This window comes from Solanum dulcamara, chromosome 9 (assembly GCF_947179165.1).
Source record: "Solanum dulcamara chromosome 9, daSolDulc1.2, whole genome shotgun sequence".
Lineage (NCBI taxonomy): Eukaryota > Viridiplantae > Streptophyta > Magnoliopsida > Solanales > Solanaceae > Solanum > Solanum dulcamara.
Window position 1 is genome coordinate 75,338,433 of NC_077245.1, and position 55,600 is coordinate 75,394,032.

Sequence of the window (55,600 nt, forward strand, 5' to 3'; positions counted from 1 at the left end):
AGAGAGCAAAAAAGTATAAAACCTATCAAGAAGAATTAATTAATATTGATATATGTTGAAGAAAATTAATGTGAAATGTTAGTTTTAGTAAAAAGTTTCTAAAATGAAAATTCTATATTAGAATAAACAAGGGATCCCAATAAACAATAGTAAAAATGTTTAGTTAGAGGCCATTTGGATTGACTTATAAGCTGCTTATAAGTTGTTTTCAATTTTTTTTGAGTATTTGACTAGCCAATTTAAAGTCATTTTGTGCTTAAAATAAACTCTAATAAATAATTGGATTTATTTGGATAAACTTAAAGTTTATAAGTAAAAAAAAAAGTTGGCCTGCTCATTTTTTTAAAAATTTTAAATATTTTTTAATTTATAAACTGTTTAAAAATAAGTTAATCCAAATATGCTATTAATAAACTGTTTAACGGACAAACCCCAAAAAGATTCTATTTATTTCTTTCTCTTCAAACGCCCCACGAAAGAAGAAAAGCACCAAAACTCCAAAAAGCTACTAACCTTTACAGATCTCCGGTCGGCAATCGCTGTATAATTCCTCCGGCGAACGGAGTTCCGGGATGTCACGAAAGTTCTCGGATAACGGAATCGACGGCGACGATGAGAGGGACGAAGAAGAAGAAGATTCAGAAGAAGACGGAGAAGAGGAAGAAGATGAATATGAGCCAAGGCTCAAGTATCAGAGGATGGGAGGTAGTGTGCAATCGCTTCTTTCAAGCGATGCTGCCACGTGTATTGCAGTCGCCGAGCGAATGGTTGCCCTTGGTACATACAGTGGAGCCGTTCACATTCTAGATTTCCTCGGCAATCAGGTGCTAATTTTTTTCCTTTTTTGCATTGAGTTTTTGTGAATTCATGACTGAGGTTTATGTTACTGTTGTGATGTTTGTTTAACTTTCGTGAATTTATCTGAAAAACATTGATCAGTGGTCAAAATGCGTTTAGGATAACTGCTTTGTTAATTTTAGCTCTGTTTTTATTGATTGTTTGATTTTTTCATTTGAGTAGCTTGAGGACGAGGAAAAATTGGCTTACTCCAATTTCTAGAGGTTATGAGCAGATAGATGCTATTTCAATAGCTAAACCTATAAAATTATTTTTCTTCTTACCAAAGGATGTGACCTAGTTGTCCATGAAGTGGATTCACAACTATGACGTCACTGGCTCAAATCTTGGAGACAAAAACTCTTGGTGATTTCTTTCCATCTATCGTAGCCTTGATAGATAAAGTTACCTGATTTGCTAGGGGAGATGACAAGTATCTACATGAAATTAGTCGAGGAGCGCGCAAAACTCTTGGTGATTTCTTTCCATCTATCGTAGCCTTGATAGATAAAGTTACCTGATTTGCTAGGGGAGATGACAAGTATCCACATGAAATTAGTCGAGGAGCGCGCAAGCTGGCCCTAATATCATGGTTATCAAAAAAGAATTATTTTTCTTCTTTTTTAGGCTTAAATTAACTCTAATGATGTGTGATGCACGCCACTTTTGTGATACACCCGAGGCTAGAAAATGCTAACAAATGGTTTACTTTTTTAGTCTGCAATTTGTGGTGCCATCGATTTATGTAGTTTTAGAATCAGATTCTTAACCTGGAACAATGATCCTTAAAATACTCATCAAGATGAATCCAGCAAAACTACATACATTTTTTGAAAAGTATTCTGGGGGCAGCAAAGTATTACGAGGATTGCTGTGCAGCTGGAGGATAGTTTAACAACTTTCTAGTTACTGGAGAGGGGATTAGACATTTGCGTCTTTGTACTAGTGAGAAACAAATTTTCTTTTTGTTTGCTTTTTCCTTTTTAATCCAGAGAAGCAGCCAGCTTCTCCATCAGAAAAATATAGAAGCAGCCAACATAGAGAGAGGAGAATCAGTACTTTCATGAATATGTAGTCATTCTAATCCCATATCATTTTAGGCTAGATAGAAATATTAGTTAAATTCATAGAATAAAATATGTGGAAGTAAAGCATGCCATAAAAAGTATGAGGGTTGAAAAGCCCGTAGTCTAGATCATATCCCTTTTGGGAAGTACATTGGAGAGGTTGGATTAATTTTTTTTTGAAACTGGTAACTTAGAGAGGTTGGATTAATATGACTACCAAGCTATTCAATCTTATATTTAGGAACAAGTAAAGAAACTACCCTGGTTCAGTATATTCAAAGTTGTATGAACTATCTGATAATTAACTTATGAGTCATATGAAGCTTTAGGAAATGTGGATATATCATAGACTTAGGAATACTAATGGGGCAGTAGCAAACCAGATAAGACACATGCTTGATAGGTCTATAACAGAGGCTATAATTTCGTTATGAAGATTTTTTCGAGAAAGGCAATTTTGTATTCCTCAGCATTAAGGACATGCTGGAGACCTCCGAAAAAATTTCAAATTAAAAAAAAAAAGAAAGAGAGAAAAGAAACGACAGCAACAACAAATAGCATAGAAAATCTACTAAGAGCCCGTTTGGATTGGCTTTAAGTTGGTCAAAACTAACTTAAAGCCCCTTTTTAGCTTTTAGACGTGTTTGCCTAATGCTGACTTTAAGCCATAAAGTTCTTAAAGTCAGTCAAAAATGAAAAGTTAGGATTTCTAACTTTTTTTTTCCAAAGTGCTTAAAGTCATTTTCTTTCACCATGGAAATGACTTTTATATCCCTTATATTTTAACTAAATTCCCAAACTACCTTTTTTAATTCTTTTAACCCTAAAATTCACATCATAAGCACTTTTATCCAAACACTCAACTGCTTATTTATAAAAATAACTTTCAGCACTTCAAAGTTCTAAAAGCACTTCATACATAAAAGTTACTTTTTTTAAGCCCATCCAAACGGGCTCTAACTGTTCAGCCTCCTCTACACCTTCTTATTTACACCAAAATAAAAAATTATGATACAATTTCATTTGATTTTCTTGATGGAATTAAAGGTATCTTCAAAACATCTAGTGTTTCTTTCTCTCCAAATTGACCACCACATGCAAGGTGGTATTATATTCCACCATTTCTTTTGGCTTTTGCTCCCTCCTCTCCTAATCCAGCTACTAAGAAGATCTGCTGTGTGCTCTGGTGTTGTCCACTTAGTTTGTGACAACTGAGAAATAATGTCCAGCAACTAAAAAATGCATCATCTCACCAACTGGTTATGATGAGTAAATCTTTAGATCTGCATGTTGCAGTCAAATAGGACTGTGTTACTTCAGTTTGATAATTAAAGGTTTTGTTGAAAAAAGCATCGTTTAGGATCTCCTTTAGTAGATAACCAAGATGTTTCTCTAATCTCTATTCATAGTAAGGTTCTTGCTCGTTGGTTTAAGTTTTCCTAATCAAGAAGTCACTTGTTTGCTTACTTAAATATTAAAGAAGTTTTGTCTGCTATAGGTTAAAGAGTTTGCTGCTCACACTGCTGCAGTCAACGATCTTTGCTTTGACACAGAAGGTGAATACATTGGAAGCTGTTCTGATGATGGATCTGTCATAATAAATAGTCTTTTTACTAATGAGAGAATGAAATTTGAGTATCATCGGCCAATGAAGGCTGTTGCTTTAGACCCAGATTATGCAAGAAAATCTTCCAGAAGATTTGTGACCGGTGGTTTAGCTGGTAATTTGTATCTTAATGCGAAGAAGTGGATGGGCTATCGGGACCAGGTTTGTCTTTTGTCCATAGTGCTAAGTGCACTTAACTTTTCTCATTGAAGGAACATGAAAAGATTGTGGGAGCTCTTGATTGGTATTCATGCGGGTTTCTTTGGCAGGTTCTGCACTCTGGTGAAGGTCCAATTCATGCAGTGAAGTGGCGGTCTAGTCTCATTGCCTGGGCGAATGATGCAGGAGTTAAAGTTTATGATGCTGCCAATGATCAGCGCATAACTTTCATTGAACGACCTCGTGGAAGTCCACGCCCTGAACTTCTGGTCCCTCATATAGTTTGGCAGGTAGGTTTCAAGGCTGTTGTATAAATCTGTATCCATTGATTATCGTAGTGCGAGATTTGTATGCAATGTAAGACTGCTGCGTTGCTTTAGGTTCCCACCATATTTTGCAAGTGAAACCATAATTGTCTCTTTTCTGTTTCAGTTGTTCCATATGTTGTTACTTCTAATTATTCTGGACAATCCTCATTGTTTTACATTCACATTCAGGATGACAGTCTTTTGGTCATTGGATGGGGAACCTCTGTGAAAATTGCATCAATAAAAACAAACCAGAACAAAGGCGTGAATGGGTCATACAAGTATATAACCATGTCTAGTCTGAATCAGGTGGATATTGTGGCATCCTTTCAAACCAGCTATTTCATTTCAGGAATTGCTCCTTTTGGTGATTCTTTGGTTGTTCTAGCTTATATTCCCGCTGAAGAAGATGGAGAGAAGGAGTTCAGCAGCACTATTCCCTCCAGACAGGTATCTGTTTCCTTCTTTCTGACCTTGGACTTAACTGATCTGCTGAATCAAATGTCAACGCATTTGGACCTTTCTGTTTTATAAATGAGTTATGTTTCTGTCTATGCTTCACTTCTCTGGGAAGTTTACTTATTTTGAGGGAAAATGCTTTGTTGTTATTTGATGCCAAATGGTTCTGCTGGACGTGAATATAAATTGTAGTATCATAATGATCCAGACTGCTGAATGAAGCCTTTTGATGCTATTATGCACTTAGAATTTCCTTCCTTGTTGCACCCAAAGGTGTGATGTAGTGATCAATGAAAGTGGATGCAAAATCTTGGTGACCAGGGTTCAGATTCCAGCAGAAAATAAAAAGACTAGATGATTTTTTCCGTCAGCCTAAATCTTGGTGGCAGAGTTAGAGCCTGTTTGGATTAGCTGAGTTGAAGTAGCTTTTAAGCTCCAAGTGTTGAAAAACACTTTTTAAGTGCTGAAGCTTAATTTATATTGGATACAACAACAACAACAACAACAACAACAACAACCCAGTGAAATTCCACAACGTGGGGTTTGGGGAGGGTAAAGTGTACACAGACCTTACTCCTACCAAGGTAGGACGGCTGTTTCCGAAAGACCCTCGGCTCAATAAAAACATAAAAAGAGGTCAGATAAGGTTAAGAAGTTCAAAGCGATATGGAAAAACAAATAATGAAAAAGTTAACTGATTAATCAAAGGAAAACAATTATTAAGCTAAAATAAGTTGAAAGCTATAAGTTGGACAAACCCAATTATTGCCTTTGGCTTAAAAACACTTAATTAAAAGCTACTCTGAATTTTGCTAGACACTCCAAAAAGCTGAAAAGAACTTAAAAGCAGCTTTTAAGCCCATCCAAACAGACTCTTACTCAATACAAAGCTGGTGGAAGCTAGCAGGTACATGATAACAGGATTCTGAACCGCATGAGAAACAAATACTGAGCCTGTGATGGTCATTGTGGGCAACAAGAAGAGGAGGAAGGGGTGAGGTAGTGGCTTTCGTGAAGTAGGAGGCATAAGGAGAAATATCCGTTACCTAAAACTCAATAGAGAAGTTCTTTAGTGAGGTCTAAGTAATTGCATAATTATCAGATTCCTCTCTATGCTAGATTCACAAGGTCTTTCGGCTACCTATATTAATTTTCACGTCTCTGCGATGCATCAAATCCATATGTTGATTGACATAGTTATGAGATTGTTGAGTTCTTGCCTTCTATATTCCACTCTTGGTTTAAGTTATTCTCTTTCTTAGTGTTCTTTTTTCTTTAAGTTTTTGCAAGAAAGGAAAAAAATTCTTTTCTCATCCACTACATGTCTCCTGTGACCTTGTAAAGTTTTGGTTTGAAATTTGTATACTGCTCCAGATGTTGTGTGTTGCATGACCTTCCTCAACTTTTGGTACATTCTCAAAGCTCTATTCCATTTATGGACTTGGTTGACTGTTGACATTTCTACCTAAGCTGCCTATTCTTGTTCTTGTGAAGAAGACAACATAAACTAGTAGTTCTGATTTTAAATCCAAGAAGGACCAAAGATATAAAGAGTGTTATCTTGGGTTTGGGGGGAGGGGGACAGTAGGGCTGGCGAGGAGTTCATCTGGTAAGAATACTAATTTAGTCTTCTCTAATTAGCAAGGGGATTGTGTTTGTGCGCTTTCGTTTATTTGGATAATCTTTTATAATGCTTATATGATGCATAAATTGAGAGAGTTATGTGCTTAAGTTATAAGTAGAGGGGCTATAAGTTCAAAATTAAATAACAGATGTATTTAGTTCAGATGAATTGTATTGTATTTGGTTGCCTCTACCATATGGCTTTAATGCCATAAGACTCTTTGCTTCTCTCTGTTGAACGTTTCCTAAACTTTTGTTTGCTACCCACTAAATGCTACTGAAATCCTTAGTTATTTTTAATAAGTGTAATTGGTGATAGTTGCTAGGATTTGTGAATTCATCCAACAGGGAAATGCCCAAAGACCAGAAGTGCGTGTTGTGACGTGGAAAAATGATGAGCTCGCTACCGATGCTCTCCCTGTACATGGCTTTGAGCATTACAAGGCAAAAGATTATTCACTTGCACATGCTCCATTTTCAGGTAATCATTCAGTGTTTATAAGTTTTCATCACTTTGTATTCATTTCGCGCACTTAATAGATTTTTACGAGTCAATATAACATAACCATATGATATAGGTAGCAGCTATGCAGGGGGTCAGTGGGCTGCTGGTGATGAACCCTTATACTACATTGTGTCCCCAAAAGATGTGATTATTGCAAAGCCAAGGTTGGTAAAACTCTTTTCTAATTATCTTAAGGTGTCAATTCCTATGTGATTATGCATATATGCACCATGCAAAGTAAGGTTCTTGTATGTTATTTGCTGCATATGGTCTGGTTTTTCTCTTTTTTACTAGGATCAATCTCTTCTGAACAATTAGTGCCCGGTTTTGCACTTTTATTTCAAGTGTAACCCATCATGCATGATGCATATATTCTGTGTTGGACAGTGCCATTTTGGTGATCTGTCTTTCAATTTTACAAGTGAAACTTTGGTGATTTCAGGAAGGCATTCAAGTAACTCCTAATATTATAGTAATTCTAGATTCCAAGCATGTTCATTTACCAAAAAGTCATACATTGTGGAGCTATAATAGGGCTGCAAAGGTGTAAAGCAGAGAGAAGTATATAAATACAGAAGCAGCATATTAAACTGAATTAGGCGGGAGGTAGGTGGTTTGGGAAAGACTAGTGAAGGAGGAGGGGGAAGGGAAGAAGAAAGCTTGAACTTGAGAACAGAGAAGTGTAGGAGTGGAAGAAGATAACCTGAATCAGAAGCATGGTTGCAGTCAAGCAGAAAAGTAGGGAAAAGATGGTGAAGAGAAGAGGAGTTAAGAAGAGAAAAAACTGATTTCTCCCTCTGTAGTAGCCAAACAAAGTTTCATTTGGTATGGAAATGTAGGAAATTCCTGCAAAATGGAGGATACACGTGCTCAGAAATAAAAAAAAGAATACACAAATTAGAAAAATGTATTACACACGTTTAGGCATGTCAATGTCCTAAAAGTGTCTGACCTCATTAAGTACTTTAAGATGGTACCCAAAAAAGCAACTTAATACCTATGTCTGTAGCCTGCAGAGAGATGGATGTTGAAACTTCATTCAGTAACATCTATCTATCCAAAGAATTTTATTTAATCAATAAACATCTATCTATCCAAAGAATGATACTCTCTTCTGTTTAGATACAGGAATGGTGATTGACAGAAATTATTAATTTTATTTTATATTTATTCTATGGTTGATTGTTAGGGACACAGAAGATCATATTAATTGGCTTCTCCAGCATGGATGGCATGAGAAAGCCTTAGAAGCAGTTGAAGCCAATCAGGGAAGGAGTGAGCTCGTTGATGAGGTATTTTGTTTGAATGGGGTTTATCTATATGTGTCTTTTATATATAAAGGATAGGTAGGGCTAGAGCGAAACTTTCTGTGATCAAGCCTCTCTTGCATTTCTATGTTAACTATTTAAAAATATTTCTGACTTAACTTCCTATGTGATGTACTGATCTGCAGGCCTTGTTATCACTGGGATTCTGTCTATTTGTTGTAATAACATAAAAATCTTCGTCTTTTAAGTGCTTCGGTGACTTTTTTTTTTACCTGTGGTACTTCCCATTTATATGCACATACCATTTTCTAATTCTACATGTATAGGAAGTGTATGAAGACATATTTTTTTTGATAACTGAGAAATCTGGGGGCTAGTGGTGCAAGATTCAAAATTTGGTGGTTAATGGTCCAACCCCTCTACTCTTCTCCACTTAAATACCGAGCTTTTGTCTGCATTAGGGTTCGACCCCATGCCATGCACCTAACCCTCACCTGCACTCTTACCACTGGACCAAAGCCCTAGGGGGTTGCAATAAGTTGCTAGTCAAAGGTTTAGACCAATCGCTGATTGTATGGATTATGAAGAGACATTAAGTTTTCATTTTTCTTAATTTACTCACAAAGCCACTTCGTTGTTTCTCCTCTTTCTAACTGACAACTAGTCCAAGATGGTCAAATTTGGTTACCAAATGATAGTTCCATGATATTCCTTTGTAGTCCGCGCTCAAATCAGTTTGTTACTAATCGAGCCTTGCTCTTTTACTCCTTGCACCACAAACGAAAACATTTTATAGTTGTTAAGAATGTGTTTCTGCAATATCCAGTGGCATCTCTATGACCATCTTTTCATATGTGCTCTCTTTATTTCTGTTCCCCTTTGCTTCAGTCTGTTTTTTTTGTGTAACTGAGTAAATTTTTTCTTTTTGGCCTTCCTAAAGAATTATTACCTTAATGCGTTACTTTCAACTTCCCCGATATATATTTCTCTTTGACTCCGAGAATGAGTGACACTATTTCAGGTTTGGATAATGGTCCTTTCTTGACTTTACCCATGCCTCTTAAACGGCATTTCTAAATGCTCAAAGAAAATAGTGTCAAGTATTAGATTAATGATATCGCCTCCAAAAGTTCCCTGGTTTGCTTGGATCAAGTTCAGTACTAATGCTTTGGAAAGATTAAGCTGTTTTGCACCTCCATTACATTTGCAGTGTTTGATTCTATTATTATTATTTAACCCACTTCTGTCCCACGTTTGGTTGGGGAGTTCTTTCATAATTTTGTATCATTGCAATAGCTAGTCCTCTGTGTTTGAGATCATTTATCTGGTTGGAGCGTTCTTTCATAATATTGTATCATTGCAATAGCTAGTCCTCTGTGTTTGAGATCATTTATCTTCCTTCTCTTCTTTCTTGGATGTTCCCAACTTTTACCAGAAAGTGTTTTTTCCTGTGCAGAGCACTTTATGGTGCTCTGCAACTACTCCTATCAATAAGATAAGTTTCTAAGTTATTGTATGTAACCCTTATCTTCTCTCTGTTTCTGCGTGATGGTCTGAGTTGTATATCTCCAATGTATTGGATAATAATAAAAATTGCTTGACATAACTCGCTTACATACATGGCTAGTTTCCATATTGAGTTTATGCTTGATTATTCTTTTTGATCATGTTTCTAAAATTTGGACGTCCAGTAACAAGATACTCATTAAAGCATTTTACACACACAAAAATTGTCTACTCAAATCAGGTGGGTTCAAGATACCTCGATCATCTGATTGTGGAAAGGAAGTATGGTGAAGCGGCATCTCTATGTCCAAAATTGTTGCGAGGATCAGCTTCCGCATGGGAAAGGTATAGATATCCTTAAAATGATGAAATATCTTGGAAATATACTTTTAGTTATTGAAGTGCAACCGGTTGTTTTTACCAGATGGGTTTTCCATTTTGCACATCTGCGCCAACTCCCCGTGTTGGTCCCGTACATCCCAACAGAAAATCCAAGATTGCGTGATACAGCTTATGAGGTCTGCACTTTTCTACTGTGTCCAGTTGTTTCTTGAATGACTTCTTATACACACCCAAAGAGAGTCAACAACTGAATCATTCCTTATCAAAAAAAAGGGTCAACAACTAAATCATTTGTAATTTAGGTAGCTCTTGTTGCTTTGACAACAAATCCATCTTTCCACAAGGATCTCGTAACAACTGTCAAATCCTGGCCCCCTGGCATTTATTCTACATCACCTGTTATCTCAGCTATAGAATCTCAGCTTAATACCTCATCTATGACTGATCACCTCAAAGAGGTAAGTGCAAAGGAGTTATAGTTCATGTGTTATGTTTTACATATGCTTTTCTTGGGTATATTTATTTATTGTGCTACTTTAACATGTAGGCACTAGCAGAATTATATGTGCTTGATGGACAACATGATAAAGCTTTTGCTCTTTATGCGGATGTAAGTTCTGTGCTGTATTAAATTTATTACCCTTGAGGAGGATGTTGACTATTGTGTGTTAAGAAGTTGACATCTTTCGCTCTTTGTGCAATTGTTTATGCTTCCAGCTTATGAAGCCGGATCTATTTGACTTCATTGAAAAGCATAATTTGCATGATGCTGTGTGTGAAAAGGTACGGTTGTACATTACACTGGCTGAATTTGTTATGTAACTGTCTTGTATATTATATTGAGAAAGATGTAATTCAGCTCTAATGGAAAATAAAATCTTATCTTTTTTATTTTTTCTGTTCTGTTTTTTCTTTTGGTCAATTGACGCGTTACTATTTCTAGGAGGAAATAAATCCTGTTTTTGTCTTCTTGATATTCTGAAACAAGACGTAAGAGACTTTAAGGACATAATCATAGGTTAGATAATATGCTTCTACAACTGCTTCACTTATGATTGTCTAATTATCCTGGACTGACAGGTTGTCCAACTAATGATGGTTGACAGCAAGCGTGCCATACCTTTGTTGATCCAGCATAGAGACCTAATACACCCACCCGAAGTGGTGTCACAACTTATGGCTGCAAAGACTGTGTGTGACCATCGGTACCTTTTGCATTTGTATCTTCATTCACTATTTGAAGTGAATCCTCATGCTGGACGGGATTACCATGACATTCAGGTTTGTATAGAATCACCCTGGGAGCTTTCACTTTAAAGTTTATTTTGAGGTAATTTCTAGGTGAGGTCTATGTGACATGGCAATGCATCCTCTATGATGAGAATTATGCTGTTGCTCATGTTTCTTGGGTTAAATATTTTGGTTTTGAAATTTTAGTATGCAGTGTTTTTCTGTTCATGTGGCACCCTTATTCCATTTTGTGCCTCTTGACAATTTGTTTGTTCTATTAATAAGTTAACATTTCCATATGGTAACTCAAGGACACTAACCCTTGGCAAACTCTAAATTGGTAAGATGGGTCCAAACCAATTTGAAGTTACTGAACCTGTAAAAATGTTGATGCATTACATTGATGCTATTGTTCAGCTACGTTGAACATACAAATTTACTTGTTTGTCGATAATTGTATAAATCTTCAATAACTCGAGAAAGAGCTGCTCCATTAACTAGCCCTGCCTAATGCTTATAAATTTCTTTATCCTGAAACACCTTTCCCCAGTGTTCCACGTTATAACTTTCGTTGTTGATTGTGCTCTCATCCATCCGCGGCACACGGTGGATTCAGCAATATGATGTCTTTATCTTTTGGGAAACTTAAGTATCTCCTATGTTTGATTCCTTCATTTATCTTGGTGTACCCATGTCAGACTGGGGTGACATGGGTGTGTTTAATCGGTATGGATTCTTAAAAATACGCACAAATTTTAACATGTACATGTCTCAAATACTTACTGGTATCAAATATACCTATAGATGAGTCCATGAAACATCGAGTATCTCTAGACTCTAATTGATCAGGCTAAAAAACAAAAGTGGCGTCTTTCATGTTCCATCAGAGAAACATAACATTTAACTAGCCTAGAAGATATAATTTTGGAAGTGACAAGACAAGTATTTCCTTATGCCTTAAGGTTTTTATGCCCCATTTTTGTGTTTTTTGTCTATTATGTCCATGCTTTCTAATGCATATGCATTTACTTGGTGTATGGATGCCTTTGTTTTGTTTATTTAATTCTTAAATTTTGTGGATTCTATACTGGCGTCCACTGATTTTAGTTACTCCTTGTTTATGATTTTCATAGGTCGAGCTTTATGCTGAATATGATCCAAAGATGATGCTTCCCTTTCTCAGAAGTAGCCAGCATTATACACTTGAGAAGGTTTTTGTGAATGAATGAATGACAAGTACCGGTCTCTGGCTTATTTGTTCTTCTTATTGACCTTCTCTTCTTTAATGAACTACGGTAGGCTTATGATATCTGTGTGAAGAGAGATTTATTAACGGAGCAAGTTTTCATCCTTGGAAGAATGGGGAATGCAAAGCAGGCCCTTGCTGTTATAATAAATAGAGTGGGAGATATAAAAGAGGTGGGTTCTTGCTGATTTGTAGTCTTAATATTGCTTTTTTAAATTTGGAGTTCAACAGACTTGCCTTATAAGTTATAACTACTCACATGCAGGCCATAGAATTTGTAAGCATGCAACATGATGATGAACTCTGGGATGAGCTGATTAAGCAATGTCTTAATAAGCCTGAAATGGTAAAGCATCACCTTCTTTGTTCCCCTCTTTGTTAGAGCACAGTAGACTGTATGAACATTGTTTTAATGTTTTCCGTTTTGGATTAAGTTGCCTTATTTTTTATTTACAGGTTGGTGTATTGTTAGAGCATACTGTAGGGAATCTTGATCCCTTATATATTGTAAATATGTTGCCCAATGGCTTGAAAATACCTCGGTAAGTTTGTTGATTAAGTAAACTCTCACATTTTCATAGGTATGACGCTTAAACAAGATACATAAAGTTCTTTGCTTTTATTCTTTTGGCACAAAATATTTTTATTGCTGGCAAGTCTTCTTGAATAGTGAAATAGGAGGAGGTAATATAATTGTGACTTGACCTGATATTGCTTTTCCATGAGCATCATAAGTTAATTTCTAGATTCTTTGCGACATTTATTGGATGTTGTGGTCAGTATTTATTATGTAATGAGTTAGTCAGATTGGGTTTGAAATTTATGATGCCAAGTGCCGTTAGTTAGAGCCCGTTTGGATGGGCTTAAAAAAGTGACTTTTATGTATGAAGTGCTTTTAGAATTTTTAAGTGCTGAAAGTTATTTTTATAAATAAGCAGTTGAGTGTTTGGATAAAAGTGTTTATGCTGAAAATAAGTTGTTGATGTGTTTGGCAAAGAAATGTTGTTAAGCACTTATTTTCTGTCAAAATGACTGAAATACCTTTAAAGCTGTTAACACCATAATAAATTGATTTAAAAGATTTTTAAACTCTAAAGTTGATTTAAATCAAAAGTATTTTATATTAAGCCAATAAAAAAGACCATTTCCCAATTTAGGGGGATTACAAACAATACCCAAGACTTTCTTGGTGAGTACTCCCGTTCCTACCATAACTATATCACACCAGCCACAACAAACAAACCATAAAAATTAAGTTTTTGACTGAAAAAGTAAATGAATAAACCCTAGTTTCTACAAAACCATCTAACTGAGAAAAAACTATGCCGAAATCTCGAATTATTTAAACACATAGAGAGTTGATTTAGATACCATATTCACTGCGAGGACGTTTTGCAACGAGAGGAGTAAGAGCCGCCGGCGCCTGCTGCCCACCGCTGGTGTACTTTGAGAATTTAGCTGAGAGGGTACTTTGGGAATTAAAATAAAATATAAGGGATATAAAAGTAATTTTCATGGTCAACCAAAATGGCTTTAAGCCCTCCAAAAAAAAGTTAGGATTTCCAACTTTTTATTTTTGGGTGACTTTAAGAACTTTATGGATTAAATTTAGTATTTTAAGTTGGTAGCCAAACACCACAATAAGCTAAAAAGAGCTTATAAGTTGGTTTGACCAACTTATAAGCCCATCCAAACGGGCTCTTAATCTTGAATCTCTTTGCACATATCTGAATGTTTTGCCGTATTGCATTCCATTTTGCAGTCTGAGGGATCGTTTGGTCAAAATTGTCACCGACTACAGAACAGAAACTTCTCTTAGACATGGATGTAATGACATACTCAAGGTACATTATTTGTGAGCCTACCTTCCATGGTATTTTACAGAAGATATGCATTTGTTTGCAAGTTGTGATGAAGTAATTCCCTTAACGATTTAATTTCACTGCCAGGCTGATTGTGTCAACCTGCTAGTCAAATACTACAAGGAAGCAAAGCGTGCAATATGTTTGAGCGAGGACGTTGATCAAGCACGCTCCAAAAGAAATGAGCAGAGGGCTTCACATTTAGGAGAGAGAGTCATGAGTATGAAATCCATGGAGGTCAAGTCAAAAACCAGAGGAGGTGGAAGGTGTTGCATATGTTTTGATCCGTTTTCTCTACAGAACGTATCTATTATTGCCTTCTTTTGTTGTCATGCCTACCATACAACTTGTCTCATGGAGTCTACAATTTCTATTGGTGGCGATAAGAAAGAGACTGGGGTTTCTTCCAAGGGGATTAATTCATATTATGAATTTGATAATGGTATTGATGACGAAGATGACGACGACGACGATGACGACGAAGATGCTTCTTCAGGTACCCCTCGGATGCGTTGTATTCTCTGTACTACAGCTGCAGGTTGACTATCTGTTGTTTTTTCCGTTTGTTTGTGGTGTACCATAGTTTTGTTTGGTGTGTGCATATATCATGAGCATGTGTTATTATTTATTAGATAGATACTGTTTTCTAATGTTAGGAAATTGTTCTGTATTTATTGATCCGAGTCAAATTCTCTGCTATCCCTTCAATTATTAGGGACGGCTTAACGCATAAAATTCTACAGATTACTTGTAAGGTGCTGTTCTTTTTGGTTTAATAATTCACATTTCTTCGTCTTCGTCTTCATCTCCTCCCTCTCCTCTTTTTCGGTTTTTGACATTTAACTTTGTGAAAACTGATTATGAAGCTAACCATATCGTTGACAGAACAGTACGAAAACGCAGTGCTAGTAGTAATGAAGTTGAATACTAAATAAAATTCCTACCTTCGGTGTTCATTGGTATTATTGGTCATATGTATGTTTGGTACGAAGGAAAATATTTTTTTTTATCCATTTACAGGAATCACATGATCATCGGAGAATCATGTCATTCCCGTCACATATAGCCATCAGAGTCTCAAGGGGCTAACAAGCGACTATAGTGCTTATGGTTGTGGGTGTGGTAGCTTCGAGCTTCCCGGGTCTTGCTCGTCATTTTTCCCTTTACTGACCTCTTTTAATTGACTATTTCTTTTGGGAAACATACACAAAATAGATTCAATTTTAAAACTATTTATTCAAATTGGATCCAATCCAAACTATTTACATATCTATTATTCAAACTATTTATCCTCTTACCTCACTTTTTCTTTTCTTATTTTGCGCATGACGTCAACTTGATGCCAGCACCATTGCAATGAATGAATCCTCTGTAATACTCCATTGGTATATCGATACCATATCGGTATCATATAAGACTGATTTTAATTTTTTGTGATACTCCATCGGTATATTGATACCCTAACGGTATCATATAAGATTGAATTATTTTAAAAAAATAAAAATAAAATAATTAAGAGAAAATTATTAAAGTCACAATCTTATTTATTAAATTTTAAATTAGTAGAAAATATTTATTTGTGATATTTCGTCGGTATATTGATATCATATCGGTATCATATAGTACTGCGTTTAATTCTTTATGATACTTCGTCGGTATATTGATATCCTAATAATATTATATAGGGTAGATGTTGACGTATTTTAAAATAAATTTGTGTTATTTTAAAATAAAAAGAGAATGTGAAAGTAATGACTCATTTAAGAGTAAATATTTTCCTTCAAGTGAAAGCCCATTTCTTTTCTCTGCTACACCTATCCATTCACCAATTGACATCCATAGCGGCTCATATTTAGTTTTTGTCACGAGAAAAGGGAACATTACCATATATTTTTTAAAAATAATTTATTCAGAAGTTCATATCTGACGTGGAAGATGGAAATACCATTTATTTATCACTATCCTAAATTGGAGTTTCTTTTATAGTACAAAGATGAAATTGGGGAGGTGCAACATGTTTTTGAGTAAAATTCAATATAAGGCCACACAAAAATACAAATGTGAAAGGCAATTTGGCCTTTTAGGAATATGTTGTCAACCACCACGTGTATACATAATATGGTCAAATATTAAAGGTGGTTAAGATGCACATTGTAATCCAACCCCCGGCTAGTATGGGGATGAGTGTATATATTGAGTCAAATTTCTTTACAAAAAGACGTCTTTAAAAGGGAAAAAAACATTTGCAAGGAAAATTATTTACAAGTAATTATTCCTTTACTTTTATATTTTTTTATTTTTAACTACTAATTTACGTTTATTAATTGATATTATCAGATTATATATATATATATACTCTGATGGTATTAAAAAAAATAGAGAACACTACTTAGTTACTTCTTGATACCATTAGAGTATATATAATAGACAGTGTTTCAATAAAAAGACTATCAACTTACTGTTTGATACCATTAAAGAGATAACCATCAAAGTATATAAATATATCAGTATATAGATACTATCAGAGTATATATATTCTGATGATCAAAGATGAAAAAATAGTGGTTCAGTGAACAGAACAAGGGGCAGACGGGTAAATAATTTGGGTCGTGGGTCCAACACGGATAAATAGTTTGTGTTGAATTCAAGTTAGATAAATACTTTGCCTAATGGGTTCAATTTGTGTAGAAAACATATAATATAACATGGAAAATTAGTTTAGGTTTGTTAATTAAGAAGAGATTATTAATAAAATTAACAGTATTGGCCTCCTAAGGGTTGATCAATGCAATAAGAAATAAGTGCCATTTAATTACATCTGCCATTCACAATAGTAAGTTTTATTTTTGTATTACAGTTAAATCTCCTTATAATATTCATTTTTTATAATAATTGTTTTTTTTAATTTTTTTTTCATATTATATTTTACCTCTTAATAAAAATATTATTTGTTTATAATAACAATGAATTTCATTATATTGACAAACTTTTTGTCAAATCACTATAATTCTGATAATTCTGATTGATTTAAAGAAATTTCTCACTTGAATTTTTAGTCATTTATTTTCATATTTAATTAAGAAGAGTGATTATTAATGATGTGCAGTATTTTTTTATCAATGACTATCAATGTAATAAGTGCCATTTAATCACATCTGTCCTTCAAACAATTGTAAATTTTATTTTTGTATAACAGTTAATCTCCCCATAACATTTATTTTTTATTATGATAATTGTTTTTTTATAAAAAATTCATATTATGTTTTACCTCCTAATAAAAATAATATTTATTTATATAACAATGACCCTCATTATAAACTTTGATGAGAGTGGTTAAAGTTCCAACGTCTAAATATTTGATTTTGTATTAATACTAGGCCGTATGTTTGTTAATATTATAACAATAAATATGAATTATTTGTGTAATTATATACTTCGGTGCAATATTTAATATTTTGGTATTTTATTTATAAATATCAAATATCATTTCAAATATAAAAAAATTTAAAAATATATATCATATACCATATTAAATATCATAATATTGAAATTACGGCTCCAAAAAAATCTGATTTAATATGATAATTCAATATCTACTGTATTACACCCACCCCTAATCTAGATGGAGGACCATGCAAGCATTTAAAGATAATAAATTCAGTCAACATATAATAAATACTAAATTTACAAGTTTAACTAATTGGTCATTTAAAGATTTTACAAGTATTGCTATATTTGGAAAATTTTCAGAAAATCTATGTCAAAATATTATCCCAAATTAAAAAGAAAGTGGTGGCTGAGTGAAATGTAGGTTGTAAATATTTGTACTTATCTTTGTATATGACTATTTGGTTAAGGCTGTAATTATCTTTTCTGTGACTATTTGGTTTAAGTATATATATCCAAGGGATGTTAATTCCTTGATGGTCCCACATTTTTTTTTATAATCATGATGTTGTGATCAATTTACGTGCAGTTCGATAAGTTTTATGAGATACTCGTTATCTTCCACAAATACATATATTGGATAACTTTATTCATAATATAATATTCTCCCTCTATATTAAGTACTTTTTCCGTTTATTTTTACTTGTCCAACTTTATTTGTCTAGTTTGGAAAATCAAGACTTAATGTATCATTTTGCGTTTATTTTACTCTTGCTATTAAATATTATTCATTTTTCAATATTTAGATGACTTATAATTAATAGGTGTGCTATAGTAAAATTACCTTTCTATTTATTGTTTCTTAAGGAGTGTGCGGTGTTCCAAATCAAACATCAACAAGTAAAGATGGACGGAGGGAGTAACACTTTTTCTATTTCAATTAATGTAGCGGTGTTTGACTGAACACAAAGCTTAAAAAAAAAAAAAAAGACTTTCGAAACTTGTAATCTAAATATAATATGATCTTTACGCAAATAGTCGGTCAGATTCGTTATATTACTTTTCTTAGCCAATATACATAAATTAAGCACCGATTATATATATATATATATATATATATATATATATATATATATATATATATATAGATAGATAGATAGATAGATAGATAGATATATGTTTATACATATCATATATATATATATATATATTATATTATACGTATTATACATTCACCAAACTTTTTTTAATTTGAGCGACTGAATGAACGTTGAATATTTAATTGCAGCCACAGTCACTTTAAATGCAACTATACACTATGAAATGTTTGAATGGTAGATGCAAAAAAGCTCAACGTGACATTTACTTGCAAATTAAATACCTACCAAGTCCCTAAGTCCACTTTTTTTAAATTTTATTTACAACTTCTCATTCATCTTTCTTCTACTTCATTCTTTCTATCATATATATATTAAGAAATTGTGAGGTTGAAAATAAGTAGTATTAAAACTATATGTTATAATCTTTATATTACCTTTGATATTAATCATGGTGTTACTACTTACTAGTGAGTTGTTTGCAGCAACTATAATATATATCATATTACATATTATTATTTCAAAATTAATAGCCACCCTCCGGGAGCGGAGGTGGCGGCTACCGCCAGGTCCAACGGGGTTTCCGGTGATCGGAGCACTTCCACTTTTAGGTTCTATGCCACATGTTGCACTTGCAAAAATGGCCAAAAAATATGGACCTATTATGTATTTAAAAGTTGGTACATGTGGTATGGTTGTTGCTTCTACCCCTAATGCTGCTAAAGCTTTCTTGAAAACACTTGATATTAATTTCTCCAATCGTCCACCAAATGCAGGTAAATATTAGTACTAATTTGTAATATTATAAAATTATATATAGTAGAGAAAATTAAATGAATCCATATGGTTTGTGGTATTTGAGTTCTTATAGGTAAAAGCATTAATGTTGATTAAGTTTTGATGTATTATTCATCTTTTAGAATAGTGTTTAAGTTATTTCTGTGAAACGTATAAGTTATACGTTCGAGTCGTGAAATCATTTGAGTCGGAGTAGAAAGCCTATGTCATACTCTATTGCGATGCGGTCCTTTATCGCATTCGATATGAATATGAGATGTTTCATCGATCAACTAGCTTTTGTCCATATTTCAGTGTAATGATTGATATAGCTTTTCAGCACACAATAAATTCATCTGAACTCAATATTTTTACATAAAACTTTTATATATGAAAAGAACTAAGATGTCAACAAGTATTAGATCTGAACCCCATATTTTAAAAACATATGAAATTTTTAAATCATGGATTTGTCGTTGTTCTAGAACTACTTTCTAGGAGATAAAGTCTTATGTAGATGTAAGTTTAGAATTAGCTTTTTGAACATCTAAATACCTCATTTTATTTCTCATTTAAGGGTATCAAGAGAAGTTGGGAAAAATAATATTCTCACAAAATCTTCTAGCAATTAATCTAGTGTACTTTTGTTGATCCTCTAAATTAGGTGCCACACATTTGGCCTATAATGCCCAAGACATGGTTTTTGCACCCTATGGACCTCGTTGGAAGTTGCTACGGAAATTGAGCAACTTACACATGCTAGGTGGGAAAGCCTTAGAAGATTGGGCTAATGTCCGCGCCAATGAGCTAGGCCACATGCTAAAATCGATGCTCGACGCTAGCCGGGAGGGCGAACGCGTGGTGGTGGCGGATATGTTGTCGTTCGCGATGGCAAACATGATTGGTCAAGTGATATTAAGTAAGAGAGTGTTTGTGGAAAAAGGGGCGGAGGTCAATGAATTTAAGAACATGGTCGTGGAATTGATGACAGTAGCAGGATATTTTAATATTGGTGATTTTATTCCTAAATTAGCTTGGATGGATTTACAAGGGATTGAAAAAGGGATGAAAAGTTTGCACAAAAAGTTTGATGATTTATTGACAAAAATGTTGGATGAACATGAAGCAACTAGTTATGAAAGAAAAGGGAAACCTGATTTTCTTGATGTTGTTATGGCAAATAGGGATAATTCTGAAGGAGAAAAGCTCAGTACAACAAATATCAAAGCACTTTTATTGGTATGTATCTTTTAAATATTAGTAATCTATGCCATTTAGATTTTATTGAAAGGCATGTTGGTCGAACTCTTTGAAAATTTCACAGTGTGTTGGATTTTCTAAAATTGTTCTATTTTTGGAGGATTTAACATGAGTGTGATAACAGTTTTGGAAAGTTCGAACAACATATATACCTTGAAAATAACCTTAATTGAAAAATAGGTAAAATTAAAAGTATGTTATTTGGACTTTTCAAAAATTCTATTTGATGTGTGTTGGATATATCCTCAAAAAATTGTGCATTTTTAGAGAAACTAACATGAGTACGATAACATTCTCCTAGCAACATAAACCAAGTGTGTGTTTCATAGCTTGGCCACATATCAATACTCTCTCTCATTAAATAAATGATTTTAAGTACTTTTTATTTTCTATGTTGCTCGCTCTCTTAAAATATTGTCACACTCATATTGAATTTTTCAAAAATACACTAAAGGATCTAATATGTGCTCGACAATCTTTTTAAAGAGCTCTCTTTTGCATAAGTTTATTCACTACCAAACAAAAAAGATCAGGAATTAAATGGACAACTTATGTCGCCAAAAAAAATTCATCGCTAATCCGATTTAGTTATGGATTAGCCATGGAATATCAAATGACAATGTTAGCATGAACTATTTAATGACATATTAGCAACAAATTTCGTAGCAAATTTCTATTCTTTTAGTGATTATTGTCACAAAATGGTAAGGTTAATATTAACTACATTCTTTCCTTTTGTAATTAATATTCTGACATATTTTTCTTTTGACAAAATTTTGTTACAGAATTTGTTCACAGCTGGTACAGACACTTCATCAAGTGCAGTAGAATGGGCACTTGCTGAAATGATGAAAAATCCCCAAATTTTCCAAAAAGCACAACAAGAAATGGACCAAATAATTGGCAAAAATAGACGTTTAATTGAATCTGATATTCCAAATCTCCCTTATTTACGTGCAATTTGCAAAGAAACATTTCGAAAACACCCTTCAACGCCACTAAATCTCCCTCGGATGTCGAGCGAGCCGTGCACGGTCGATGGTTACTACATACCAAAAAATACTAGGCTCAGCGTCAACATATGGGCGATTGGACGAGATCCTGACGTGTGGGAGAATCCGTTCGAGTTCAATCCCGAGAGGTTTCTGAGCGGAAAAAACACAAAGATTGAACCTCGAGGGAATGATTTCGAGTTAATTCCATTTGGTGCAGGACGAAGGATTTGCGCGGGGACAAGGATGGGAATAGTGATGGTGGAGTATATATTGGGAACTTTGGTTCATTCATTTGATTGGAAATTACCAAATGGTGTTATTGATATTAATATGGAAGAATCTTTTGGATTAGCTTTGCAAAAAGCCGTCCCTCTTGAAGCTATGGTTACTCCAAGGTTACCTTTGGATGTTTATCTTTGCTGATCTAGCGAGTCTTTCTAACTCGCCTATAGTGCAACATGTCTGTTGAAGACTGTCACATAAGAAACTCAGCTATTAACTACATATAAAAATATTGATAATGCTATATCCCCAAAGGATATGTTTTGTAATTTGTTTGGCTTTCTTCTAATAAATTTTTATGCTTGTGGATTTTTTTTCTTGATAATGGAATTCTAGCCCTTAAGTCTTTGATTTATTTCAAAATATTCAAAAGAATTTTTTCTTAATATAAAGGAGGATTACAAGTTTGAATATTAATTCAAGTGGCGTATTTAAAAAAGGTCAAATCGTCAGGTTAGAAAAAGGTCGGTGAGCCCGATTTTCAAGCCCGCCTTTAAGTATTATTGGGCTACACAATGTGGCCACAATCTATTGTTTGGCCCAATATGGTGACCTCAATTTTTCAAGCCCACATTGTAATATTGGGCCACAAATTCTGACCCACATCTATCATTATGGACCCAAAATGGTGATCTCAATTCTCAAGCCCACTTAGATGAAGAAGCACTTTTTGAGTTAAGCAATCTCTCTGGGCTTCTTAAGCATCACCCCCCACCCCCAAAACAGAATATAGACCCATCAAAAATTAAATTTAGATAAAAAAAATGGATGAGATAATTTTTAGTCTGATATTATGCGTGTACCATGAGGTAGATGTTCACGATAATGAAATATATACAATAATTTATGATAATCTTAGTTAAACATGTAATAATTCTTGTATATATTTCCAATTAGGTTGAATAATTATTACGTGTTTTAATTCGATTACTCGTTATATATGCAATTAGTTTAAATTAACGTGTGAATTCCTTCACAAACTATATATGTTGGTTTTTTGGTGTTACATCACAAAGATAACAATATTTGAAAAAATGGAAAAGTCACGATTCTAGAATTATACCTAGATCCAGATTAATTTGATACATACATTATTGGTCCTTGCCATATTCAAAAGGAATATTTAGGTCGTGGACAAAGGTATCTATCTGGTTGATGAGAATTTTTGATGATCAGTAACGTGAATCGTGGTTACTATAGATCCGCTTTTGGTGAGAATAAAATTATAATTTTCCTAAACTAATATTTATATGATCGATAACAACCATATATAATTTGAAGTAAACACTGAAGTTTTTATGAAATGATTGCTTGAAACTTTGCTTCATTGCTAAGCTTAGGAACAATTTTTCAGGCATGACTTAGACAACATTCTATCAAATGATTAAATTTTTTAGCAATGTTGCCTTTTTTTTTTATAAAACAAATAAATTGATTAAAATCTGCAAGTTTTTTTTCCTTCTATGATGAATGTTCCAAATATATTTTTGGAAAATCCCTTCCAGTCAAAATTTTGAAAAACTCAACCAAACAAGCAACATTTTGCAAATCTTTTTTTCAAAAGAACTTCTTACAAAATAAATGAATCGTGAACTCAGTTATTATTGTATATATTAACTTAACTTTATTGTAAGAACTTTGTAAATTTTAAATTCTGAATTCGCTTCTATTCTTTGTAGTCCAAAGAGGTACAATATGTTTTTATTTGTCTAAATTACATATATAACGTGCGATATTTAAATTCTGAATCGGTCACTATTTATTTGTTGTGATTCTAAAGCAACAGTGACTTCCATTAGAATTCTAATTTTTTAGTAAGGCCCTCTATGCTTTGAATTTATTAATGTGTATAGTGCGCACGTTATTAGACCATCAATTCCAACTTTTGTTATTTTCTATAAACGTGCTTTGTTTTGGTCCAAAGATGTATGATATTATTTCAATTGCAACTTTGGAAGAATGCTTTGATAAAGATTGAAATATATGTATCATTATTTTAAAGTTCTTACATCATCACTATTAGTCAAGACGACTTCGAAATGAGTTAAACTATGTTTAACGAATGGTTCAGCCACTTCGTAGGGCCTATGAGCTAGCAGTGGTGAATGAAGCTGATTCAATTGAAATTATTGAACTAAATAAAATATTAAAGAGTTTTATTTGTAATACAAATCCAAATAATTATTTTTCTAATATTTTGTTATGGGGCATGCAATTTTTTTAAATTTATTTTTAGTTTTCCACTCGATGTCCGGAGTTCATGGAGCCCGATTAAATTCAGATCGTGCACTGCAGGGCCCATTCGGGGGTGACACTTTCAACATGATTTTTTCATACCTAGGGTTTGAACCCGAGATTTCTGGTTAAGGGTGAAACAATTTCACCACTACATCACAATCCATGTTGGTGAGGCATGCAATTTAATTTAATGCAAAATGTAGAATTTTATTAGACTTGAGATGCTGCAAATTCTCTTGAAGGAGAGATGTGCCTTCTAGAATGCATGCAGAATTTTATCAGACTTGAGCTGCCTTGAATTCTCTTGAAGGAGAGATGTTGCTACTAGAATACATGCAGAATTTTATGAGACTTGAGGTGCCGCAAATTCTCTTGAAGGAGAGATGTGCCTTCTAGAATGCGCACACACACACACACATATATATATATATATATAACGTTAAATTAGTTAATATTAATTATTAATTAAATTTGTATTGTTTGTTCTCAATAAAGATAAATTTATATATTTAAATACTAGAAAATAAACGAACTGTTATAAAATAAATTAACTTAGCAATTTAATAAGAAAAAGAGATAGTAAGAGAATGAGAGAATTTCTTGTGTTTCTTTTCATTCTGCGCTGTCTTATTTATATGAAGAAGATAATAATTGAGAGAGGGGACACCACGTGAAGGGAGGAAAAGAAAAGAAAAAGAAGTAGAGGAAAAAATGAAAAATGAAAAGTAAAAGAAGAAAGGGACATCCTGAAAGGGACATTCACTTTCTTTTACAACACTCCCCCTTGGATGTCCATAAATAAAAATTCTAGTGAAAAAACAAATATATATAGTTATTCTGAACCCCCATAGATGTCGTGCCTCATTAAAACCTTACTAGGAAAAACTCAGTAAAAAAAGCCTAATTAAGGAAAAAAAATACACAAATCTGGTAATACGTCTTGATTGCTGGCTCATTAAAAACTTTACCAGAAAACTCAGTGGTACAAAACCATGGTTTAGGGAAAAAGAGTACAACACGTATTTTACTCCTCCTGATGAAAACTTCATTTGATATTTTGGAGACGGTGTATTCCAACCTTATACATTAGCTTCTCAAAAGTTGATGTTGGTAATGCCTTTGTGAATAAATCTGCAAGATTATCACTTGAACGAACTTCTTGTACATCAATATCATCATTCTTCTGGAGATTATATGTGAAGAATAATTTTGGTGAAATATGTTTTGTTCTGTCTCCTTTTATGAAGTCACCTTTCAATTGAGCTATGCACGCGGCATTGTCTTCGAATATAACTGTGGGTACTTTGACATTATTTTACAGGCTGCATCTTTCTTTGATGAACTGTATCATCTATCTCAACCACACACACTCTCTACTTTCTTCATCAATTGCTATTATTTTAGCATGATTTGAAAAAGTAGCAACAAGAGACTGCTTTGTAGATCGCCCTGATATAGCAGTTCCTCCGTGTGTAAATAGATAGCCTATTTGCAATCGAGCTTTATGTGGGTCTGATAAATAACCTTCATCTGTATAACCAATAAGGTCTGCACAACTCTGTTAGTATAAAACAAACTCATATCAATGGTACCCTTTAGGTATCGCAAGATATGTTTGATACCATTTTAATATCTCCGCATTGGAGATGAACTATACCTTGCTAGTAAATTAACAAAAAATGTTATATCAAGTCTGGTTGCGTTAGCAAGATACATAAGTGCACCAATAGCATAGAGATATGGTACTTCAGGACCAAGAAGTTCTTCATCCTCTTCTGGAGGTCGAAATAGATCTTTTTCCACTTCAAGTGATCAAACAATCATTGGAGTACTTAATGAATGTACTTTGTCCATGTAAAATCGTTTTAAGATTTTTTCAGTGTAGGCAGATTGGTGGACAAAGACCCCGTCTGCTAAATGTTTAATTTGCAGACCTAGACAAAGTTTTGTCATTCTAAGGTCTTTCATCTCAAATTCTTTCTTTAGATATTCAATCACCTTTTGGACCTATTCAGGGGTTCCAATGAGATTTTTATCATTAACATAAACGCAAAGTATAACAAACTTTGATTCCGTTTTCTTAATAAAAACACATGGACAAATGACATCATTTATATAACCTTTATTTATCAAGTACTCACTAAGGCGATTATACCACATACGCCCTAATTATTTCAGACCATATAATGATCTTTGCAATTTGATTGAGTACATCTTCCAAGACTTAGTACATGTTTCAGGCAATTTTAATCCTTCTGGGATTTGCATGTAAATTTCATTATCAAGTGAACCATAAAGATAAGCTGTAACTACATCCATTAGATGTATTTCAAGATTTTTATATACAGCTAAACTGATGAGATATCAAAAAGTTATTTCATCCATAAAAGGTGTATATGTTTTTTCATAATTGACTCCGAATCTTTGAAGAATCTTTGTGCAACATAAAAATTACGGTGATTGGCCTCATTTTATGCGAAAACGAAATGAGAGAAATGAAATTATAAGATACAAGACACGCCTTGTTGCATAAGGATTCTCTCAAAGACCCGGGGTCAATTATGAAGAAACATATTCACCTGTTATGGATGGAATAACTTTTTGATATCTCATCAGTTTAGCTGTACATAAAAATCTTGAAATATATCTAATGGATGTAGTTACAGCTTACCTTTATGGTTCATTTGATAATGAAATTTACATAAAAAATTTAGAAGGATTAAAATTGCTTGAAGCAAGTACTAAGTCTCGAAAGATGTACTCAATCAAATTGCAAAGATCATTATATGATCTGAAATAATCAGGACGTATGTGGTATGATTGCCTTAGTGAGTACTTAATAAATGAAGATTATATAAATGATGTCATTTTTCCATGTGTTTTTATTAAGAAAACGGAATTAGAGTTTGTTATACTCGCCGTTTATGTTGATGATGTAAATTTTATTGGATCCTCTGAAGAAGTCCAAAAAGCGAATGAATATCTAAAAAAAGAATTTGAGATGAAAGATCTTGGAAGAACAAAACTTTGTCTGGGTCTGCAAATCGAATATTTAGCAGACACCGCCTTTGTCCACCAATCAGCTTACACTGAGAAATTCTTAAAATGATTTTACATGAACAAAACACATTCATTAAGTACTCCAATGGTTGTTCGATCATTTGAAGTGGATAAAGATCCATTTCGACCTCCAAGAGAGAATGAAGAACTTCTTGGTCCTGAAGTACCATATCTCAGTGCTATTGATGCACTTATGTATCTTGATAACGCAACTAGGCCTGATATAACATTTACTGTTAATTTGGTGACAAGATATAATTCATCTCCAACGCGAAGACATTGAAACGATATCAAACATATTTTGCGATACCTAAAGAATACCATTGATATTTATACTAACAAAGATTGTGCAAACCTTATTGGTTATGGAGATGCAAGTTATTTATCAGACCCACATAAAATTCGATCTCAGATAGACTATCTATTTACATATGGCGGAACTGTTATATCATAGCGATCTACAAAGCAATCTATTATTGCCACTTCTTCAAATCATGCTGAAATAATAGCAATTCATGAACCAAGTAGAGAATGTGTATGATTGAGATCTATGATACAGTTCATCAAAGAAAGATGTGGCCTGAAAAATGATGTCAAAGTACCCACAGTTATATTCGAAGATAATGCCGCGTGCGTAGCTTAATTGGTGACTTCATAAAAGGAGATAGAACGAAACATATTTCACCAAAATTATTCTTCACACATGATCTACAGAAAAATGGTGATATTGATGTACACAAGTTCGTCCGAGTGATAATTTTGCAAATTTATTCACAAATACATTACCAACATCAACTTTTGAGAAGCTAAAGTATAAGATTGAAATGTGTTGTCTACAAAATATCAAATGAAGTTTTCATCAGGGGAAGTAAAATACGCGTTGCATTCTTTTTCCCTTAACCAAGGTTTTTTCCCACTGGATTTTCTGGTAAGGTTTTTAATGAGACATCATTCAAGGCGTATTATCAGATGTGTGTACTCTTTTTCCGTCATTAAATTTTTTTCCCACTAAGTTTTTTCTAGTAAAGTTTTAACGAGGCACAACATCTATGAATGTTTATGATAACTATGTATATTTGTTCTTTTACTAGAATATTTTTTTACACATAGACATCCAAGGGGGAATGTTATAAAACTTGTGGATGTTCCACTTTCTTTGTGGAATCCACTTAAAGAAAAAAAAATATACCCTCTCCCTTATCTCTTTGCTCTTGAGGCTATAAATAGCCTTCTTTAGTGTGTAATACAAACACACTCAATTTTATCAACTCTCTCTTTCTCTTTTACTATCCCTCATTCTTATGAATTTGTTAAGCTAATTTATTTTACGATAAGTAATAATATCTTAATATATATTCACACTTACAAATCAACTATGAATAATGAAAATTTTCATTTTAAAATGATAACCAACGACTGGCTGCATTAATCCGCTTATTATCAAGAGATGTAATCCTCCACAATATTTATGGATACAAAACTTTTAATTTTGAAAGTGGGAGACATACATTCCCTAATTATGATGAAATTGAAGTGGTCCACTTATTTTAGACTTCTTTAAATTTATTTCAAAATTAGTTTTGGATTATGAAATTTCAAATATAACTTCAAATTGTATAGTTATATTTTTGGGAAATTACTCAAAATTTTGTATTCACTTTTTTACTTTCACTATAAATACTTTTTCGATAATATATTTTGCTTACTTATGGAACATCGTAGATTTTAGTAACCAATTCATTCTTTTGACCGTTTACTATAAATCTAATTAATTTCCTAATTCAAAAAGTATTTACATGGAAGATAAAAGAAAAAGTAAGTTGGCTATTTATTTTGGGCTATAAAATCAATAGTTCTAGCGGTTAGCTTGTTTCTTTCAAACTTGTTTCTCATAACTAAAAAAGATCATAAAGATAATATACAAGGTTGTTTTATTTAATCGTTATTATTTCAAGATCAATCTATTACTTGTATGGATGAAGAATTTCCTTTTTTAAAAAAAGGTTTGTTATTCTTTTCTTTCAAAATTTTGTTTTTCTTCCAAATTGCAGTGGCATACTAATTGTGTATATAATAAAGCCAAATTATTGTAACAACTAGACAGTTATATATAGTAATGAACTAATGATAAAGTTATAAAAGTCTCTTAGCTTTATTCAATGAAGCTGGAATAGTGGTCATAAAAGGACAATGAGATTCATGATTTAAAGTCACCTTTTTTGCACAAAAAGAATCTTTTTTTATTCTTAGAAAAAATGCACTTAACCATAAGTATAACATGTTTGACCAAGGTTTTGAGAGACCAAATATATTCATTTTTTCCATATAACAATCCACTTTTATGACAATGAAGGCAACAACAATAATAACATATTCAATGAAATTTCACATGTCAATGAGATTCGAGTAGAGTAAAGTGTACGATCTTATCTCTACCTTTGGACAGAGAGACTGTTTTTGAAAGACCCTTGATTCATTCTAGGTATGACATTGAATTATATTTTCGAGGAATGATTGTTTGTAATTTTCACTTCATAATCTCTTAGGTTCAAGCCGTAGAAAATAAAAAAAATCCTAATAGACAAAAAGCTTTGCCAACCCCTTCAATGGACCTTAGATATCGCGAATCCAGATTAGCAGGACTAAATGACGGAATCCTGATAGAGAGAGTTATTCTCTTTAATGGATCGTAGCTAGGTAACACGAATTCAAATTAATTAAATTTCAAAGCGGATATCATCCAACGGATAAGAGAGAAAAAAGAAGAAATTTGTTAGACAAATCATTGAATTATGCCTCACATGGTAGAGTGAAACACTTATAAATATATCCACAATAAGATATATAGAATCACCAAGAAACATTCTTTTTCTTTACCAAAGTCATTTTTGTTCTAATGAAGATGAATATACTTTTCTTATTCCAATGGCTTCTCTTATTGATCTTCACAAAAACCTCATCAATTTCTTCTAAACCCAATAAAATCCCAAGACTCACACCACTTATTGAAAATATACTTCAAGATTCTAATACCCTTTCTTCTTCAACAATAAATGATCTTCCAAAAGAATTTGAGACTTATTACTATACACAAACACTTGATCATTTTAATTATGGACCAAAAAGTTATTCAACATTTAAGCAAAGGTACATAATTAATTCTAAGTATTGGGGTGGTTCCAATTCAAATTCTCCAATATTTGCCTATCTTGGTGCTGAATCTTCTATTGATGGAGACCCTCTTGGTATTGGATTTCTCACTGAATTTGCCCCTCAATTTAAGGCTCTTCTTGTTTATATGGAGGTAATTAATATAAATTCATTAATTATATTCCATCAAGTATATGTATCAATTAAACTACAACTCTCTTATTTTGCTTTGTTTTGTCATGTGTTTTTGGTAACTAAAACTCAGTTAGTGTTTGATCATAAATTTTTAAAAAAATTATCTTTGAATATCTGTTTGGCCATAATCTGATCTCATCAAATATTTTCGAGTTATCAAAAGCTGGCTAGCCCAGACTAGCTTTTGGGACTTCTCTCACAAAATCTTAAAAAAATTCAAGTAAAATGCATGTCTAAAAACAACTTCAAAAACTCAAATAATCAAGTTTTAAATTTTAATTTTAAAATTTATGATCAAATGAAAGCGTCTTGAAAATGGAAAAAAGTATTATGAGTACTGTTTCCTTATGGTGGAGCCATCCTTACTTAGAGGTGGTGATGGAGTCGGAATTGGCCTCGTTTATATCTTCGATGCAAGAGCACTCGATCAGTGAGCTATATATATAGTAGAATATTGTCTATAATTTAGTCCAAGTTGTGGTGGTATATATTCTTGTTTTTGGGGTCAAAATGATTTATTATGAATAGATAGTAGATTTTAAATTTCGTTAACTTCTATCACTGTACATACTATATGTATATGTTACGTTAAATTCTCTTAGCTTTTCTATGCATTTCCTTCTTTATATTTTGATCTCACTCGGTGAAATTCTTGGTTCCGACACTAATACTGTTATTAGTGAATTTGTTAGAACATGAATTTTGATTAGTCGGATCAAAGACTTTTGTGCCTTATTTATTTATTTTTTTGCATACTCTTTTTCAGCATAGGTATTATGGAGAGTCAAGACCATTTGGGACAATGGAAGAAGCTCTACAAGATGAAGATACTAGAGGATATTTCAATTCAGCACAAGCTATAGCTGACTATGCAGAGCTTTTGTTACATATTAAAGAAAAATATTCAGCAAAAAATTCTCCAATTATTGTCATTGGAGGATCCTATGGAGGAAGTAAGAAATAAAAACAAATTAAGATTTTTTCCAGAAAATATTTTTTTAAATTTCTATAGACGATTGATCAAAAATTTTATAAAATATTTTCTCTAGAAAAATTATTAAAAATGAGGAAAATGACTTTTTCAGTGAAAATATAGGAAAAATAAATTTAAATTAATTAGTAGCAGTTCAGATTGATTTTGTCATTCCAACATTCAAAGCAACACACTTCATTTTCACCCTATCCTTACCCCAGTACCCCCAACCTTCGTAATATCTATCTAGATTATATACAAATATTTGTAAATTCAAGAAAACAATTTTCATGAAAAATATATATTTAATTTTCTTTCGGTAAAGCACACCCTCTTAAAGTTTGAATTTAATTAAAACTCTTTCTATAATTTTTTTCTAATTATTTATTATTTTGCAGTGCTTGCTTCTTGGTTTAGAATGAAGTATCCACATATAGCTCTTGGTGCTTTAGCTTCATCAGCTCCAATTCTTTATTTTGACAATATCACTCCACAAAATGGATATGATTCAATTGTGTCTAGGGATTTTAAAGTAAGAAAATTATTTAATTTAATTTTTTTGACTTTTAATAAGTCCTTTATTATTTTATTTTTTGAACTAACATGTTAATTAATTTTTTAATTATTTCAGGAAGCTAGTAAGAGTTGTTACCATACTATAAGAAAATCATGGCCAATAATTGACAAGATTGCTTCTAGAAAAAATGGACTCTCCTATCTCAGTCGGAAATTCAAGACTTGCTCGTAAGAGTTTAAGTTATATATATCATCAGGATTTTTATATTAGTATGTTATTTTTATTTGTCGTAGTAAATTATTTTTCTTATTTACGTGTAGATATTTTTTGGATTGTTTGATGGTGTACTCAGTGTAAAGAGTTTTACATCATTAGATACCTTTATTTATTGTAGTAACCAGTGTTAATATTATGATAATACATTTTTTGTGCACGAATTATTCACACTATCAGCGTGAAAATATTTATACTATCAAGTTATTTTTATCTGTTGTAGCATGCAACCTATTTTATTTTGATCATCAGAAATCCTACATTTTTAAAATACACATCCTTTAAGAGTATAGGAACTTCTTTTTTGCACGAATTATATATATAAACATGCATGTATCGTTAATGTAAGTAATTTTTATACCATCAGTTCTAATTATATTTATTATAGCATGCAATACATGTCTTATATTCAAAAGTACAAATCTCACATTTTTTAAAAACTTACCTATATGATATCATTTGAGTGATCTAATATGGTAATATCTTTTTAGTTCATAAATTGTATATATGCATTAATATTGTTAGTATAAGTAATTCACCATCAAATCACTTTTATATATCTGTTTTAGTGTAATTTTTCTTTAATTCTTTTTTTATATATATATTTATTTAGTCTTGATTTTTTGGAATTTCAGGAAGTTGAATGATTCATATGAGTTGAAGGATTATTTAGATACAATATATTCTGTGGCTGCTCAGTATAACAAGCCACCAAATTACCCAGTGACAGTAGTTTGTGGAGGAATTGATGGTGCACCAAAAGGAAGTCATATTCTTGATAGAATTCAAGCTGGAATTGTTGCATTTAAAGGAAATTCATCTTGTTATAACACAAATTCCATGCCTAGTGAAACAGGTTTGGGATGGAGATGGCAAGTAAGTAACACTAATAATTAACACTAATTTATTCGAAAATTTAAGTTATAAACACTGATTCTATAAAGATATATATGTAGTTTACATGTACTATATCAGGATAGAATAGGTTAGTTAGTTACTATTTTTATCAGGTTTTCAATTAAACATATTTATAATTACTTTATAAGTGATCTGATTGTGAACGCCTGAAAATTTGACCTATTAGTCATTTAACGTGGATACTCATGACTTTGGAGATTAGGGTTCAAACTACAGTTAAAACAAAAAATATAGATGATTTTTTTCCATCTGTTGAGTCTTGATAGGGCCAGAGTTGCTCGAGACCTATGATGGGGAGGCAACAGGTACCTAATCATGAGTACCTAAGGCTTAAGGGTGTGGCTTAGAGTGATCAATGAAGTCGGGGCAAATTTTGGATAACATGATCCTAATTAATTTCAGTAGAAACAAAAATATTTGGTGATTTTTTTTATTTGTATAAATCTTGACGGAGCTAGTAATAACCACTTGATTGTATGGACCTAAGGCTACGTACGATAACCTCGAGGTCAATGAAATGGATGCAAATTTCGGAAATTTAGGGGTTTAAACCGTAGCAAATACAAAGAATACTTTTTGATGTCTTCATATATTTGTCTATCTCTTGATAGATAGAGTTATATTTGTTATTATATTAATTAAAAAAATAAGTACTGCATAATAAAATAATTGAGATATGAACAAACTGACTCGTTTTATTATTTTGTAGACATGCAGTGAGATGGTGATGCCTATAGGGCGTGGGGAAAATGACACAATGTTCTTTCCAGCTCCTTTCAATTTGAATGAGTTCAAAAAAGATTGCAAGAGCCAATATGGTGTCTCACCTCGTCCACATTGGATCACAACTTATTATGGAGGACACGTATGTATACTTATTTCTCATACTTTAATTAGTTACATATTGTAATCTCATTTTTTTTTATTTTCGACCTAATGTATAATTATAACACGTGGTGATGCACGTGCAATTCGCATAATTCAGATTCGTGTTATTAGAAAGCTATGTTGCTTGTACTACTACATAATAACGACGGGTGTATGTTAGATTTTTTAAAGATAGTGCATTTTGTAAAGATTTTTAAAAAATTCGAACAATATAGTCAAAAACTTTTACTTTAAAAATAAAATACATTCTATTAAAGGAGACTTTATTCTCATCAAGGCTCGAATCCAAAACCTCTTACAACAATCTTTCATTAAGCTTGTTTTGTCATGTTACTTTTTCTTATACTATATTAGATTTGTGAACTTACTAAATGAGTGAATTTTGCAGGACATAAAATTAATTCTTCATAAGTTTGCTAGCAACATCATTTTCTCTAATGGGCTAAGAGATCCTTATAGTAGTGCAGGGTACGTACACCCCCACCCCTACGTCCACACAATTATTTTTTTCCTTTTTCTATTTGGTTTTATTTATTCTTACACTAATATTTTATTTTATTTTCTAATTTAGGGTTTTGCAAGATATATCTCCTAATCTACAAGCTGTCTACACACGTAACGGTATGCCATTTACTTACTTTCCAAAAAAAGAAATTAGTAATAAAGGAACTCATGTTGTTTGTTTTGGTAGAATTGGAAATGTTATTGAAGGCATCAACATCAATAATGAATTTTACAATTATGTGAAAAAGATATTTACTTCATTATTAGATTACTTATAAGATAATAATAAATAATTTTTTAAAATATCACGTATAAATAAACAAAACTTATGATGAAATGGATAGAATCCTTAATTAGCTTTCACCTGTAATAAGAGATTTTGGATTTATGAATCATGGAAATAATCCTAATAGCAACAGCTTCATAGGAACAACGCCTATTGGCCACTTTTTTGCCACGTCTTTAAAAAATAGTCATTGTCATAAAATTCAAAAATTTCACGAGTAAAACTCAATGACAATGACTAACTTTAATTTACAAGGGCTGAAAAGTGGCTACTTTGTTAACGTTGCACGAGCACTTCCCCCTTTAATGTGCAAAAAAAAAAAACGTGAATCTAGATTAATTGAGACCTCCATATAAGTAGTGAACGTCGAGTGGAAAATAAATAAAAAACTTTTTTTTCTTGGAGATATATGTTGACTCTAATTTCTTCTTATTTCCTTTTTTTGTGTGTGTAGGTTCTCATTGTCTAGACATTCTTACTAAAAAACCAACTGATCCAGAATGGCTAATCATGCAAAGGAACACAGAAGTTAAAATCATGGAAGGATGGATAACAAAGTACTATGCTGATCTTAAAGCCCTAAAAAATGGCAAAATGCACTAATTAATTAAAAAAATTAGTCCATTTATTGTATTTTCAAAAGTATAATTAATATAAATTAAGAAATAAAAAGGAGAAAAAAATGTTCTCTAATATTGATGAATTACATGTTTGAAGCAGAACTAGCAAAGTTGTTCTCTTTATTCCTCTCTAAATTTTACTTCATAATCATCAAGAAATTAAATTAATATATTATCATAGTATTTAAGTTTTATGTAATGATAGTGCCAAAAAACAAATCACACGAGCACAAAAATTTTAATTTGTGACAGTAGACTATAGATGTCACGTATAACGAGATTTAATTACCTATATAATATCGAAATATTTTTTAGGATTTAACTTACAATTTCAGTAGAACTTGATAATTTTAACTCAGACTTTATATTTTGTGTCGGAAAAAAATATAAACTACTTTAGGCTATCTGTCACGGCACACATGCACACATATTAAATTAAATTCTCTTATTATTTCTTTTCTTATTAAATTGTTAAATTAAATTTTTTTATAACACGTTATCAGCACGAGCCTCCATCACTTTGAGCAATTTTAACAAGGTAACAAAAGAGTAAGAATTTTATTTTCTTAAAATGTCAAAAATCTCTAAACTTGAATTTGTTGCTCTTGATATATCTGGAAAAAGCTATTCATCATGGCACTAGATGCCGAAATACTCCTAGAATCGATGGGTCTGACAGACACCATAAAAAATGACAATACGGCATCTAGTCAAGACCGTATCAAAGCCATGATATTTCTCCGCCACCATCTTGATGAGGGGTTAAAATTATAGTACCTCACATTAAAAGATCCTCTTAAACTGTGGAAGAATCTAAAAGAAATATATGACCACCTGAAGTTGGTCATCCCTCCACAGGCACGTCATGATTGGTTAAATATGAGACTAATGAATTTTAAAATTATAACTGGATATAATTCTTCCTTGTTTAGAATTATATCACAGTTAAATTTATGCGGAGAATAAAATTACTGAGCAAGACAAACTTGAAAAAACATACTCCACATTTTCACCCACGAATATGCTCCTGCAACAGCAATATCGCGAAATTTTTTTTAAAAAATATTCTGAATTACTTTCTCACCTTCTTATTGTTGAACGCCACAATGAACTGTTAATGAATAATCATGATAGTCAGCCCGTTGGTTCTGTTATGTCGAAAAATGGACAAAGTGTAAAATTAATTTCATCTTTATAAGAAAAAATCAATTTTAGTAAAAAAAGAGTCGTCACTTAATTTTTTAAAGAAATTAAGAAAACTTAATTTAAAAGACTCTAACAGATTTAAGTCTTAAAAATTTAGAGAAAAGGGTACGAGGTTCATATTACTATTTTAAGAAGGTTTTAGCACTTAAAATAGCCGCTAACATGCGGTTATCCAACGATTTGAAATTTATTTGACTAACTTTGGGAAATATTAATTTAAAAGAAAACGAAGACTTTGAAATTATTTTTTAGAAAAATAAATAAATAAAATAAATAACAAAATTGATAAAACTTAAACATTTGATTATAATATACATGTATATATATATATATATAATTAAAGATGATTAAGACTTTGATTACATAAGAAAAATCATTTGAGCTATTTAGAATATATTTTTTTTTTAGAGAAAGACACTTTAAACTCAATTGATTTGAAAGAACATCAACTTATAAAAAATAAACTTTAAGATAATTTGAAAGAAAATTCTATTTTTTTTTAAATGTCTAACTAAAAGAAAAATACTTGAACAAAGTCATTTTTAGAGCAAATTAACACAAAAATGGTTTCTCTTTTAAGGGGAGTTCGATTAAGTCAAACCAAACTAAAAATTAACATCTAAGCAAGTATACACAATCATAAATAAATTAAATTATTACAACCCAAATAAATAGAATAACAATATAAACAAAACAAAAATCCGGCCCAATACTTAGTTTCTGTACACCTGGACTAAGATATTGGGCCACCTGTATTTTGGGCCTTTGGCCCATTTCGTTTCTGTATATCATGATTATATATAAATATATATCAATATATACAGTCATCCTTTTTCTGTATCTCCTGTATATAGATTGTATATCAGCCTATTTTCTTCCTCCGGAACCTAAAGTAAACCTCCTTTACATCTGCGTATCAGCTTTCAAAATTCGAACAAGGGTGAAGTTGACTCAAAACTCAATGATATGCGAGGATTTAGTCCAAAGATGGACTCGGATGGTGTCACATGCACCAAAATAAAATCATATAAGCTACTACTCATTTTAAATTGAACAAACAAATATAACATAATATTTTAAGACAATAAATTGAAGATTATCTTTCTATGTCAATTTGGAGAATGCAACTAGAAGTGCATATAAAGTAACATAGTGACTAATAACATGCATACATGTAAAAAATAATAATAATAATATATATATATATATAGAAATATATTCAAATAACTAAAGAACATGAAATCAACCTATACATTAAACTAAATCAAATTTTAAAGCAAGATTTACATCAATATAGTGACTAACAACATGCATACATGTAGAAAATATATATATTCAAATAACTAAAGAACATGAAATTAACCTATATAGTAAACTAACTCAAATTTTAAAGCAAGATTTACATCAATTAAGCCATGAAAAAATGAAAATTCTAACTCAATGATAACTTAAGTATATATTTATTATTTAAATCATGATAAAGAAGAAATTAAAAATATGAGAATCTATATGGTCAAACAAAACTACTAAAAAAGTCATGAACGAAATTGAGATTTTTCTTTTTTTTTTATAAGATGTCTCTACACTTTAAGCAAGACAAAATTTTTTCATTTTTTTTATTATTAATCTAATTGATTCTAACACATGCTAACTAAAAAATAATTACAAATCAACTACATAGAAGACATGAAATAATTATTAATTAAGTAAATAAAATCGAGAAAAGATTCTTACCAATTTTCGGGCAGCGATTGAGACAACGAATTTGAGGGCGATGAACTCCTTTAACCTATCAAGAAATGAGAGAAAGAACTAAAAAAATGAAAAATCCGAGACTAAACTTTTTTTTTTTATGATTTTCTTTTTTATAGTATTATGTTCTTGCTTCCTTTTTTTTTTCTTCTTGTATGTTGATGAATATTGATGATTGTAGATTAATTCTCCTTTTTGTTCTTCTTCCTTTCTCTCCTTTTTTTTTGTGTGTGTTCTTGATTTTATTTTTTGTGTGTGTGTTCTTGGTAAAAAAAAATGGTGTCTCTCTCTTTCTTGTTCATCTTTTTTCTTTATGAAGAAGATGAAGATGTCTTTTAAAAAGAATGAGGTTGGTGAGAATAATAATGAAGTTTTGATTAATGATGGGTTTGGTGGGGTGAAAAAGGAAAAAGAAAAAAAGGAACAGAAAAAAGATGAAGATAGGAGAATGATGATGTTTGGGATTTTAAGAAAAGGTGGTTTAGGTGGGATTGGGAGGTGGAAAAGGAAAAAGTAGAAAGGGGTGGGTTAGTATTGTATAAGTATAATATATGTATTGTAGTAAGTTGGTGTTGGGCCAAAACTATTATAAGAATTGGGCTTTAGGTGAATAGGTGTTAGAATATTGTAGTAATGTAGGTTGTTGTTGTTATTGGACTTGTAGAGAGTGGATGACAATATTGGATTGGATGAATTTGGGCCCAAATTTTGAGTTTAAAAAAAATGACTTGAAATTTGGTTAAGGGTGGAGTGAAAAAGAAATGGTTAGATTTATAAGAAAAAATTACTATATGAAAATTAATTTCGTTTGTGAAGGGTCAAAATTGGGTATCAACAGGTTCTTTGTCATTTCCTGAAGTGAATCGGGTAAACTATAACCAACAAGAAAGAGGTCAAGGCCCCAGTCATGGTCGTGGTCATGATCGAAGAAGAAATTATAATCATGATGCTCGGCTGGCACCGAGAAAGGATCAGCAATACAAAACGAAGAATGAAAAGTCAGAAGCTATACCAAAAAAAATTCAGAAGGTATATGTCATAGATGTGGAGGTATGGGGCACTGGTCACGGATCTGCCGGTCATCAAAACGTCTGGTTCAGCTATATCAGGCATCTTTGAAGAGGACATAAAATAATCAAGAGACAAACTTTATCTCTAAAGATAATATTGAGCATATGCATCTGGATATAGCTGATTTCTTTAATTTTCCAAAATAAAATATGAATATTGATAACTCTAATAATATTTAAATATTTTTTTTTATTTGGTTTGTACTAAATAATATGTTTGTATTTTTCTAATCCATGTAAATAAATAAAATTTGAGTCATGTATTAATTATAATATTTACCTTATTTCTTTTTGAAGAAAAGTATGAATATGCCTCAAATTTTGTTTGGATCAATGATCAATCACGAGGATATTTGTGTAACTGATAGTGGAATAACTCATGTCATTTTTAAAGAAGAGAAATATATTTCCAACTTGCTTAGAAGAAAAATAAAAGTTACTACAATTTCTGGTAATTCAAAAAAGATTGAAGGCTCCAGAAGAGCTACTATATTTCTTCCTAAGGAGACAAAGATTGTTATAAAAGATGCATTGTTCTCTTCTAAATCCCCTAGAAACTTATTAAGTTTTAAAGATATCCGCAGAAATGGATATTATGTTGAGCCACTAAATGAAATGTATATTGAATATTTTGGTATAACCAAGAGTGTTTTAGGCCATAAATATATTTTGAAAAAATTATCAACTTTGTCGTCTGGCCTATATTATGCAAAAATTAGTGCAATTGAAGCACATTTGATCGTAAATCAGAAGTTTACTGATCTAAATACATTTGTGCTATGGCATGATTGGATAGGTCATCCTGGATCAATAATGATGAGACGAATTCTTAAAAATTCAATTGGGCATGAATTTTCATGTGCTGCTTGTTATCAAGGCAAATAAATTACTAGACCATCAACCCTGAAGGATGGTATCGAATCTCCTGGCTATTTAGACCGTATACATAGAGATATATATGGACCTATTCATCCACCTAGTGGATTATTTAGATATTTTATGGTCCTAATAGATGCATCATTTAGATGATCTCATGTGTGCCTGTTATCATCTCGCAACCTGACATTTGTGAAGTTGTTAGCACAACTAATAATATTAAGGGCGCAATTCCCAAATTATCTAATTAAGGCTATTCGCCTTGATAATTCTGGAGAATTTACATCCCAAGCTTTTGATGATTATTGCTTATCAATTGAGATAAAAATTAAACATCTTGTTGCTTATGCTCATATTCAAAATGGCATTGCAGAGTCATTTATTAAGCATCTACAATTGATAGCACGACCCCTACTAATGAAAACAAAATTGTCAATTACTATTTGGGGTTATACAATCTTACATGCAACAGCACTTGTACGTCTCAAACCGACAAATTATAATAAATACTCTCCATCACAATTAGTATTTGGTCATGAGCCAAATATAGCCCATCAACAAAATTTTGGTTGTGTAGTATACGTGCCTGTAGCACTACCATAATAAATACTGTTTGGGGTCATATTATCTTACATGCAGCAGCACTTGTACGTCTCAGACCGACAAATTATAATAAATACTCTCCATCACAATTACTATTTGGTCATGAGCCAAATATAGCCCATCGACAAAATTTTGCGATATCTAAAGGTTACCATTGATATGAGTTTGTTTTATACTAATAGAGGTTGTGCAGACCTTATTGGTTATGGAGATACATGTTATTTATCAGACCCACATAAAGCTCAATCTCAGACAGGCTATTTATTTACACACGGAGAAACTGCTATATCATGGCAATCTACAAAGTAGTCTATTGTTGCTACTTCTTCAAATCATGCTGAAATAATAGCAATTCATTAAGAAAGTAAAGAATGTGTATGGTTGAGATCGATGATACAGTTCATCAAGGAAAGATGTGGCCTGAAAAATGATGTCAAAGTACCTACAGTTATATTCGAAGACAATATCGCGTGCATAGCTCAATTAAAAGGTGACTTTATAAAAGGAGACAGAACAATATATTTTGCCAAAATTATTCTTCACACATGATCTTCAGAAAAATGGTGATATTAATGTACAACAAGTTCGTTCGAGTAATAATCTTGCTGATTTATTCACAAAGACATTACCAACATCAACTTTTGAGAGGCTAAGATATAAGATTGGAATGCGTCGTCTCCAAAATATCAAATAAAGTTTTCATCAGGGAGAGTAAAATACACGTTGTACTCTTTTTCCCTTAACTAACATTTTGTCCCACTGGGTTTTCCTGGTTAGTTTTTTAATGAGACAACACTCAAGGCGTATTACCAGATGTGTGTGCTCTTTTTCCTTCATTCGGCTTTTTCTACTGGATTTTTTTTAGTAAGGTTTTAATGAGGCACAACATTTAAGGGTGTTCAGAATAACTATGTATATTTGTTCTTTCACTATAATTTTTCTTTTACACATGGACATCCAAAGGGAAGTGTTATAAAAAATAAAAGTAGTGGATGTCCATTTTGTGGGACTCACTTTAAAAGAAAAATTGTACCCTCTCCCTTATTCCCTTCATTCTTCAGGCTATAAATAGCCTTACGCAGAAGAAAAATAACGCACTGAAATTCTCTCTGATCTCTCTCTTTCTTTTATTATCTTTCCTTCTTATTAATTTGCTAAGTTAGTTTGTTTTATAACACTCCTTTCATTTAATGCATCTCTAGCACAAATATGACTATTGTCACGTATACTGCATAACCAAAAATGAATACAAAGTGATGAAAACTTATAAACACTGAATGATTACCTGAAAATGGAGCATGTGCAAGTGAATAATCTTTTGCCTTGTAATGCTCAAAGCCATGTACAGGGAGAGCATTGGTAGCGAGCTCATCATTATTCCACGTCACAACACGCACTTCTGGTCTTTGGGCATTTCCCTGTTGGATGAATTCACAAATCCTAGCAACTATCACCAATTACACTTATTAAAAATAACAAAGGATTTCAGTAGCGTTTAGTGGGTAGAAAACAAAAGTTTAGGAAACGTTCAACAGAGAGAAGCAAAGAGTCTTATGGCATTAAAGCCATATGGTAGAGGCAACCAAATACAATACAATTCATCTGAACTAAATACATCTGTTATTTAATTTTGAACTTATAGCCCCTCTACTTATAACTTAAGCATATAACTCTCTCAATTTATGCATCATATAAGCATTATAAAAGATTATCCAAATAAACGAAAGCGCACAAACACAATCCCCTTGCTAATTAGAGAAGACTAAATTAGTATTCTTACCAGATGAACTCCTCGCCAGCCCTACTGTCCCCCTCCCCCCAAACCCAAGATAACACACTTTATATCTTTGGTCCTTCTTGGATTTAAAATCAGAACTACTAGTATATGTTGTCTTCTTCACAAGAACAAGAATAGGCAGCTTCGGTAGAAATGTCAACAGTCAACCAAGTCCATAAATGGAATAGAGCTTTGAGAATGTACCAAAAGTTGAGGAAGGTCATGCAACACACAACATCTGGAGCAGTATACAAATTTCAAACCAAAACTTTACAAGGTCACAGAGACATGTAGTGGATGAGAAAAGAATTTTTTTCCTTTCTTGCAAAAACTTAAAGAAAAAAGAACACTAAGAAAGAGAATAACTTAAACCAAGAGTGGAATATAGAAGGCAAGAACTCAACAATCTCATAACTATGTCAATCAACATATGGATTTGATGCATCACAGAGACGTGAAAATTAATATAGGTAGCCGAAAGACCTTGTGAATCTAGCATACAGAGGAATCTGATAATTATGCAATTACTTAGACCTCACTAAAGAACTTCTCTATTGAGTTTTAGGTAACGGATATTTCTCCTTATGCCTCCTACTTCACGAAAGCCACTACCTCACCCCTTCCTCCTCTTCTTCTTGCCCACAATGGCCATCACAGGCTCAGTATTTGTTTCTCATGCGGTTCAGAATCCTGTTATCGTGTACCTGGTAGCTTCCACCAGCATTATATTGAGTAAGAGCCTGTTTGGATGGGCTTAAAAGCTGTTTTTAAGTTCTTTTCAGCTTTTTGGAGTGTCTAGCAAAATTCAGAGTAGCTTTTAAATTAAGTATTTTTAAGCCAAAGGCAATAATTGGGTTTGTCCAACTTATAGCTTTCAACTTATTTTAGCTTAATAATTGTTTTCCTTTGATTAATCTGATAACTTTTTCATCATAAATAATTATTTTTATCCAATATAAATTAAGCTTCAGCACTTAAAAAGTGCTTTTCAACACTTGGAGCTTAAAAGCTACTTCAACTCAGCTAATCCAAACAGGCTCTAACTCTGCCACCAAGATTTAGGCCGACGGAAAAAATCATCTAGTCCTTTTATTTTCTGCTGGAATCTGAACCCTGGTCACCAAGATTTTGCATCCACTTTCATTGATCACTACATCACACTTTGGGTGCAACAAGGAAGGAAATTCTAAGTGCATAATAGCATCAAAAGGCTTCATTCAGCAGTCTTGATCATTATGATACTGCAATTTATATTCACGTCCAGCAGAACCATTTGGCATCAAATAACAACAAAGCATTTTCCCTCAAAATAAGTAAACTTCCCAGAGAAGTGAAGCATAGAAAGAAACATAACTCATTTATAAAACAGAAAGGTCCAAATGCGTTGACATTTGATTCAGCAGATCAGTTAAGTCCAAGGTCAGAAAGAAGGAAACAGATACCTCTCTGGAGAGAATAGTGCTGCTGAACTCCTTCTCTCCATCTTCTTCAGCGGGAATATAATCTAGAACAACCAAAGAATCACCAAAAGGAGCAATTCCTGAAATGAAATAGCTGGTTTGAAAGGATGCCACAATATCCACCTGATTCAGACTAGACATGGTTATATACTTGTATGACCCATTCACGCCTTTGTTCTGGTTTGTTTTTATTGATGCAATTTTCACAGAGGTTCCCCATCCAATGACCAAAAGACTGTCATCCTGAATGTGAATGTAAAACAATGAGGATTGTCCAGAATAATTAGAAGTAACAACATATGGAACAACTGAAACAGAAAAGAGACAATTATGGTTTCACTTGCAAAATATGGTGGGAACCTAAAGCAACGCAGCAGTCTTACATTGCATACAAATCTCTCACTACTATAATCAATGGATACAGATTTATACAACAGCCTTGAAACCTACCTGCCAAACTATATGAGGGACCAGAAGTTCAGGGCGTGGACTTCCACGAGGTCGTTCAATGAAAGTTATGCGCTGATCATTGGCAGCATCATAAACTTTAACTCCTGCATCATTCGCCCAGGCAATGAGACTAGACCGCCACTTCACTGCATGAATTGGACCTTCACCAGAGTGCAGAACCTGCCAAAGAAACCCGCATGAATACCAATCAAGAGCTCCCACAATCTTTTCATGTTCCTTCAATGAAAAGGTAAGTGCACTTAGCACTATGGACAAAAGACAAACCTGGTCCCGATAGCCCATCCACTTCTTCGCATTAAGATACAAATTACCAGCTAAACCACCGGTCACAAATCTTCTGGAAGATTTTCTTGCATAATCTGGGTCTAAAGCAACAGCATTCATTGGCCGATGATACTCAAATTTCATTCTCTCATTAGTAAAAAGACTATTTATTATGACAGATCCATCATCAGAACAACTTCCAATGTATTCACCTTCTGTGTCAAAGCAAAGATCGTTGACTGCAGCAGTGTGAGCAGCAAACTCTTTAACCTATAGCAGACAAAACTTCTTTAATATTTAAGTAAGCAAACAAGTGACTTCTTGATTAGGAAAACTTAATCTTATTATCTAAGTGATTTTCAATTTTTTTTGTTTTGTATTACATCTTAACGGTTATATCGATAACCGAATCGATAATGATCAATAACCGATAAGTCAATATCTTAATAGTTCTATAACGGTTTGGCATGTCTGTAAACCGATAATCGATTAGTCAAAACGATAAACTCCAAAATCGAACAAAACCGACCGATACGCAACCCTAACTTTACTATTCATCAATGTAGAGGCCGACGTTTGGATCTTAAAATTTTCTTTTAGGAAGGTCCCGCATGTAGTAAAATTATTGTCATGTAATTATGAGGTAACATATTCAAGTTGTGAAAATCGTTTCTTGTTAAATACATAATAAGATTACATACATAGATTCTTATGGTCCGATTTTTTCTCCAGACAGCCCTCTTGTCCTTCTTATTTAAGTTACAATTTTGTTCGGGCCTCTTAGAAGCGTGAAGCTGTCATGAAAACTACATCAAAGCTCTGTGAGTCTGAAGTAGAAGTCGAACGCCTGCTCAATGGTTCAATCAGGAGTTAGAGGATTATTTACAAAATATTTACCATATCTAAAAAATAAATTCAATAATTTGAATATTAAATTCACAGCAAACAAACACTAACTTAATAGTTTTTGCAATTTATTTTAATCCCAATATATTTATCGGGCACAACTTACCGGTACAATATTACTATAGGAAATTGGGGATTAGGAATTGGAAGTCATACGCCCGTCTTCTTTCCCTTTCATTGGAAATTTACTGGATGTCGACTCAATGTTTATAGGTCCACCACATTCCACGGGCCAGCACAAGGAAATTTCTCATTTATTTTTGTGCACGTATATTTTTTTATCGAATTAGGTTAAATATATGATTCAATTTTTTAAAAATATTATGACATTATTGTCATTGTTATTATCATTATAACATTACTTTAGACTTTACTTCCACATTACCTTGCTTTCTCGATCCTAATACATTGACTTTAATATTTCATTTCCAATCAATCACACTCAAATTCATGATTTTGTTATCGGATGAATTCAGTATTTCAAGTTGAATTTTTAAGATCTTTATTTTCGTATTCAAATCGCGTAAAAAAAAATATTTATACATTCAAGGTATTAATATGAACCCTATTATTATTATTATTATTATTATTAAACAATAATAACATTTCCACAAAATAGAATCCGGGAAATTGTTACCAATTAAACGATATTTATATATAGTTTTTGTCTTTACATTATTATCACGTTATATAAGTGAAACGATTTCCTTCCCCTATATACATATATATATACATATATCAATTCCCAAAATTCACAATATCTGCAAAAATGGGCTCTCTTCTCCAGCTCCATTTCATCTTCCTCATCGCATTTCTCCTAATTTCCCCTGCAATATCACACAATTGCTCGTCATCTCCGGCGCTGATCTCCGGTAACACGCACTTCGCTGACTGCACCGATCTCCCTTCTCTGAAATCGTCTCTCCACTGGACTTACAATCCAACAAATTCGACACTTTCAATCGCTTTCACTGCTCCTCTGCCTTCTTCTAATGGGTGGATTTCATGGGGAATTAACCCAACTCACCCCGGCATGATCGGCACAGAGTCGCTTATCGCATTCAAAGCTCCAAATGGATCCATGATTGTTAATACTTACAATCTTACTTCCTATAAATCAATTACACAATCTGATAAACTTTCGTTTAAAGTGTTGGATTCTAAAGCAGAGTACTCTAATGGCGTCATGCAAATATTGGCCACTTTGGCACTACCGTCAAATATGACCACGGTAATATTTACATTTTTATCCTGATTTTCTTATTATAAATTATTTATAATAATGGCAACGTAATACCATAGTGGATTTTTTTATAAAGGTAGTATAAATTTTTTATTTTTTCTTTTCTCGTTGTAAAATAATTTCCGACTCTTATCGTGGATGAAAGGAGAGGTAGATGTAAAGATATTCGAAGAAGCCTTAGAGAAATGTGATTAGACATAGAAAAATGTGATTAGATATGATATAATTCACATTTAATTTATCAAAGATATGATCATCTAAGAAGATATGTACGTCGAACATTATAATAAATGGTTAACAGATATGTAAGTCACATGCAATTTCAGACTCTTGCTTGCTTATTCTTTGATTTTTGTGTTACCTAATGTTTTATTTGCTTCGGTTATAATTTTTTTTGTGTGTACTGCTACTAATCTTTTTTTTCATTGTTTTCGAAATAACTTCCTGACTATCGTATTTGCTTTGCATATTTGTTTTTCTAAAATATGTTTTATTTGGAGAAGAGTATCTATCAGAAATATTTTCCTTTTTGTAAGGAAGGGTAGACTACACACCATCCTTCTTCGACTTCACTTGTAGAATAATACCGAATATGTTATTATTATTGATGTAAAAAAAAAGTTTGACTCCTACACATTGAGACTTTATTTTAATCCTCCTGTTGGAGTTTATGGATTATGATATATTAAAAATTACACATTGTAGAAATTTTATAGCTACACAATTACTGTGTGATGTATTTTAGATCATACATTTTAAAATCTTCATTTCTTATTCAAATGCCATATCGATTCAAATTATGTCATTTAAGAATGAATTTAATGATAATTATTATATCAAATGATACTTTCTTCTAGATAATGGATTGCTGGATATATATCCTTTTTAAAACAACTTCATTTTTTTTCCTACTTTGGTGTATATCCTTTTTATTAATATCATTGAAGGTTTATTAGTCTTTCATATGAGATCTGATTATTTCGATCATAGCAGGTAAATCAAGTGTGGCAAATTGGACCAATGGTGAAAGACGGTACACCAGTGGCGCACATGTTTGATCCTGACAATTTGAAATCTAAAGGCACATTAAATTTGGCTACTTCTTCCAGTGGCGATGGAAAAAATGCCACAGCCCCTGCACCCGCTGGTGGCCGTGGACAGAGTTCCAGAATTTGGAGTAACAATACTATTTTTTACGTCTTTTTTATGTTCATTGGAGTTCTGTTTTTGTAACTTGAAGGAACAAATTAGCAATGTTCCAATTTGAAATAATTCAATAATTCATGAAACGATCGATACCATTAGAATATTGACATATATTTTTTTACCAACTTTTTTGTTGAGCAATTTAAGCCTAAAAAATTGGCATTCTTTAGCCACAATCTTCCCTCCCCCTAAAATCAAGCTAATTTAGTGTTTTTAAATAAAATAATTTTTTTAACCAAATTATGAATAGAAAATTACTGAGTTTGTTTTGAGGAGAACATTATATTCTCAACTTATATTCTATCATTGAATCATTCAATTTGAATGCATGTTTATGAACTTCATTTTTTTTGGGATCTATTTTGGTATACATCCTTTTATTAATGTCATTAAGGTTTATTAGTTTTCATATGAAATATCATTATCAATATTTAAACAATTTCATTTTTCTTTTGTCTACTTTGGTGTATATCCTTTTTATTTTCTATCGATGTAGCCATTTCTCTATAATATATTCAAATAATGCACACAACTATTTTTAGTTTAATCAATTGGATAGACGACTATTTAGGTTAGTTTTTCAATCAGTTAAAACTTATAGTGATTTTTATATATATCTTAATATTTGCGTGACTATATAAAATCAAAACATGTTATAATGTTTGTCTGACTATAAAATCACACACATAAAATACAATCATCCTTTAAATGCAAATAATTATTATGAAAATCTCATTTAATATGTAGATGCATTCCATACTGTTTGCCCATAATGAAATAATAGAATTTGTGTCTGGCCTCTTCAATGTTGTGTATGTGTATCAATTCTTTATTTTCCTATTTTAGATTTTCCAAACATGTTAGCCACACAAAAAGAATTCTAACAGTCCACCTGCAATGCACCAACTTCAGCCATTCGAGTCTTAACTAAGGTTTGACGGTCTCAAACTTCAGACTCGAATATTTGAAGTTTAGAATTTCAAACATCCGATATTCAATTAATTAATAACTTAATTATAAACTTCGATAATTTTTTGTTTAAATAAGGCTCCTAAATATAACTATTTGTGATCTTCCTATTTTTTTTTTGTAGTGTGAGGCTTTAAATTAATCGTACTTAAATAGTATAACTGAGTGGTCAATGTGGAAAGAGCCGATGTAAGCATTCCTTATTATCTTTAAGAGTTGGGTCGAAGGAGGTTATGTATAGATGATGATGAGTCTCCTGTTATAATTCAATTTTTCTTCAGTCAGATATATGAGAGCCTAGATGTTAAGTGTTGGCAAACTAAAGATATATGAGAGCCTAGATGTTGAGTGTTGGCAGACTAAAAGAAGAGGTTGGATCATAAGACTTATGGAAAGAGGCTATGTATGCTAATAAGAGGAGCAAGTATAGAAAGATACCTAAAAGATAGAAGGAAGTTAAGGAAAGTATCTTAGAATGAGGCCCCATTAGCAGTTTGGTATCTTCGGATATGGTATAACCGGAGAGTTTAAGTATTCTTGTGAATAGTGATACTCTATCGTGTGGAGCAGTGTGCTTATAACTAAGTGTAGAGAATCGATTCGCAGACTTAAGGAGGTGATCTTTGAGCTAAGGGGGAGATGATAAGGTAATGAACCAAAATAAGTCTTGAGCTTTCGATAGCAATGAGTTGATCAGTATGAGACATCATTGTTTTTCCATCTCGCATTTTCCTAACACTTCAGTCGAGGTGATACTCCCCAACTTTTTTTTTGGCTTATAAGCAATTTTCAGCTTATAAGTTACTTTAGATAAGCTAAGTCAAATAGACCCAATTATTTTTTTTGGCTTATTTTCAGATAAAATGACTTTAAGTTGGCCAGTCAAACACTCAAAAAAGCTGAAAATAACTTATAAGCTACTAAATTATTAATTAATACATGCATTAGCATGTTTGAAGATACAATTGTCCCTGAAAGTGTAAAAAAATTAAAAAATGTGGAAGGTATTTTCCTAAGCAAACCACCGATTAGGACTCATCTATATATACTCCATATTCAGCCACAATCTTTTTGCATATCCTTCCTCTTCTTCCTATCATATCCTTCAAAAATATCTAATTGATTTTTACTTTCATTAGGAGAATATATTTAATCCTGTCCAGAATGGCCAATACCAAATCACTACTTTACCATTGTTTAATCTTCTTTATCATCTTACTTTCTTCAGCTGCAGCTTTACAAGGTCGCACACACTTAAGTTTAGCTTTGTTAAATTGATTCTCGAAAAATAAAAAGTACCACATAAGTTGAAATGGAGGGGGTATTATTATATATACGTTGGCAAGAAGCCATCTCCGATCGCCATTGATGAAATCGATGGAGCTAAGAAGCCGAGAAAGAGAAGATAGAGATGATAAAGTACGGACTACACAATACTTCTATTATTTGTTTTGTTCAAATGGAACAATGGCTGATGAATTTTGTTATGGACTCTATAATTTGATTTGCGTCAATGATTCAACACAACCCAAATTCTGATCTCAGCCCAATTTCCATGACATCAGCCCAACACCAAACAATACCTGAAACTGTCATTTTCAGCATTGTACAAGGAATATTCTAGGATGTGTATGTGTACAAAAAATTTGTTACACAAAATATGCAATTGCATTTTAGTCCATAGATAGTTTAGATATTACTAGTTTTTTATTTTCTATTTCTGGCAGAAGGATCCCCAGCTACTTGTATATATACGAGGCATTGATCAATAAAATAACACACAGAAAAATTCCCAAAATTTCATACATTTCATCTTGTTTTTCTAACAATATACTCCATCTATACCATTTTATATATCGCTCTTTAACTTCTTTTTATTCCGTTTGATAATTTAAAGAACGATATATACTTTCTTTTTACTACCCTCGATAGCATGTTAATTTTATAGCCATAAAAACATATATATCTTATTTAAGATCATAACATCTAAGGTTACTTTTGGAATTTGTCAAACGTATTTTATTCTTTCTTAAATTTTGTGTGCGGTCAAATTAAAAATTAATAATATAAGTTGTGTAAAATGAAGTAAGGGGAGTAAGAATTATTTGTTTTCTTCCTTTATCTTATGTTTTAATCCAAAATCATGACTACACTCAATCAGGGGTAGAGCTAGGGGATCGGATGCGAGGATGATTATTTAAACTGAGAAATTATATTTTATACATAAGGTCAAAATTAACGTTATGTATATATAACATATGTTGAATCTCTACATTTAGTTCTTTATATTTTAAATTTTTCTTAGTGAAAATTTCTTATTCCATCACTGAATTTAATTATCTATGAGTATAGGGTGGTGGAGAAGGATGGATGTATAGGAATTCAAGAAGATTGATGATAGGATCAATGGAACCAAAATGTACCTACAACGAATGCAGAGAAAGCAAGCATAAAGTACAAGTGTAGAGCAAACCAAGTTCCAGTAGATGAGAATGATCCAATGAATAGCCCCTATCACTACAAATGTATTTGCCAACTCTGAAGATTTTGATAGTGTAATCATTGTCCTTAAAAAAATTCGTAACATTTTTTTTTTCGTATTGAATAATTGTAACGTATCAAATTTGTATTTGAATTTTCTTCATGGATTATATTTTTAGACGCAAAGCTTAGATATATGTGTATAAAAAACACTAAACTGTGAACTCGTATTTCAAAATCAATAAAATGCAATGGAATTAGTGATAGAACATTAAGTTTGATTGGTCAAGTTTATATCTTTATTAGGAAAGACAATTACGTATTTTGAATTATAATTCTTTTTGTTTATAGGGTTTAGAGTAAGTTATTGAGTTATGTTGAATCAGTAACTTAGGGGCCATTTGATAGCTAGTTAGAGTTATGTAGATATTATAATATAGGGATTAGTATTTATGTATTATTTTATGCAGAGATTAATTAAGGGGGCATTTGGTAACTGATTTGGATGTGAGTTATGCAAATATTAAATTACGAAAGATATTTTAATATATGTAAAATTTAATATCTCCATAACTTAACTCAAAACCAGCTATCAAATGACTTCTAAGTGTAGAACTGTACCTGATCTTGAGTCCTCCTCTGAGTCCGAGTGTGATGGAAGAGATGTTTTTAGGGCTTTTGGGGCAAGTGGGAGAGGAACCTTGAAAAGTTCTAGTTCTAGAAAAAGCAATTGAAAAGAAAGGAACTATTCGATCTTTGAGTTCCATATTACTTGTCCACTTTTTTCTACACATACCATTAAGAAAATATAAATAAAAAGAACATTTTTTTCTAATTTATCTTTTAAATCTTTTTAGTATGTCTTATTCATCAATACCAAGATCAACAATGAAGGAACTTTTTGAAACTTTGCAATATTTATACTTTCAAAAAAATTAAATATAAGGGCAAAGTTGGGGGGGGGGGTAATTAATTATAAAAAAAAAAAGGTCAAAATGCCTTTAAACCATGCGAAATTGAACAAAAATGCTATTAGTTAATTGTTTGGAGCAAACTATTGATGGCAAAGATATTTTTTGGAGCAAACTATTAACTGATGACATTTTGTTCAATTTCGCATAGTTTGAGGACATTTTGACCATTTTCCGTTAATTATAGTTTGGCTTTGTAAATTAACAAATAATTTGCGATAAATATTTTTAATAATGTGGACAAGTAATATGGAAGGAAGAGAATAATACAAGGAGCAAATGAAAGTGGTCCGTGGAGAATTGGAAATTCAGGGCCCAAACACATCATATAGTATGTGCAATCAAGTCAGAATCTATTCATTTTGTACTTAAATAGCAAAAGCCTTGTCTCTTTGAGCATATATATATATAGTTTATAGAGAAGTCAGGCCCCCCAATTTGTGTAGAAGCAGGACTTAAAAGAATCTACTTTTGCTTTGATTGAACTCTACTTTAGTAGTTTTATATGCTTATAAATGAACAAGCAAATTAAAGCACCAATTCACATAGTAATCTATTGACTTAATTAGTCCATCAATCATACTATCAATTTTGATGAAACCAATTTCTAATCATGTTAACCACTAAGAGGACATAATTTGGCTCCCTTTTACTTTCCTTAACTATACTAACCATTTTGTCAACCAAAGCCATCTAAATTGCACCATTCTTTAATATATGCTACTCTATATTTAAGACCAAGAAAAGCGTCATGCATGCCACGCACATACGGATGACAAATGACTGATAAATTAAAATTAGAACTAGCATAATTTGCAAAGTTAGAAATCGATCTTTTTATAATTAACTTATGATCTCGCTAAAATTATTTATAGAATCAATTGGGGTAGAGGTCAACAATAACGTGAAGAAAGGATCGTAGCATATATAAGTGATAGGAGAATTGTTCATATAACAACGTAACATATAAATATGGACCATCATGATTCATGGTAGAAGTCAACAAGCCAATAAGATCATGCTGTAGAGTGTAGAATGGTTGAGTATGAATAAAAGTTTTAATTTATAGTAATACTTAATGGTAGATCTCTTGGAAAAATTGTGTAGACTTGATCTAAAACAGATAATATCATATCACCTTAATAATATTTTGATAACTTTAGCCTTTAGCCTAATAATAAATGGTACCAACTTCAATAATTCAACGAGATGACTATGAAAATCGCGAAAGTTTGAAGACACATTCACAAAATGAAGTTAGTAACATTTGATGGCCATATATACTTGGTTGATGCATGTTGAGTTACACCCCATAAATCTCCGGATAAGTTCATAAGGTAATGAGTGATGTGGAACTTAGTTGATGGAAAAATATTGTTGATTCAGCGTCAAATAAAGTACTACATCAATATCTAAAAAGAAATGGAAGTAGATTGCATATAAGGTGTAGCCATGCCCTTACTAATATGATCCTTTTTTAAAAAATAAAAAAAACGTACTATTTTTATTTAAAGTGAATATCACATCATGATAAGAATATTTTTGACAGCATATCGATCCATAAGAATAATATCCTTTTCCTAGCTAATGTTAATCTTTTACTCACTTGAATACTCATGATTATCCTATAATCACTCTACGAAAAAAATATTACTCCTATCCTATATATGACCACCTACTACTAATTAATGAGTCGCATAAGCACCAGTACACTAGCATTAAACTAGCTATTAATTGGATAACCTAATTTGGCTTAGACTTAATTAATCAAAATTAACAAAATCATTAATGTTGGAGTTTCTGGATTAATTATTCGAGAATTTGGATAAGAACAAACTGCCTTCCGTCCACACTGCGATTTTAATTATTCGAGAATTCGGATCAAAATTGCTAATATGAATGCTTTGAATAATTCTTTCGTTTCATTTTGGAATTTTATTTCATCGAATATTCATTAGAAGACTGATTAGTTAATTTATTTAATTAAAATAAAATATCTACTTTATTATTGATAAGAAAAATATATAGATACATTACGGGAATCGCTTATTTAATTTTGAAAGATCTCTGATGTTTAAGTTTAATTGGGCAAATCATTATTACATAAAATAATTAAAATTAGCACCATAAGCTAATTATAGATTATTCTCGACAATTACCAAATAATGCTAATATATGATTAGTACATTTTACAGCTTGTTTGGATGGTTCATGCATGGTTGTTATCTATTGTAGCGTATCGTGTTGATATTTTAAATATAATATTTATTTTAAATTTTATTGTATCGGATTAATAAATATGTGGAGATCTTCTGCGACCAAAATAAATGTCCATCCATTGAATACAGAAAAGCTTAGCGTTGAAAGTTTTTTCAAAAAGTTCAAATGCCTGCTTTACTAAAATGCAGCTTCTTCGTTGATACCTTTCTTTTTTTCCTTTGGTACAACACTCGTGTAAAATGATTCAAATGGAGATACACTTTATATATCTTAAAATCAGACGCAATATATTTGAGTATGAAAAAGTATATAAAAATATAACTATGATTTCAAATATTAATTACTAAATTTTATTAACACGGGTATATTATTTATATAAAAACTATTGAATTGAACCGAATACAACTGATGAGGAAGAGCTTCTTATCAAAAAAATAATAATAATCTTGTTAGCTAGAACTCAAAACTTCAAATTAAAATAAAATAGAAGCATTAAATTCAGTGAAGAAAAAGTTGTGGTTCTCTTTATCCGCTTATTGCTTTCAATGTAAACTAGTATTGTTGGCTCACGGAAAAGAGGTCTCTCTATCATCCACTCACACAAAATGGTCATCATAATTTTAGCAGCTATATGAGAGTTTAATTTATTATTTTAGAATCTCCACTTTTCATTTTTTTCTACCCTAA

General features: G+C 32.1%; 5 protein-coding genes across 5 annotated transcripts; 4 read left to right on the forward strand and 1 right to left on the reverse strand.

Annotated features, from left to right (window-relative positions):
- Positions 1 to 435: 435 nt before the first annotated feature.
- Positions 436 to 14,815, forward strand: LOC129902339 (vacuolar protein sorting-associated protein 41 homolog). Its single transcript, XM_055977556.1, has 19 exons — positions 436 to 824; positions 3,403 to 3,672; positions 3,780 to 3,959; positions 4,167 to 4,427; positions 6,408 to 6,540; positions 6,638 to 6,728; positions 7,754 to 7,856; positions 9,580 to 9,683; positions 9,763 to 9,856; positions 9,983 to 10,138; positions 10,228 to 10,290; positions 10,398 to 10,463; positions 10,761 to 10,961; positions 12,044 to 12,121; positions 12,210 to 12,329; positions 12,422 to 12,502; positions 12,613 to 12,698; positions 13,919 to 14,000; positions 14,106 to 14,815. Exons 1-19 carry the CDS (start codon positions 573 to 575, stop codon positions 14,559 to 14,561), a joined length of 2,877 nt encoding a protein of 958 aa, XP_055833531.1. The 5' UTR covers positions 436 to 572; the 3' UTR covers positions 14,562 to 14,815.
- A 4,055-nt stretch (positions 14,816 to 18,870) lies between these two features.
- On the forward strand, positions 18,871 to 22,137 carry LOC129904207 (flavonoid 3',5'-hydroxylase). Its single transcript, XM_055979745.1, has 3 exons — positions 18,871 to 19,278; positions 19,944 to 20,518; positions 21,325 to 22,137. Exons 1-3 carry the CDS (start codon positions 18,954 to 18,956, stop codon positions 21,955 to 21,957), a joined length of 1,533 nt encoding a protein of 510 aa, XP_055835720.1. The 5' UTR covers positions 18,871 to 18,953; the 3' UTR covers positions 21,958 to 22,137.
- Positions 22,138 to 29,953: 7,816 nt separating this feature from the next.
- Positions 29,954 to 35,521, forward strand: LOC129902710 (uncharacterized). The gene is made up of 9 exons (XM_055978080.1): positions 29,954 to 30,418; positions 31,226 to 31,412; positions 31,831 to 31,964; positions 32,064 to 32,176; positions 32,858 to 33,098; positions 33,850 to 34,005; positions 34,417 to 34,496; positions 34,600 to 34,649; positions 35,273 to 35,521. Exons 1-9 carry the CDS (start codon positions 30,011 to 30,013, stop codon positions 35,419 to 35,421), a joined length of 1,518 nt encoding a protein of 505 aa, XP_055834055.1. The 5' UTR covers positions 29,954 to 30,010; the 3' UTR covers positions 35,422 to 35,521.
- Positions 35,522 to 41,166: 5,645 nt separating this feature from the next.
- On the reverse strand, positions 41,167 to 45,386 carry LOC129903803 (vacuolar protein sorting-associated protein 41 homolog). The gene is made up of 6 exons (XM_055979321.1): positions 45,324 to 45,386; positions 44,918 to 45,187; positions 44,633 to 44,812; positions 44,165 to 44,425; positions 42,231 to 42,363; positions 41,167 to 41,365 (listed from the first exon to the last, which is right to left on the reverse strand). The coding sequence occupies exons 1-6, from the start codon at positions 45,384 to 45,386 to the stop codon at positions 41,349 to 41,351; spliced, it is 924 nt and encodes a 307-aa protein (XP_055835296.1). The 3' UTR covers positions 41,167 to 41,348.
- Positions 45,387 to 46,542: 1,156 nt separating this feature from the next.
- LOC129903435 (cytochrome b561 and DOMON domain-containing protein At4g12980-like) lies at positions 46,543 to 48,358 on the forward strand. The gene is made up of 2 exons (XM_055978992.1): positions 46,543 to 47,054; positions 48,060 to 48,358. Exons 1-2 carry the CDS (start codon positions 46,593 to 46,595, stop codon positions 48,297 to 48,299), a joined length of 702 nt encoding a protein of 233 aa, XP_055834967.1. The 5' UTR covers positions 46,543 to 46,592; the 3' UTR covers positions 48,300 to 48,358.
- The last annotated feature ends 7,242 nt before the right edge of the window (positions 48,359 to 55,600 follow it).

Coding starts and splice junctions, on each gene's coding strand:
- LOC129902710 (XM_055978080.1), top strand. CDS start 30,011: ATGAAGATGAATATACTTTTCTTATTCCAATGGCTTCTCTTATTGATC. Junction 32,177..32,857: donor CGGAAATTCAAGACTTGCTC/GTAAGAGTTTAA, acceptor TTGGAATTTCAG/GAAGTTGAATGATTCATATG. Junction 34,497..34,599: donor GATCCTTATAGTAGTGCAGG/GTACGTACACCC, acceptor TTTCTAATTTAG/GGTTTTGCAAGATATATCTC.
- LOC129904207 (XM_055979745.1), top strand. CDS start 18,954: ATGGTGTTACTACTTACTAGTGAGTTGTTTGCAGCAACTATAATATAT. Junction 19,279..19,943: donor CAATCGTCCACCAAATGCAG/GTAAATATTAGT, acceptor CCTCTAAATTAG/GTGCCACACATTTGGCCTAT. Junction 20,519..21,324: donor ATATCAAAGCACTTTTATTG/GTATGTATCTTT, acceptor ATTTTGTTACAG/AATTTGTTCACAGCTGGTAC.
- LOC129902339 (XM_055977556.1), top strand. CDS start 573: ATGTCACGAAAGTTCTCGGATAACGGAATCGACGGCGACGATGAGAGG. Junction 6,541..6,637: donor TGCACATGCTCCATTTTCAG/GTAATCATTCAG, acceptor CATATGATATAG/GTAGCAGCTATGCAGGGGGT. Junction 14,001..14,105: donor GATGTAATGACATACTCAAG/GTACATTATTTG, acceptor TTTCACTGCCAG/GCTGATTGTGTCAACCTGCT.
- LOC129903803 (XM_055979321.1), bottom strand. CDS start 45,386: ATGCCAAACCGTTATAGAACTATTAAGATATTGACTTATCGGTTATTG. Junction 44,813..44,917: donor GGATGGGCTATCGGGACCAG/GTTTGTCTTTTG, acceptor TTTCTTTGGCAG/GTTCTGCACTCTGGTGAAGG. Junction 42,364..44,164: donor GCACTATTCTCTCCAGAGAG/GTATCTGTTTCC, acceptor TTCATCCAACAG/GGAAATGCCCAAAGACCAGA.
- LOC129903435 (XM_055978992.1), top strand. CDS start 46,593: ATGGGCTCTCTTCTCCAGCTCCATTTCATCTTCCTCATCGCATTTCTC. Junction 47,055..48,059: donor TACCGTCAAATATGACCACG/GTAATATTTACA, acceptor CGATCATAGCAG/GTAAATCAAGTGTGGCAAAT.